At 33.2% G+C, this 72,089-nt stretch overlaps 4 protein-coding genes across 6 annotated transcripts; 1 reads left to right on the top strand and 3 right to left on the bottom strand.

The window, feature by feature from the left end:
* Positions 1–13,198: 13,198 nt before the first annotated feature.
* On the bottom strand, positions 13,199–20,330 carry LOC145577389 (putative E3 ubiquitin-protein ligase RING1b). Of its 2 annotated transcripts, none has more exons than XM_081634803.1 (10): positions 19,896–20,330; positions 19,710–19,761; positions 17,958–18,016; positions 15,947–16,028; positions 15,253–15,373; positions 15,077–15,103; positions 14,410–14,868; positions 14,019–14,126; positions 13,732–13,905; positions 13,199–13,650 (listed from the first exon to the last, which is right to left on the bottom strand). In XM_081634803.1, the coding sequence occupies exons 1-10, from the start codon at positions 20,128–20,130 to the stop codon at positions 13,618–13,620; spliced, it is 1,350 nt and encodes a 449-aa protein (XP_081490929.1). In that variant the 5' UTR covers positions 20,131–20,330; the 3' UTR covers positions 13,199–13,617. The 2 variants fall into 2 exon arrangements, with proteins under 2 accessions (XP_081490929.1, XP_081490927.1); XM_081634801.1 differs by having other exon boundaries at positions 15,077–15,118; positions 19,896–20,329.
* A 15,963-nt stretch (positions 20,331–36,293) lies between these two features.
* On the top strand, positions 36,294–44,642 carry LOC145577388 (glyoxysomal processing protease, glyoxysomal-like). Of its 2 annotated transcripts, XM_081634799.1 has the most exons (14): positions 36,294–36,506; positions 36,594–36,640; positions 36,754–36,904; positions 36,987–37,034; positions 37,117–37,182; positions 37,889–38,032; positions 39,400–39,507; positions 39,602–39,705; positions 40,504–40,589; positions 40,670–40,761; positions 40,834–41,551; positions 42,281–42,479; positions 43,170–43,261; positions 43,829–44,642. In XM_081634799.1, the coding sequence occupies exons 1-14, from the start codon at positions 36,441–36,443 to the stop codon at positions 44,092–44,094; spliced, it is 2,187 nt and encodes a 728-aa protein (XP_081490925.1). In that variant the 5' UTR covers positions 36,294–36,440; the 3' UTR covers positions 44,095–44,642. The 2 variants fall into 2 exon arrangements, with proteins under 2 accessions (XP_081490925.1, XP_081490926.1); XM_081634800.1 differs by lacking the exons at positions 36,294–36,506; positions 36,594–36,640 and having other exon boundaries at positions 36,854–36,904; positions 37,127–37,182.
* Positions 44,643–45,243: 601 nt separating this feature from the next.
* LOC145577387 (auxin-repressed 12.5 kDa protein-like) lies at positions 45,244–46,728 on the bottom strand. The gene is made up of 3 exons (XM_081634798.1): positions 46,569–46,728; positions 46,238–46,466; positions 45,244–45,590 (listed from the first exon to the last, which is right to left on the bottom strand). The coding sequence occupies exons 1-3, from the start codon at positions 46,672–46,674 to the stop codon at positions 45,554–45,556; spliced, it is 372 nt and encodes a 123-aa protein (XP_081490924.1). The 5' UTR covers positions 46,675–46,728; the 3' UTR covers positions 45,244–45,553.
* A 10,808-nt stretch (positions 46,729–57,536) lies between these two features.
* On the bottom strand, positions 57,537–64,354 carry LOC145577385 (protein FRIGIDA-ESSENTIAL 1-like). Its single transcript, XM_081634797.1, has 5 exons — positions 63,735–64,354; positions 59,561–60,002; positions 59,223–59,437; positions 57,916–59,138; positions 57,537–57,833 (listed from the first exon to the last, which is right to left on the bottom strand). The coding sequence occupies exons 1-5, from the start codon at positions 64,234–64,236 to the stop codon at positions 57,804–57,806; spliced, it is 2,412 nt and encodes an 803-aa protein (XP_081490923.1). The 5' UTR covers positions 64,237–64,354; the 3' UTR covers positions 57,537–57,803.
* Between the last annotated feature and the right edge of the window lie 7,735 nt (positions 64,355–72,089).

Genomic DNA, 72,089 nt, shown 5'->3' with positions numbered 1-72,089 from the left:
ATTGCTTCCAATATTAATGTTTATTCTATTATTATTATTGATCACCATATTGCATGTTTAAAGGGGATGTGTAATTGAAAATCACGCCTAATAAGATAATTTGGACAACCAGTTTAGGCTCCTTTTTAATCTTGTTATTAATTAAAGTGATCACAATATTTTAGAATTATATGTTGCATTAATATTAAACCAATTTAGCATAATAATACTTTTCATAATAAGAATCGAGTAGAGGTCAATACGGGCGAATGTGACTTCATGACTCACTTCGTACCATCATCCCCGATCCTCCTTTCGTGGTTCCGAACCATATGGAGTTAGTAATCTCATGGATTATGAATGGGGTGTAACCTTCACGGGTCAATCGTTGTTGCCTATCGTTGTCCCTTTATTCGTAGTTGCCTTTTATGATCCATGAACAGTTTACAAGTTTTTTAAAAACTTGTTGGCGGCTCCCTACTTTCCTTGTCCCTAATCGTTGTCCCTAATCATATATGTCAATTCCCACTTCCTATGAGTGCCAAGCATATTCACACATGCTTAACATAGGCGCACTTCAAACGACGCCTACAACAAGATAGTCGCAACTCCAAACAATAAAAATATAAACAGGATGTTTATATGTCTAGCCATTTCTCCCGGTTGAATAAACTCCTAAACCTAAAGGAGGGACTTGAATAAACTCAACCCGGTTGCTCTGATTTATTCCTTGATTGAGCCAATCCGCCACATAATTTCCTTCTTGATAAATATGGATGATTTCCACATCCCAATTTGGTTCAGGTGTTAAAGATTTGCACTTCTCAATGTGATGCACACATTCTCCACCATAAGCTTCTTCATTCTTCAAAATTTGAGTTACAGCTTGATTATACATTTGAATTTGCAGCTTATGCACACCCATTCTCTTAGCCAACCCCAATCCATATTCAAGAGCTAACACTTCAGCTTTAAAGGCATAGCAACTTCCCAGCTTCATAGAGTAGGCATAGTTAAATTTCCCCGTAGCATTACGGATACGGCCCCCCAACCCCCCACCCCCCCCCCCCCCCCGCGCTAATCTAGGAGCTCCCTTAGCTGCCCTATCGGTATTCAATGTTAACCATCCCACAGGTTGGGCCCTCCATTTAATGAATGCTTCTCTTCGAGCTAGAGGCAGCTTTGAGGAGCTAGTTATGTCTTCACCAAGAACTCTCCAGACTTCTTCAAAACGGTCTAGCATAAAGCGTTGGATGTCTACTGGCATATCCCTAGTGTTGTCAAAAGCCACAGCATTCCTCCAATTCCACACCCACCTGATTACAATAACAAAGTAAGTAGGCCATATTCAAGGGACATATCATTCCTTGCTTGAATAATCTTAATATTTCTTATGATCCATTGCTTCAAAGTACCAGCTCTAAAATCACGCGTGGAAGCAGGACCACCAACTTGTCTCCAAACCTCTATGGCAGCCTTGCAATCTATTAAAACATGAAGCGTGGTCTCTTCGGTTTGAGGGCATAACTTACAACATGTATTGTCAGTTAAATTCCTCTTAAATCTATTGACATTGCACATAATTTTCTCATGCATCACCATCCACAAAAATACCTTGACTCTTTGTTGAACTCTCAAGTGTCATATTGATTCCCACAAGCCATCTTTAATCTCATCATCCTCTTTACGTATGATCTTCATGATAGATTTAATAGTGAAACGGCCTTTTCCACCACCTCCCCAATACAATAAATCCCTTTTTTTTAGTCACATTGCAGCACTACATGTGATTCTATTTGGAGGAGAATATATTGCGGTAAAAGGTCAGCAAATAAATTCCATCTCCAACCAGATTCTTCCTCCCACATTTCTTGCACCGTAGCACCTTCAATGTCCAGTGGGATCGAAGCTACAACACGCTCTCTAAGAGTATTCGAGCAAGCCCACCTATGATCCCAAAAGAGGCTCGTGCAGCCATTACTCACAGTAGTTCTAGCTCCTTGACTTATAATGCTAGTGTTTTCAGTAATCCCCTTCCAAACATTTAACATATTCGCTTTAGCTTCGAACTTATCCACATCACACCTTCCTTAGCAATATTTACTTCGCAAGACACAAGACCACAATGCATTAGGCTCCGTGAGGATCCTCCAACCTACTTTAGTTAAGAAGACCGAGTTTGCTTGCTGAGAAGATCTAATCCCAAGCCCTCCACTTTCCTTGGGTTGTTGAAATTTTTCCTGTGAAAGAAGATGAATCTTGCACTTCTCTTCATCTCCACCCCACAAGAATCTCTTAGTTCTTTGTCTATATCATCACAAGTTGTTCTAGGAATTCTAGAGGTTTGCATTGCATATGAGGCCATTGTTGAAATAGTAGTCTTTGCAAGAGTTATTCTACCAGCAAGCGAGAGATATTTTGTCTTCCATCCCACTAATCTCCTATCAATCTTCTCACATAGATAACCAAAGGTATTCCTTGTTACTCTACTTGTAAGCGTCGGCATACCCAAGTAAGTCCCTAAGTCATCCGTGGCTTGAATGCCCAAAGTCTCGCTGATTTCTTTTTGCACATTTAATCCCTAGATTTTGAGAGACTAACTTCTTGGCTAGAGGCTGCATAAAACCGATCAAGGAAATGTTGCATAATTTCAGCTTGCACACAAGAAGCCTCCGCAAATAGATTTATATATCTTCCGCAAATGCCAAATTGGAAAGCTTTAGCCCATCTTTGCTTGCTCTAATCAGTTTCCACCGATTTAAAATGATAGACTCTTCAATAAATTAGTTAAGTCTTTCCATGCAAAGTACAAATATGTATGGTGATAAGGGGTCACCTTGATGAATACCACGACTCGGGGAAAAAGATTGAGTGGGTTCCCCATTCCATAACACTTTCATTGAGGAGGTTGTGATGCATTCCATGATCACATCCACTATTAAACCCGGAAAATGAATTTCCATTAAAGTATCATGAATGAAATCCCATCTAAGGCGATCATATGCCTTTTCAAAGTCAATCTTGATGGCCATATAACTCGAGGCTCCTTTCTTATTCTTCATTGTGTGAATAACCTTTTGTACTATGACAATATTATCCGTAATTTGTCTTCCCGGCACAGTTTGATTGCTTGCAAGAAGTAAGGTGAGGCATCATAAGTTTGATCCAATTCACAATTGTTTTCGTGATGACTTTGTAAGCAACGTTGCATAGACTTATTGGCCAAAATTGGGAAGCGAGTTCTAGATTGTCGACTTCCGGTATAAGCACGAGAAAAGTGTCATTAAGATTTTGTGGCAGCCCCTTTCCCATTAGAACATCGAGCACAAGCTTTCCTAGTCCCTATTTGTGAAATCTGGAAAAATGTCTCAGGGTAAGTTTTCATAATCCGGCACATCTTCACATTTGTAAAGATTTTGGAAGTCTATGAAAAACTCTCCCTATGGAGATCCATCCACCGCAACCAAATCTACTGAAAGTGCTTAATTAGCTTGCTTGTTCCAACAATAAACCAAAACGAAAAATTACGCATTTAATATTTGATAAGAATGAAAATAAAGAAAGCCAGGAAATGGAGTTGGAGATGCAAGAGAATAATCTGCATCCTCAAGAAAATCTGGGATCAATGATAATAAGTCAAGCAAGAAATGTGAATTTGGGTGCGACAACAACTCTAAAGTCATTCCGTGACCTTCTCAGAGACACTCAGGTGGATTCTGGGCTTGGTGGAATTCATCAGAACTAGGAAGACGATGATGTGTCGGATGATGACATAGCACCGAAAGATATAGAAGTTAATGAACGTTTCCCTGACATTCTCCTGACCAAAGAGGAGAAGAAAGTGATTCGTCGGCCATGGAGGAACACCCTAATTATCAGCATATTTGATGGCATCCTAGGATATATGGGATAGATGAAGAGATTGAAGAGAAAATGGCAGTTGAAGGGAGAAATGTCCCTTACTGACATTGGATGCAAGTATTTCATTACAAGATTCAATAACCAAGATGACTACAATTATATGTTAACTCAAGGTCCTTGGCTGATTGATGACAAATACCACACAATTCGGAAGTGGACGCCAAATTTCATTTTGAAAGAAGCCTTTTTAAAAGTTCTTACAGCATGGGTAAGAATTCCTAACCTCTCTATGGAATACTTTGACAAGGAATTTCTCAAGAAAATTGGTGCAAGAATCAATTTAATTACTAACAAAATATAATACGGAGTACATTAATACATACCAGTCTAATCGAAAACAAAACTCATATAAGTTGCTTCAATGGAGCAATTCATTAATTACCATCATCATCATCATACTTGTTACAACATAAAGCATAAAGAAAGGTGTGGGGATAGAAGAGATGAGATCAAAGGCAGAATCTAGAAAGAAGAAGAATTGAAATACATATTAGAGTTAGAAAAAGTAAGTTGAGGAGAGAGAAAAGAACAAGAGAAGAGAGATTGAGAGGTAAGGACTGAGAGGTGAAAAAAAAAATTAAGAGAGGTATAATTAACCTGAGAAATGCTTGAAAATAGGACCAAAAAAAAAATTAAAGCAATGGTAAAGATATAAATTGACTTTTTCGGGGGTAAAATTGGGCTCACACTATTCATAAGGTCACTATATTTCTAACTTATGGATTTTAAATAGTTATAGATAGATAACCAATTTTTTTACCACCGGCATATAAACCCAGTGAAAACGTTCATTTGAAAGAGGCATATCACCAAATCCGCCATCAGAATTCCATTCCAGACCGTAAAAATTAAGAAATTCAAAATTTTCACCATTGGTCTTGGTGTTCCAACCACACATGAGCATGACATGAGCCAAATTTGGGTTAGAGAGAGCGTTAAGTGAAGAATCATTATATTCAGAAATACCCGAATCATCAACAATGTTAGTGGCGAATCAATCATTTTTTATAAGTGAGTTTCAAATATTTAAATTAATTTTGAATCAAATAAAATAAATTTATTGATATAAATCATTAAAAAAAACATTTAAATACATTTTTCTAATGACTTACTATATTTTTTTTTTATGTTCATATGATTAATACGGTAACTCTTAATTATAATTTATAATTATTGAAATAAAATTAATTAAACAAATAATACTAAAATTATTATGCATTAACAAATTAAATGAAATAATTTATAAAATAACAAATTACTTGTAACTACGTAAATATAATATAACACATAGTTAACTCATATAATTATGTGTATTGATACATTACTTAAAATTTTCATATTATTATTTTCACATTGAATAATTCAATGCTAAATAAATCATTATTAACTAGATTAGCCCCGTGCGATGTACGATTTTAACAAATAAAATTGTAGTGTTGAACTCGCATATACAATTAATTTTTCATGGGGCGTTAGATAACTTATTAATATATTACTTAAAATAGTATTAAGTTTGGAATGCATGACAAAATCACGCGTCGATTGGGTAATTAATGTTAATTTTACTTTAATATTACATAATTTAGAAGCTTTTGCCATAAATAAGATCATAAGTATTTCAAATAAGTTGTTTAGGTTTCCTTCTTCTTCTACTTCCTTTGCTTTTCTCTTTCATTCCCGGGCTCATTTTCGCCCTCTCCTATTCTTCCTTAGTCCTCCAACAGGTGGGAACTACGAGGCTCTACTTAGAAGTTGATCATGATAGCATTTCAACAAGATTAGAATCATGAAACTCATCCACTAATCCATACGACAAACTAAGTATACAATTATATTTAACAAGTAATAAGGCTAAGCTAAGACGTTTCTCACGTTATAAGTCTTATTTCTTCCATTTCTCTGGAACTTAGTTTTAAATTCGACATGTAATTATATGCACATACTTCGTATATAGGAATTCATAAATTCATTAAGCCCTTTAAGTTTATAGTACTTCTTATAATAAATTATTGTATGTATCACCTCAAACAAAATATATAGACCATAGCAAATAAATCTAATGACCAATTTAAACATTAATTAAGTCGGCGACATAATTATTTATCATCTCAAACCAAATCGACCATAACATAAATATCCAATCAATCCAGAAATTACAACAAATTAACAAGTAAAAATCTAAATATAGACTATCAAATATCAATAGAGTAAATACAGTCTGAAATTATTTCATTGAGCTAATATTACGTCGAAATAAGTCAAATTAGTCACATGCTTACCACATAAAAAATTAATCACATCATAACTCAAAATTTTACAAAGATCTTGGATGACTTACATAAACCCCACATTGATATCCATATAGACAAAATATCATCTTAGCATAAAATTCCAAATAACTCTAAAATAATCACAATATGATCAGTTTATTTAATACATCAAACAAAATAATGTACAATTAATAAAAAGTATGATCAAAATTTCCAGATAAAAATCTTACATGAATAGCGTATCGTACAAGAAGCTAAATAATAAAGGTTTAAGAAACGGGGTTTTATATTTACCATTTATTCTTTTTTTACTTACAAAATACAAACAACAAACCCCAAAAAATGCATTTTAGAAACAGATAAAACACATTAATCATCCATTAATAATGTAATATTGATATCAAGGACATCAGCGCAGCAAGCTAGCCACCGTGAGGAGGGTGTGCCCATCGTAGGGGATCCTTTTCCTCTATGCCCATGACTCTTTAAAAGCCTAGGACTTTACACTTTTTTAGGGTGTGTTAGGATTTGAATTCCTAACTGTTTAGGAGACCTTTAAATTAGAGTTGATCCTATCATTATGCTTTTTTGTAAGAAATTAGTAAGGAGTCGCCAATGAGTTTTAGGAAAACCCATAAACCTAGTTCATGTCTTTCTTCCAGTAGGGTTCAAGGGATATTTAGCATGAATCATAATTTTACCCATGCCCAAATTGATATACTTGTACCATAAATGAGTTCGGTGTGAGATTACTAAAATAACGTTTCTTTTAGCGAGGAATCATTATTCTAGCCCTAGTGCGGTCTCTACTAGCTCTTCCTTTTTCACAATTTCATCACCAAATAATATATGCAACGTGGTTCCTGAAAACTAAGTTAGTTGATTTTATTTACAAGCATTAATCACATAAGGATTACATTGCAACGAATTTCGTTATTCTTTGTTATTCGAATTCGTGAAACGAACAAAATAAACAAGATTCGCCTTGACTTAGGTGATAAAACAATCAATTAATTATTCAAAATCTAGTCTTGATGAACGCAAGAATGTTATGCAAATTAATTAATTAGAGTTTATTTAAAGTGATCAAACAACACTAATTAATCAATTAAAGTTATTTAAACAATGAAAGAAAATTGATTTATCTAAGTGCTCAAGAAACTAACCGTACTTCTTTTATGCTAATAAATCTCCGTTTTAGATGTTTATGGACCTTCTTTCTTCTTCATACCTCCAAGGATTTCAGTGGATTCAATTAGGGTCGGAAATTGTTTGGGAAGAAAGGGGGAAAGTAGTCTAATAGTAAGAGGGTTTGAGAGATTAGGGATTTCAGAATTTAGGGTTTAGAATTCTCGTTTTTTTTTTTTTGTTGTCATTAGGGCTAAGCGAAGACCCTTATTTGTAGGCGTAGGAATCTAGGTTTAGGGTTTTAGAGCCGCGGCGTCAGGTGGCGCGTGCAACTCTCGGATTCGCGCTGAGTGCCGCGCACAACTCTATGACATGCGCACGCCAAATGCGCGCAACTTACACAGTTGCGCTCGGCGCGGTTTGCCTTATACGAAAACACGTTTTTAAAACTTTCATAACTTTTTATAGTGAAGTCAAATTAAGGCAAACAAGATATCATTGGAAAGATATGAATGCCTAAATTCTAATTCAGATGGAATTGGGTTAAAATCTGTTATGTATCGAAAGATATGGCCGTCGGAGTGAAAGGGTGTCGGTTTTAGGGCCCGGTTACGTATTTTGATGATAACTTCTTCGTTTTAACTCGGAATTGAGCTTATAATATACCGTTGGAAAGCTCTTTGAAAGGGATATCCATCTGCATAAGTCTTGCACAGAAATTTTATGGTTAATTTATCTGATTGGCTCGGTTATCAACAATGTAAGATCCATTGGATCCAATCACTGCATTTGACGCATTAAGGTCCGTTATTAATTAAGATTAAACATGTATGAGCACGTTTTAGGTACAAATTTTACCTACACCCCATGGCAGGGAACACAACCTGCACCCCCCACCCTCCGTGCGTGCCTTGCCCTCGCTCTTTTCATTTATGAATAATCTGTAAATTTTTTATAACATGCATGTTCATTTCTATATTGGTAAATTTTCATTTATGAATCATTAGATTTTCATTTGTATAACAAGGAGTTTTTGTTCAAATTAATATGTTTTCTGAATTGAATTTTGAGAATTTTTTATAAATAAAAATGAGAGCAAATTTATTTATAAGGTTTACTACGTTCAAATCATTTATTATTAGAAGTATTGTATCATCCAATGTTCATTTCTGTTTATTCTTGTTTCAACATGTGTTTATTTTTTGTATCATCAAATGTTCATTTCTAGAGCTATGTGTAAGTTTTGTAGTAAGATGTTCATTTTGTATTATCTAGCTACCAATATTAGAATGAAATTCATAATAAATTAGAAATAAACATATATTTAGCTTCCAAAATGTCAAAATTTGTCTATTAAAATAAACATCGTCTCTTATATTTAATGTGTGGTATTAATATTTAAAGAACATTTTACAATATAAAAAACAAACAAGTATTAAACTTGAATGCATATCTTTTAATGTGCAATTGAACATTTAAAAAAAATTTAAATAATCTGTCAAAATAATTATGTGCATATATATGTGAATGAACATTTACCAATATGTAAATGAACATATATTATTGTAAATATAAACATAATATCAAAATAAAAATGAACTTCAATTACCATTTCTATATATACTATTACACATATTAGTTTTTGTAATTAAAAGTGAAAATCTTAAACTTCTGAGATGTACATATATGCATCTTACAAAATGACATTGCCATTTAATACATTTCGTATAAATAACAGGTATATAAAATCATCTTACTTGTTATGTTATACCCTTTTCTAGCCTTATGATAGCTTGTGTGTTGTTTTTGATACATATCTTAATATCTTTTCTCAATATATATACATTGACGTCTTCTACTTTCTAATATAATTATCCTGTGTAATAAGATATTAATTTTTTAAAACATTAATAAAATTTACACATACAAATATGAACCCATTATTAGAAAATGATCATATACAGTTCAATATGCAAATGAACAATTATTAAAATACAAAAGAACATCTTTCAATATGAACATAAACAAGTGTTAAAAGACAAACGAGCATCAAAAATAGTTTTCACTATGAACTAAATTAATTATATACCTTTAGAAAATATGTGAAGAAATCGGCCAAAAATAGACATTATTAGAATTCTGAAGATCATCTATTAATATGTGAATGACCGCTTACTAATATATAAATGAACATTTATGTAAATGAAAATGAACATTCATAAAAAATATTTCACTACGGACTAAATTTACATTTATATAATCCTACGAAATAGATCAAATTATCCATAAAATAAGGACAATTAAACTATGTTTTCAATTTTTTATGTCTAGAAATGTTGTAATAAAACAACACACCATAAATTAATTCAACACAAAAGAGTGTATACCAAACATTATTTTAATATAATTACAATAAATCGATTTATGATAAAAAAAAAATAAATGTATAAGATTTCAAGAACTACTATATTGAAATTTTCATATATTTAAAGAAAATAATTGAATAATACGGCAAAAAGATAGGGTTTGTACTTTTTCGTCCAAAAATAACTTACAATTTGATTTTATATCCTTGCAACTGTGTGACTTCATCTCTTATATCAAACATTGTGCTTGATTTTTATAGAGAATTTCGATGAGAGAGAATGGAGAGTGAAGATTAAAAGTGTATAGTAATTTTAGGAGAGAGAAAATCACGCTTCTATCTTATATTTTTTTGGGGGTAGAAAGTAAATAGTAGCAGTGTGCTACCTACACTGGAGTGTAGGTATATATAATTACGTTTTAGGCCTAATTAGCAATCGGACTAGGCTCTAAGATAATTTGGTCTCAAATATGGGTTTTAACTTACTTCATAATGCATTTTGTAGTCCATAAACACTTCAACTTTGATCTAGCATGAAGAACGGGTTGTTGTGACATCATCGCACTGCCTGTCGGGACAGGAGGCCAAAAGTAGGTGTCTACAGCCACACTACTGCTTCCCACACTGGTGAGGCTGCGGGCCCAGGTCAAGCTGCCACTACACGGCAGCAAGTGACCGAGGTTGCTATTGTACAGCAGCACCAGCCCAACGAAGACACTAGCACAACAGGGACAACAGCTCAGCATCCCTTAGGGCACGGTTTATGGGAAAAATATCCCTCGGTTATTCTTCGTGATTATGTGACTCACTCAGTTTTTGCTAAAAAACTGTCTCCCTCCACTCCATCTTCCAATTCTCCTTCAGTTACGCCATATCCTTTAGCACATTATATAAATTGTGGCAATTTTTCTGTGAATTATCGTAAGTTTCTCGCAGCCATTGTCAGTGGTCATGATCCGAAATCCCTTAAAGAAGCCATGAAACGTGAAGGTTGGCGACAATCTATGAAGCAAGAAATACAAGCCTTTGGAGGACAACGGGACTTGGACCTTAGAACACCTTTCTCCCGATAAACGTGCTCTAGGGAGTCAATGGGTGTACAAAACAAAATATTTGTCTAATGGTGATAATGAACGTCTCAAGTCTCGTTTGGTAGTCTTTGGTAATCATCAGCAGGAAGGTATGGATTACAGTGAAACGTTTGCTCCAGTTGCAAAATGACTATAGTCCCGGCTTTTCTTGCAATTGCGGCCTCTTAAAATTAGGAACTTCATCAAATGGATGTTCATAATGCCTTTTTGCACGATGATTTTGATGAGGAGGTGTACATGAAACTACCTCTTGGGTTTGAAAGCTCGAATCCGTCGTTGGTGTGTCGTTTGAGAAAGTCTTTGTATGGGTTGAAATAAACACCGAGATGTTGCAAAACTGGTTGCGGCTTTGAAAGGGTAAGACTTCCTACAATCTTATTTTGATTATTCTCTTTTCACATATACTAATGACAATGTTCAAATTAATGTCGTAGTATATTTCGATGATCTTATTATTTCTGGTTTTATTTCATTAAAGGTAATTAATCCGTAAGTTCATGCAAATTCTACAGGGTGAATAGCGTAGGAGATCATAGTACAACTTTTTTCATGCAAAATATTCTTTTTTGGATGGATGTGAATTTTGATGTGGGTGACCGGGAAGATAACACTTGTTTCGTAAAAGAATTTAGATTAACGATTCGATTATAAAGCATAATACAATGTGTATATATATATTGATTTTTTTAAAATTTTACATAGCATAATATGTATTCTATTGACAGACAATATACGATCACCAAATTGCGGAAGAAGACCATACAAACTTGTGATGTTCACTTATAGCTCCAATTATATAATTAATAAATTATTCTTATAGTTGTGAGATAACAGTTGCACTAATAAAAAAAAATAATAAAAAAGTAAATCTCATGTGCTCGATAAAATGTATAACGACAAGAAAATTTGCAAAAATGTCAGCATTTGATTATGGTTGTGTTTGGTAACCAGCTTATTTGAGCAAAATTAGCTTATTTGACCAATATTAGCTTATTGACTATTAAATAAGCTAACATAAAGTGTTTGGTGAAAAGCTTATTTAAATAGCTTATTCTACTAAATAAGCTCTTTTACAAAAGGAGCTTTTTCAAACAGCTTATTCAATTATTATGATGAAATGACACTTATACCCTCATTTACTTTAAAATCCTTTATGAACTACCTACCCCACAATTAGCTTATTGGTCATTTCACATACTCAATCACCTTTAAACAAACAGCTATTTACCAAACACTTTTACACAATCAACAAATAAAATAAGTTAGTCAAATCAATTAATACAATCAGCTAGTCAAAATCAGCTAACACAATTAGTTTCAGTTTTCAAATTTAAGCTTTTCACCAAACAGGGCCTATGTGATACTCCGTACCACCAAAATATAACAATTTTTTTTTTACCAAATGCAAAAGTGTCTTTAAATTGGCAAAAGTGATTTTTTCAAGTGTTCGAACCCCTCCATTAACCCCTGACCGCGTAACTCGAGTAACCCCTAAGTGAATAACTCGGTAACCCCTAACAAAATTATTCGGATAACCCCTGCCACACGATGTGGCATGCTGCACCAAAAAGTTATTATTGACTATTGTGTTTTTTTTTTAAATAAAAAAATAAAAATAAAATTCCGAATTACAACAACTATCAATTTTTCAATTTTAATTAAATGACAATAGTTTTCGTGACTACAACAATTCATTAGAAGTTTATACCGTCATATATTCCAACGTTCCATGTGAAAGAAACACATTTATTTAGAGTAATTTTTGTATACATCCGATAAATAGTAATTTCATGTATATCAAGGGTCATTTTTATCAAATTTAGGGTCACTTTTACAATTTTTTGGTAACTTTTATCAATAATTTACAAATACTTCGTAACTTTTATTTATGTCAGGTTAATTTTATTCATATTATGGTAACTTTTGCTCATTTTAAGATAACTTTATAACGAATGTACAATATTTATTTTACATCCGATTTATTTAAAAGTTTGAGATTATTTAACTCAATTGATAATGTATATTAAATATGATTACTTTTATAATTGATGTATGCCTATTTATTAATTAATGTTCATTAGAATAGTCATACTGAAATTGTTTTTTTTCTTTAGATCTTTTCTATAGATGAATTATTTTGTACTGACATGCATTTTTTACTTAATAATGTTAATTTTAACTAAATAAAATCTATTTACACTTTAAAAATTATAATTAAGGTGAAATACTCATAACCTAAACAAGTCCCTTTACTTCCCACACAATCAACAAAAAGATACAAACCCTAGTTTCCCTCCTTCCAATCCCAATCCCAATAAGTTCAAAGCCATACCCTCCATGATTGTTCTACATTTCTAGAGGCTATCATCAGCAAATGCATCACTCCTTTCAAAATTCTATCATTCTCCATATTGCTTGAGGTTAATAGTTAACAAGCATCAGCATATCACTCAACTTCGTTATCGGAAACTCCATAAATTTGGAATCAACTAAATCATGTATGTCTTGTAAATTCAAACATTAGATAAAATCATCCCAACATTTGCTGGGCAAGGCTTAACTAATTTACATTCTATCTCAGCGGCGGAAAAAAAAAAAGTTCTGGCATTTGCCATAACCGTCATAACACAATGAAAAGCAGTTCCTATTTAAATAGCTTAAACACTTGAATTCAGACATAAACAACCTCAAAGCGTCAGCTGAAATCTTGAAGCCGCGAAACTCCTCAAACTCCAAGCTAAAACAACTTCTTAATCTGCAAACACCTGAAACCCTTACTTATCTGTATACTTCTTTTCCCTTTACAAATATGTGATGTGTTGGATAACTCCTTGTGACCGCAACATTACTCTTCAGAAACCTCTTACACTGACAGCTTTTTCCGATATGCCAACATCTGAAATCAACATAAACAAAGTGACTTTGTTGAAAATTAGACAACCATTCAGTCTAGTTACCAAAGATATAGAAGCCTTACCAAGTGGCCTTGAGTGAAATTGCTTGAAGCTTTAAGTCCAGCAAGAGTTTCTTCAGAATTCAACACTTGCAACTCATCTTTGCATGCCTCAAATGCAGTCGAACTTAAAGAGCTGCCTTTTGCTCCCAAAATTTCAACTTTATCAGATGGCAACGAGGTCTGAAGAGAAATAAACTGCAAGAATATACAAATAATAATGTTTCAAAAACAAGTTTACGGAGGGAGAGTAAGAAATGTCCCTTTTTTGGGTGGTGAATAAAAGCTAAAATTTGGATCAGATGATTTACTTCGCATATTTGCCCCACAGATAAGGCTGGCCTGCCACACAAGTAGGAATGCTCAAGAAGAAGTTCTTTCTGCTCGTCGAGAGAAACAAGCACTACTTGAATATCCAACTGGAACAACAAGAACTTATTTCAGCACCCTTACCAAAGGATTTATTATAATCAAAGCCATTGATACAAAGTTATTTTACCTACTCCAGCAGTGTATATATAGTATAAATTACCTCTACAGTAAATTGAGCATGCATCTTATAGCACATTAGCATAATCAACAGTTCTCTTTGTTCTCATAAGCTACACTAATATTATATCTTATTATATGAAGTAAAATTTTGATAAAGATTGGTTCTCATATATAAAAAGCTCTTCTCTTGCAGACATGCAACCAAATTACCTCACTTTCATTCTGCTCCCATGTCCGAAAATAATCAGTCAACTTCACAAAACGACCACGAGAGTGCTTGACATTGCCGCCATTGCCGCTCCCATATCTAGTACTGCTCCGTAAGCCACCTTTACCCCAGGCAAGAATTTCTGAGGTTCCAACAAATGCTGCTGGTGAAACCCCAGCATCCCTGTGGACCACCTCCTGTTCATTTTCATCACCACCTCCATCTCCGCTAGCGGTTGCTGGCGATGGCTGACCTCTCCACCGCTTTGATCTTTTAGATTTAGGCTCTGTGCAACGTTCATCTGCAGAAGATGAATCTTTACCGCCATCATGACCATTGGCATCATCATCATCGTCAGACCTATAGTTTCTTCTTTTTCGATGATTACTCTGTGATCTTTTCCTTTTCCGGCCAAGTGCTTCTGTCTGTCGGCGGAAAGTTTGTGCAATTGCAGCTTGGATCTGTTTGAGTATTTAGAGTTTCAATAATTTAATGCCAACAAAGAAAGAAAAAACACCAAACATAGACCTTTTCTTTCAAAGACTAGCCTCATCCAATGAATTCCAAGAAGGATTGATGGCAGAGCTAACAATAAACGTAAATGTGCAAGACAAACACATGTATGTATGAAAGCACGAAAGCCAAATCCCTAGAAGAATAAGTTTTCACCTGCTTGTTTCGCACTCTTTCATCTTCCTGAAAAGCTAGCTCCTGTCACCAAGTAATTATCAGGTTTGCCAATAAGAAAAGCATGGAGAAATCACAGTTGATTAAAGAGAGTGCACAATATAAGTTATAACAATTTCAGGATAATTGATCAACATATAGTTACTAGAGAGGCATACCTCTTCTTCATATCGATCAATATCAGGATATAATGCAGCAATCAGTGCATCATAATTTGGATCATCTCTTAAGGACCGCCGACTAGCACAGTGCTTGCGGCAAGCAGGGCATTCATTGTTCCTGCTTAACATTGTTCAAGGAAAAATGGTTTACATCTACCATGCAGAGTATCCATTTTTAAAAAATAATAATAATAATAATAATAATCAAACAAAGTGCATGTTTGTTATTATTGCCAATATTGAGTTATTTAAGTCTGGTAAAAATAAAAACAGGTTTTTTTTTAAAAAAAAAAAAAAATTAAAAACACTTCGTAAGTTATCATTTTTGTTGTCAATTTACAAAATAAACATGACCAGTATCAGTATGACTAGTGAATTCAAAAGCAGAAAACAAGTAGTGATACCGAAATAGCCCTAATTATAAGACAGAAGCACTGTCAAATCCTACCAGTGACATTATTAAAAGAAATTCCCATAAAGGAGACTATGTTGTGCACAGCATTATACCCATACAATAAAACAGAGGCTAATGGGCCCTTTATATAAAAACACAAAGACCATAAGAATTGTGAATAGTTTATGAGTTTAGTCCATAGAGACAGCCAAATTATGATGCATATTTTGGTTCATAGGAATGTACAACGCTAATCCTTAAAAACAAAAAGGCACTAGCATATTTGAATATACACACCCCATCCGCATTGATTTGTCAATGCATTCTCTGCAGAAGCGATGCAGACATTCCATAACTGTTCTTGTCTTACGGATGATCCCTAGCACATAAAACAGAAAAATATAAGTATTAAGGTACCAACCAGAGAAACTTGAGTTTGAAATTATAAGTGAAAAACAAGAAAAGCATTAGCGGAATGTCAGAGAATTTAATCTTGTAAGATATCTCAACTGCTTGAGGTTGTTGCTTAAAGAATAAAAACAGGAACAGCCTAGAACAAGTGATAAAGCTAAAGATACCAGATTGATGCATAAGATGAGAAATAAAAATGCCATGCTTATTTCATCAAAGTCATCAGGTACTAGTTCTTAGCGCACATAAGGGGGAAAAATCACATTTTGGAGCATAAACTTATAGGAAAACAATTAGCTTTACCTGTTAGGTGATTCCATAAACTGACATGATCACATAGGATAGGAGGAAGAAAAAAATTCAGAGAGCCAGATAGGCATTATGTTGATTAGACTGAAAGTAGAGATAGCCTACACAGTATATGTTTAATGTATACTTTATACACATCTAAGGGTTTTTTTTCCCTCTTCCTGAAAGAACATACATATAAATTTACACATTGTTGCCGATTTAAACATTCGCTCCACATGTCAGAACCGTGACATACAAAACATCATCAAAACTAATCAATTCTGGGGCGTTCTTATTCCAACCAATTCACAATTAGACAATATATTGCAACTTCTGAACAAATTAAAACTATTACTGGTATGTAAAAGGGAAGTCAGGTTCACAAAGCTATATCGTGAATCAGCTCAAATTGCTCAATAATTTCCCCTTCTCATACACTTTGATGGTAACAAGTTCATGCAACATAACTACTATCTAGTTCAATTAGTGCCTCCAAATGAGGGCCAATAATCTCTCTAATAAATAATTTCCATTTTCTCTGACCATTACTGCCTTTTACAACAACAAAAATACAGGCCAGTATGGATCTTTCCATTAATGGGGTCTCAGGAGGTCCAATTTATGCAGCCATATTCCTAACCAGTAGAGAGTAGAGACCGATAATAATGGTTATTCCCTTAACTGTACAAGTTTAAAATTTTACAAAAAAATAAAAATAAAAAATAATGCCAGCCAAAACTCACACTCAAACAACCCATATCAATTAGTGAAAGTATCTCCAATTTAAACTTTGAAATCAAAGTAACACAGTACAATATCCTATTGTCACAAACCAGATATGTAACAGGCCAATTTACATCTATACTGATAGACAAAAAGCGATTATTAATTGTCACTCATATGATCAGAATTTGCGATCATCTAGAGAGCATGTCTAACATACACCTGGCTAATATCATGCCAAACTTAATATAAATTATTTTGGGAAAACAAAAAAAGTTAGGTCTCAGCTCTCAGTTGGCAAGGAATAAGCCTATTTTAGACAGAACAATTGCTACGACAGTTACCACCAGTACACCATAACTTGCAACAGACTGCAACTTACAGGTTTAAACTTTGAACTAAGGAAAAAAGAATTAAAGCTTGTAGCCTAGAGATCTGCAGGTGTTATACAATTTACCTAACACAATATGATACCCTCATCATGAAATGGCAAACCAGCATAACATGGGAAAATACAGAGTATAAATATTGCATGGAATATTTATTTTAACCATGATAAAAATATATACCGTTGCAATCAATCATTTAATTTCTCAACGTATATCACAAGACTGAACGGAAAATTCCAATAAAGTGATTCTATGACACAGTAAACAGGTAGGCAAGCAATTGCAATAAACCCATTTCCCAGCTTATTCTACAGCATTAAAGTGAGGATTCTCTTTAGTTACACTATCCTTTAGGCTATGAACAAAACAGCACCAAAATCATACTTGCACAACATTCACATACATAATTATGTACAAAATAATGCTAATATGATCTAAAATGACATTGGGCCATCAATAAATTACACTCCTATGTAACGGATTATGAATCTTACCAAGACATATTGGACATTGTACTTCCTTGCGAATATCTGACAGTTTAATTAAAATTAATCTGCTAAGACAATTAAAAAAAAAAAGGAGGGCATTACAATAAGCTCAGATAGTAACAAATAGAATTCAAAAGACTCAAAAAATTGGGTTCAAATGGGTCTTTATACATTAAGAGCCCTCAAAGGAATGAAAATAATGACAATAATTACATTCTAATCAGATAAAAACAGGAAGAAAATATAAGAGAGAATAATAATCATAAATGAGATGTGCACATAAACAGCTAGCTTATCATGCAATTAATATTGTTGCATTTTAAGTATTACTACCTCCGTAACTTTATAGTTTCAATATTTTGATTAGACATGTTTGCCAACACATCACTTAGAACATTAGCTACGCTCTTATTTTAAAAAAATTATAAAAAATAATGTATAAAATATATATTGAGATTGACTCCAAAACAGTTAAATAATGAAATTAACTATTATACAATAGTAGACAAAAGTGGTCAAAGTATAGTCCGGGAATAGTGTAAACAGTCAAACGGAACTAGTATTTGACTGTCCAAGAAGCACAATAAAGAGTAAAACTGCCCAGCAAGCTCAAAAATCTCCTTGTTTCTTAAAAAAAGTTGCAACCCAAGAATGTTAATTATGAGAAGATATAACCATGAAGGAGCTTTACCGCACCATGCAACTGCATTTTTTTCCTAATCAAGTATTATCAATTGAAAACTACAGCAAGATGGTTCCTCACCATAAACTAATAACCTCATACTTGTCCATCTATCAAGGATAATATAACAGCAAGAATGGGGATGAATAAAGAATGTTGGTTCTCATAGAACTCGAAAAAAATGAGACAAAGCTTTCAGCAAGATATAAGCAACAAACACTTTCTACGAAAGAGAAGAAACAAACACACTCCATTAAAAAAACAAACGGTAGCACTAAAACTTGAGAAGAAAATGTGGAATGTTAAGGCATAAACACAAGTACACAACAATAACGACTTCAAATGAGGTACAGACACTGCAAGTCCTATGGCCTATACTAAACAAGTAATGAATGTCCTTCTACGAGAAAACTCGAGAAAGAAAAGCATTATTCTTACAGCCCAGAATTTCAGAATAAATCATTGTATAGTCTACTGCATGCTTACAGCAAATTTCCAGCCAAAAAATAACGGAATCAAAACCAAAATTTTTCAATTAAGTGAAAAGTTAATTCATACATCAACAACAGGAACTACAGAACATCTTGCCATATCAAACATAGCTGTAAATAGAAATTATTCAGCAACAGAGCATAATATTAATCACAGAATAATCCAGCATCAACATAAATGAGAACCAATGTATCTAACATATCCTTGAGACTCATTTAGAAATAGATAGCCAAATAAATATAGCTTAGTCAGCAAAACTCTCGGGAAGTAATTCCGAAGACCTCGGATCAAATCCCGTCTACATCACCGCCGCCACCACCACCACCCCCGCCCTTCGTATCTCCCTCGACACCAAAGAAAAATCGAGACACGCTTAGAACGAGACACGTCTAACCAAACAACTCAGCCATTATAAAATGCATGAATGAATAACGCAATTTTACGAGCAGCCAACTAAAGAGGAAAATCGAGCACAATAGTAATCTCAAACACGGCAAAAACACTAATCCTACGAAAATCACTGTAATTCGAGACATTCACAACCTCAATCATGAGTGATGAAGATAGAAACTGCGATAACTTACCCTTCCTTATTGACGTTACCATTAGTGATAAACGACGGAGTTCGATCGGCGACTGAAAATCAAAAATCACATCAACACTTCACAAAAAATGAAACCGCTCATAGTAATACTCGTAATACTGGCAAAAAATTCCTCAATTGAATCAAAAAAACAACAAAAATGTGAGTGTAATAGAAACAAACTAACCTCCTCCGCCGCCATGTTTATCACCTTCATCATCCTCCGCATCATCATCATCATCATCATCTTCATCTTCTTCATCTCCATCTTGTTCCTCCTCATGTCGTGCTTCATCATCATCATCATTCGCAGCAACATCGCGTTGCTCATCAGGCTGGTTCTCCGGGACATCTCCGGCGGCGTTGTTGGGAGGATCCTCGTCGGAGTAGTTATCCTCCGCCGAACGTTTCTGCGCTGGCATTGTGCTGAGGAGAGAGAAAGTAGTTAAGGAAACTCCGATCCGCCGCCGCAAAAAGTGAACGGAATAGGGGTGAGGGTTTCGCCGGCGGCGGTGGTGGCGGCGAGGAGAGAGAAAATGGGAAAGAAAGAAAGGATAGGAGAAGGTGGTTGAGTATTGTTTGCTGCTTCTCTTCCTTGTGTCGTTGAAGAGGAGGAGTTTTATAGAAAAATATTCAGGATTTGCAGACCTGACTATTTTCCTTTTTTTTTTAATTATTTTACAATAATAATTTGGAGTACTTGTTTATTTTTAACGAAACTTCTTTTTTTTCAGAAGGGGTTGCAACGCAGCGTTTTAAGTTGACTGTAGAGTTGGCTGGGGTGGTTTATGAGTGAAACGGTGCGTTTTGGTGAATGGGTTATTATCTGAAGCCACGTGGTTTACAGGAGGGATGGCGTTTAATTACATGTGAATGAAAATAAGGACGTGTGTGTATTTTTATTTTCTTCCGGCAATTTTATTTATTTATTTACCTCCCGCCGTTAGACTGTTTTGAGGGTTTTCGGTTAAGTTTTTACTCAAATAGTAGCTAATACAAGTACTAGTGTCGATTACTCCACTCGTCTCACAATATATGAGTAACTTTTTATGAAGCAACTTCCTTATTTATAAAATGTTTTCAAGTGTATGATTTTATATCCTCTTACTACATCTTCGCTAGCTAGATAATTTGTGTTTTGTATAATCTCCCATGTCTTGACGTATAATATATTATAACTTCGCCTGGTAGACTAGTACAATATTCATGAAGATGAGCACTAACTTCGTCACTTAATAGTTATATAAATGCTTGACTAACATTTCAAAAAAAAAATCACATGTACAATAAAATATTGTACATCTAATATAAAGTTATCTTAAAATTATCAAAATTACCCTGTAATAAATGAAAGTTACCCACTAAATATAAGTTACCTTGAGATAAGTAAAAGTTATTTATTTCGTTAGCTAGATAATTTGTGTCTTGTATAATCTCCCATGTCCTGACGTACAATATATTATAACTTCGCCTGGTAGACTAGTACAATATTCATGAAGATGAGCACTAACTTCGTCACTTAATAGTTGTATAAATACTTGACTAACATTTTAAAAAAAAAAATCACATGTACAATAAAATATTGTACATCTAATATAAAGTTATCTTAAAATTATCAAAATTACCCTGTAATAAATGAAAGTTACCCAGTAAATATAAGTTACCTTGAGATAAGTAAAAGTTATTTATGCTTTATTGATAAAAATTACCCAAAAAATTCTAAAAGTCGCCCTAATTTCAATATAAAAGTTGCCTCAATTAATATTAATGTACATCGGATGTATATACAAATTTTTGAAATTTTTTTATAGTTTCAATGCACTAAATTGATCACAATTTTATCTTAATTGTACACTGATAAAATTACAAATATTAATATTTAAAAAGTACATATATTATTTGGACACTTCTACTAAGATTTCACTTCACTACATATGTTTATTCTTTAACGTGCAAAGTTTAGCACTAGTTAGTGAGAACTGAGAATATATGGCAAATTTTTAAAGGTTTGGCCTTCAAAGAGAAATGATGAGCTACTTCCCCTGTCCCTATTTTTTTTTTTTTTGTCCCATTTGACTTTTCATAGTTTTCAATACACATCTTATAACATATTCATCTACATTTTATATGCGTAAAAATTATAAAAAATAATATTACCAAAAAATACAACGAGGCAAAAATAAGGGACCAAAGTATTTTTTAAAGGAGATAGCATTTATTTAGGAGTTGAATAGTTCAATGTAATAGTGGCGGAATAAAGTAAGCTTATTACTTTGTTTAGTGTTTATTATATGGATCAAAGTATTAAGTTTGCAATAAACAAAATCAATTCAAAATACACTTAACGAATAAAATTAATTCTTGGATAATTACTCGATATGTCTTAGGTTGTTGAAACACATAACAAGACATACCAAAATATTTTTTAAAAAAATAAATTATACTCCGTATTAGTTATCAATTTACCATTAAAGGCTAGCAATTAGTTATGGCAAACCCGCAACCAATAAATTTCTCATTTTATCTCTTATTCCAAGTCGCCTCCCTCTTTTCTCTTTTCTCTCTTCTCTCTCTTTAGGGTTTTAATTTTTTTGGTCGTTTAGGCCGGAAATAGTTTGGAAATTAGACTATTTTCGACCCTTTTTCTTTGATTTGATTCGCTTTTTTGATTTGTTTTGCTTTGTTTTGTTCTCTTCGTTTGTGAGAGTCTGTCCTAATTTTTTTGGGTTTTTTTTTCCAATTTTCTAGGATTTTGATTATCATCTATGGATGAGAATTTAATTTTTAAGGTTTTAATAATAATTGAGAAGGTGATTTGGATCCATATGGGTTTAGGGTTCGTCGTCAACTCTACGATCAAAACATCAACGCATATTGCAAACGTCTTTACTTGAAAAGATGCAAAGACATCAAAAATCACTGCTCGCGTCAAGTTTGAAGTGGTGGAGTGTGAGTTATGCCCAATATGCAAATTAGTTATGCTTTTGATTGTAAAAATTATGTTACTTTATCTAGATCTGTGGTTCACAAATCTTTATTAATATTGTAGATGCCGTATGACTATTTATTTTAATAAACTTAGTATTTACTTAGTATTTTTTACAGACCAATAAACTTAGTTGGTTAACAAAGTGATAAACTTGTTTTTGAGCAAAATTAAAGCTAAGACTCAATTCAAGATTTGAGATTTTTTTAAAGGTCTACAATTTTAAATATCTAAAAAAATAACTCGATCCACATTCGATTTGAGAACCTAATTATTATTTTTTTTTTTTTTTTTTTTTGAAAATCTAAAATATCTCATCTAATTGTTTAGATTGGATCATTGGCTAGTCAAATTGGATAAATTGGATCTCTTTTTCGATCATAATCCCAAATGCAAAGCATTGCTACAAAATCATACAAAGTTAAAAGCATAGATGGTTGGTTCAAGCAATTCATCAATCACGGCATGTAACTCTCACATGCAGAAAATAAAAACCATCTATATGTTGTAACAAATATTTATTAATAAAATATAAAAAGAATAGATTAAACAAATATTGTTTAGAACCATACCTCGGAATTGATGAATGCGGTTGTCGAAGTAATTGACAAGTAAACCCTTTAAGAAAAATGTGCATCGCGATATTTTACTTTTTACTGAAATGTATGAAGTAAGTTTGTGAAGAATTAAAAATTGAAATCGATTCAAGAACATGAATGGATCAAAGATCCGAGAGAAAAATGTAAAGTTTATAGAATCAATTTCATGTTTTGGTAACAGAGATCTTCTCTTGGAATTTTGAGAGAGAAAATGAAATTTTTTTTATGAGCAATTGAAAAGACAAGGACGATATTACCTAGGTTGGCTGAAGCAGATTATTTATGTGAAAAAATTAGGTTTTGGGGGTAATGAATTTAGAATTGTTTTAAGTCCACACAAGCAAAAGAGTAGAACACATTTGAGTTTAAGTTCGGCCCATGAAATACTGAATCAGTAGGCCCATTACAGAATAATCAATCGTTTGAGCTCAAACTTGTAAAAAATTAAACCATGTTGATTTAGTAAAGTTAAGCTTAAATTGCTATAAAAAAATCTGAATTAATTTGCAAGCATGGAATTTAATACATGTATATTACGTGTTCTACATACTAATAGATTATGAAATAATAATTCAAGTTGGATGAAAATGATATATTATTTATTGTAATCATATTTGAGAATTACTCTTTTAATAATTCATCATGTGTAGGAGAAATGAAATTATGTATACATGTTAATAAAATATAATGTGTTGTATTGGTATCAGAGCAACTTTGTAACATTGTTGATTTTGTGGATTTGAGAACCCAAGTTAATCACCTAGTAGGGGAGGATTCTAGGGCTATATCAACAACTTCAGCTAAATTTGTGGGCAATTTCCGTTCTTGAGCTATATACCACCAACTTTACCAAAAATGTTGGTAGTTTTTCAAGCTCAATTTCATCGTTGCAGTCCTGAAGTGGGGATGTATAATACTTCTCATATTGCTTTAAAGAGATGTGATTAGACCTGACAATCGGGTCATTCGGGTCCGGTCAATTCAGGTGGGTCAAGTTCGGTAAGGGTGTCCATTCGGTTTTCGGTTTGGATTTAGCCCAAATCCAATCCAATCCGAAATAAATTTCGGTTTTTAATATTCAAATCCAATCCGATCCGAATTACTTACCAAATCCAATTCGATCCAATCCAAATTATAATTCGGTTATTTGGATCCAATCCGAAAATCCGAATTAAAACACATTGCTAATTTTTTTGGGTCTAATGCGATTATAAAAATAAAATTGCATTAATAAAATTCAATTCTTGAAAGTATAGTAGTACATGATTTATACAAGTATTGAAAATATAGGTTTACATGATTAATAATATTATAATCATAAACATAGTTTAATATGATAAATATTAACAATATTTTTTTGTAAAATAACACTTTCATAATTCGGTTATTTCGGTTTTTTGGATCCGAACAAGGTCAATCTGATCCGATCCGAAAATCCGAATTTTCAAAAAAATTCAATCCGATCCAATCCGATTTAAAGTTTGGATCCGATCCGAATTGATAATTCGGTTTGGATTGGATGTTCGGGTCGATTCGGATTTCGGGTCAAATTTGGGTCAGCACTTTGGGTCAAGTTCGGGTTGTGTCAGTTTGGGTCGGGTCAATTCGGGTTGGGTCAATTTTTAGGATTAATTTTCGAGTCAATTTCGGGTCAAGTCAATTCGGGTCGGGTCTATTCGGGTCAAGTTTGTGTCAGGTCACCAAAATAAATTCACTTAAAAAATAGTTGGAAAAATAAAGTAAAGTTAAAAAAAAATATAAAAAAAAATTCATGAGTACCTATTACTTAGGAAAGACAGAAGCCCTAAACTAAGTAATTCACCATTTCACCCTATTCACTTTAGGATTCGGGTCAATTAATTCGGGGTAAAATCGGGTCGGTCACTTCGGGTTTCGGGTCATTTCGAGTCGGATCAAGTTCGGATTTCGGGTCAGGTCATTTTGGTCGAGTCACTTCAGGTCAACTCCATTTCAGGTCGGGTTGGGTTAGTTCGGGTTCGGGTCAACTTTCGGGTTACGGGTCGGGTCAGGATTGTTAGGTCTAGATGTGATGTCCTACCCATACTTTTTTATTTTATTTTATTTTATTTTTTATCTCACATGGAATATATGAAGATACTCCACAAATTAAGTGTGGTTGGTTGGGAGCAGTCTTATTACGATGGGTGACCCTCTAGGAAGTTTTTTCAGTAAAGTGTTACATGAACTTTTTTTTCGGTTAACGAGTACTTTTTAGTTACCATTTATAATTTTTGCAAATTTATGTCTTATATATTTTAATTTTGTAAACTATTACCTTTTTTTACTTTGTTTTGTGTTATACTAATACCATATGACCAATTTTGTTAAAATTTTCTACTATGGGGCTTACATTCAACTATTTCAGTTATTTATGACTAAATTAAGCATAAATTGAAATTTGAAATTTAATACAAATTTTATTAGAGTGTATATTGAGTGCTAAAAATGCACATTGAAATTGCAAATGAATTTAAGCATGTTCGAAATCTATAATTTAGCATGGATTTGAAAAACTTGGCCGTAAACTTATCATTATTATTATTATTAAATTAATATATCCCCAATTTGAAACTCTAATATTAAACTTAGGAAAATTGATATTGCAAATGATTCTTGTTCTTCATTTAAATGTTTTCAATTCCTTAAAGTATGGCGAAAATATAATTATTTGTGAGAAATTTAATGGTCATGAATCTACAATAAGGTTTAAATTATTGAACATAAATTATTTAACTTCAAACTTTGGAAAACCTAAAAAAATAAATTAGCTTAATTTGAGGTTTAATATAGCAAACTTTAGCATCAATGTGTTTAAAATGAGTTTTAATTGAATATAATGAGTGTAATTAAGGTTATTTAGATAGTTTGAAATTAATTAAAGCATGATGTTGGCTGCATAGATTAAAATTTTGACAAAATATATCGTAAACTTAGTGGCAACAAAACAAAAATATAGTGAAAGGTAATTTGACAATAGCACGGTTTCTAACTATATAGTTGTTTTACAAAACCACTCTCAATCAAGACCTATTTTAATCAAAGTAACAAGTTTATATAGGCAAGTAAGTTTGTATTCCATATGGAATGACTAACAAGACACTGAAATTAGGGAAACAATTGCAGATTGCCTCAATCACAAAATTGAATTTTGTATTAAAATATAAGCGACAACTAAATTAGATTAAGGAAGTTAGCAAGGAAAACAAACTCTAGAGGGATCGATGGGAATTGATACCAACCATCCATATATATTGAATCTATAAAAATAGGCAAAAGAAGAACACAATACACTTGAATTGGCCGATTGAACGAGAAACTAAATAATGTCTTCTTTCAAAGCTACAAGACTAAGTAATTCCTAAACCAAATACCTAATAAGGGAAAATGACAAGGTCTCAAGAATAGGAGGTGGATTTCTAACCCAGCTCCATTTTTTTTTTAGTTTAATTTCGAGAAAGCATGAAGCATTAATAATTGAGATTTCTCACATAATTACAATAACTTAGACATCCAGGCCACATCAATGAAACAAAGAAACCATATCCAAGATAGAAATTCAATTTAATTTCACAAAAGAAGGTCGACAATCAAACTCCATATTTTAATACAAGATTGGTAGTGGAACTGTGGAAGTATAAGTTTAATGTGGTTACCAAAATACACATGCAATTAACCAACTCAAGAATAAACAAAGATAGATTAACCCAAATTGAATATAAAAATGCCCAAGTTTACTCACTTGGGTCTTCATCCAACCCCTAGCTAGAGTGCTAGACTACTCTCAATCCATGGTGTATAACAAAGTGCTAAAACTCCCTCCATGTTTTTTCTTTAAAGTGTTACAGTTTGACTTTTTTTTTTTCACTATTCATAATTTCATATAATGGTTTCGACTTGATTTGTTTACTAATTAAAAGAACAAAAATATGTTGTTGTATAAAAATTGTTGGATTTGTTATAATGCATATTTTTATAATATAATTTTTTTTTAATTCATTATAATAAGTTATTGTCAAATTCTATTCAATCACTTAAAACTCTATACCGTTATGTGTATAACTACTGTATAACAAATCCTATATATATATATATATATATATATATATATATATATATATATATATATATATATATATATATATATATATATATATATATAAATGTTTTAGGTGATTCGATATACAATAGTTATGCAGTAGTTGATTATAAAAGTATTATCAGTATACAATAACGAATTCTATTCAATCACCTAAACACCTATTCTAGTCACATATGATTCATTATACAGTAGTTATACACTATTTAACAAATTCTATTCAATCACCTAAAAACCTATTTATTCAAAGTGTTACACTAAAATAAAATAAAATACGAAGTAATCTATAACCCTTACTAAAATATGAGAACTTCTACTATAGCTTAGTAATAGTGTATTCCCCGTTATGCCCTTAGTGCGTGAAAATACTTACTTGCCCTTGGTCCAATTAATTTGCCGAGTCCCTCATCTTTGGTCTGCCACTTTCTCCCTGTTTCCTCCTCTTCCTCTCTCCTCTGTCACGTTCTCATTAGCATTCTTCTCCTCCTTTTCCTCTGCTTCACACCTTCCTTCAATTCCCATTTTTTCCCCTCTTTTAAGCTGCCTTGGTCCACTTCTTTTGCTCATTCATGTATGCCACTTTCTCTCTCCTCCTTCTTTTTCCCAATTCGCGAACCCTAATGACGGCGGTGGTAATGGTGGCTTTGTAATTAGCCATTGAAAGAGAGTTCAATGAATTCGAGGTCTAGGGTCTTGTTAATTCATCGGTTCGTTTCTTACTCTTTCCCCTTCATTACTTTTCAATTTTGCTTCGATTTAATTGGATTTTTTGCTGATTTTTTTTTTCTCGAAAAATAGGAGATTTAATTGTTAGGTAATTTTTTCACAATTAATTTACAGTACTCTAGTTGAATTTCCAGTGTTTTTTTGTTTTTGTTTTTGTGTTAGATTCTGATTATGAAACTAATTCAATCATGGTTTGTGAGCACAACACCACTTCATTCCTTCAAAGAAGAGGGTCATGGTGTGGGTATGCATTTTTTATTTTTATAATTTCGGTACATTTTCAGTAATTTTCAGTACCTAATGCTTCGTTTGGCTGCTTTTCTTTTGAAGAAAGGAGAGAGATTCGTTTCTGAGGAGTAATTATCAGAATATGAATGATGAAGGTGAATTTGAGCTCTTTCTTCAAGTAAGTTGTAACACCCCAATAATTCTCTCTTTAAACCCGGGAGTAACCTGAACAATATTCAAGAGAATTACTGGCGTGCTACCGCCACGTGTTCAAACGTTAAGGCTATATCAGAAATTAGCAGCGGAAAACTAAATCAGTTATAAATAAGTTTCAAAACCAATAACCAAAACCAAGTTAAGTTTTACAACTTGGAACCATTAAGGCCCTTATTCAAAACTCAAACTAATAGAAGTAGTATAAAAGTGAAATTAAGTTTAAATAACTTCCAAAAATAAACAGCAATAAAAATAAGAAAAGCAACCAACACTCCACTCAAGATCCCACCACCTAGCTACGGATGCTGCATGTGTAAGAACCTGTGGTTAATCTGCTCCCCAATATTACAAGTGTAAAAATTGGATCGTCACAGGGTCATTGAAAGGCGAGGGCCGTGACCAAAGAAAGACACACACAAAAGCACGCAATCAGCAAAGCTGAGTACATACAAGCTGCGAAATAAAATAAGAAATCCCTAACATGCTACTAATAATTAAACATCATACATCATTAAATTATAGACTCAACACACGACTCATCTAACAATTTTATTAACATTTCACTAGTTGGTAGTAGCTAACTCATTTATTTATTCATTGGATTAAGCAATAGACAAGGTTGTCCAACCCATGCTCCATTTGGAACATCAATAAAAGAAAAACCCCATGTCTCCTTTCGGAAACATCAATAAACATCCAACGACCACGGGCGCGACTCCGTGACCGTAGTTAGTATAAGATCTCACCTAACTCCTAATTTTTTTGAAAATTATTTGAAATAAGAGACTCGTAGATCAGACGGCCTCGAGAAAAGTGCACGGCTAATACCCCGTGTACCCCAACCCCTGTTTGTCATTACTCCAGATGTGCACAAATCCAGAGTTTTATTGCTCATCCATCTTGCACTTTACGTGATTTACAAGTTTAGACTTGGTGATGACTCATATGCATAACAATACAAACATTCCAATATCAATTTAATCAAGTAAGGCAAGTTTCCAATTTCAATTCTGGATTTATAAGTGACAAACAACATTTATTATTTAATCCTTTAACTACCTCGGTGTATAAACACCTTGAGTGCATAAGGCACCCCACAAACTTAACCTCGTCTCACAAGACTTGAATTCTTCCTTTACTCATTCTATTTCAATAATCATGAATGAGTAATAAATAAATCATTCCACATATTCACATACCTTTGCCTCTAAGCGCATCTTGAAAAGTTAATACGTAAATAATATTTGCAAAGTAAAATAGTGCACATCATACGAAAATCACAATGTATAACCAAACAATCATTCCCAGTCTTCTCTATACATAATACTAAGTTCGCGATACATCCCTAAACATGCTTCTAAAGGCAAGGTTTTGTAACTCGTACGTACCTTGAATAAACGAATTGGTATGCCACTTTACTATCTAGAAATCACCTTCAATAAACTCCTCTCCTAAACCAAACAACGAGAATTAAAGTAATACCCAAGCAAATAAATTTACAGCAATACTAACTTACGTAAAAACCTTCAAAATCCAATTAAACAACACTTTAAAACCTTCCCTTTAGTTAAAATTGAAGGCTTATATATAGTTCCTTAAATTTTCTTCATAAAAACCTTAAAATATACTCTTTTACATGAAATTACAGCAAGTTTAAGTTTAATAAAAATCTGAAAATTATTTAAAAACCCCTAATAATCTCCCTTTTTAATGGGTGATTAAACCCTCTTTATAAAACATCAAAAGTAGTACTTAGAAACTATTTCTAGCACTTTAGATTAAATAAAAAACCCTTCAAAACTTTATCAACACATCACTTTAATACTCAATTAAAAGTCTCCTAGGAAATAATCACTTCCTAAAAAAAAAACAACCAACAATTAATATTATAATATGATGAAAAACCTCTTAAAACTTCAATAAAAACATATTTATACTTAATTAACTTTAAACATAATTAATTTTATTAATCAAACTCAAGGATAAAATTTTAAGCATAAAAAAAACTTCGTTAAAAATCAAAAACTGGCGAAAATCATATTTAGAGGCTGAATTTGGCCATGAGAGGGTGGTGCTCACTACAAAAGGTAGTAAGTCTTTCTTAAAACGTTGTTTCCACATGGAAAACACTACTTTTTTTTATCAAAATCGGATGAGTTCAGAACCTAATCGGGATTAAAATGGGATTAATATTAACGAACGGAAATCTAAAAATTAAAACACGAATTTACGTGTTCAAAATAATATGGAATTAAGTTAATCTAATCATTAGTTATAATCACCAAAATTTCAAAACATCATTACTATAAAAGCCCTAAATCAATTGTTCATAAAAACCCTAAAATCATGATTTTCACTAATTAAAAACCCTAGGTTATAAAATTTACAAAATCTGAAAATTATGACATTTATAAAATCTGAAATTATAAAGTTTAATCATCAAAATACAATTTGATACTAATTAAATTAATTTCAAACAATAAAATCAAAACCACAAATTAATAAAATAAAGGAGAAAGAAAATAAGACTAACCTTTTTGTGTGGGAAATTTTTGGGGATTCATGGTGTATTTATAGAGTAGGGAGTGTAGGGTTAAGTTTGGGCTTATAAAAATGTGGGCTTAAGTTATGGGATAGGGCTTAAGTTATGGGTTTTGGAATGGGTTATTTCAATAAGAGTATGTAGGAATAATTTACATTGCCCAATAATTAATAAACGTTTGGTCCAAAATATATTTTACTTTTATAAAACCTTATACTTAAAATACTTTAACCCTTTAAAATATTTAATTAAAATACTTGAGCCCTTAACAATACATTTTATTAATACTTAAATACTTTATAAAAAATACATAAAAATACGGGGTATTACATAAGTCTCTGATTTAATTTTTTTCATGAGTTTAATTTGATTTTTTGAGATTTATTTTTCTGTTTTTTAATAGAGTTTTAACAATGATTTAATTGGCTAATATCACTGGAAAGGAGCGTGAACAGGTAATTTAGGAATATGCTCATTTTCAAGTTTACTACTCTATTAGTGATTTTGCTGCTCACTTAACTAAATATAGTTCCCTTTGTACATAATATATTAGAATTACAGACATAACTTTCTGATATTCTATAAAAATGTCATTGACCCTAATAGTATCAATTGATTTATGATCTAGATGCCGAATATATTTTTTGGGTAATTGCAATGCTTTAGATAAAAGAATCTCTAAGCTTGAACATGAGGGAGTTTGACGTTAATTATCATATTGTCTAAATCCTTCAATGTGACATGTATTATATATTTTTGCATGATTCAGATCTATCCAATGAAAGGAACGCCTTAGGTTTAACAAAAAAAAAAGAAGTAATTATGAGTAAAGTCTACCGCAAATAAAGCAAAAGTTTTGCTTTATTTAAGCAATTAAGCATACTAAGAACTAATCCTAACTGATTCTTTGCTTTGATTGTGAAGAAGGTTTAGGCGTCCTAAGTAAAAAACCTTGCAGAAGCAATTAGACACTACAAGTTTTATGGATGAAGCTTTGAAGCAGCTAGGTATAATGTGAGACTCGGGTGATTAAACATTTAAACTTAGGTTATAGGGTGACATTTATGTTCATGCATTCACGCCCATATATTGCTGCTTTCATATTAGTGTCAAACCTTTAAATAGGCCATATCAAAGATTAATTAATCTTGTACGGACCTAGCTTGTTATTTCATTATGATTAATATAATAAGAATAGATTGATTTGGAGATGATATTAGATTTATTGCAGGGACGCTTATTAATTTGTTGTTATTCCTCGGGATGTGTAAAGCTATAGAGAGTATGCTAAATTGTGAAGGTACTAATTTTCTAAGGTACTGCTTATGTTAGAACATATATATGGTTATATTTTTCGTGTTTTCAATCAATTGAACTGTGAAGGGATTATAAAGAATTAAGAATTCATTGTTATGCTTTGACTCGGGCTACTAAACCAGTCCATCACAAAAACTATGCCTCTTTTCTACCATTTTGTAGCATTTTTAAAACTTTGATTATCATCCTACTCTAAATTACTCCAAGTTTAGTAAGCTGTGAAAAATAGTATTATTTTGAAAAAGATAGTGCAAATTTGGAAGTTGGATGGACTATAGACTGTAAAAAATTTTAGAATATGATCAGAAGGAGAGAAGGTATTTTAGTATTGTGTATTTTATATACTCTAACAAGATATGTTGTCAATTAATCCTGAACAAGCTAAAAGTATGAAACTTATTAGAATATGATGTACTATTTTCCCATTAATACCATTTGATTATATTTGCATACTATTATTGACATCTTCTATATTATTATTGTCCAAGTATGACAAGGGTGGCTACTTATTCTTACCATCTTATGTTATGCAAAAGCATGGTTCAAGAAAGCAGCAAGAAGCGATGAGGAAAACTTCACGTCTCCATGACAAGGGAATAAACGCATCGTCAATTGTCTATCCCTAGATAAAATACAATTTATACAACCTAAACAGACCTAATACGAGTATAAGGCAAGCATAGGGGTCGAACCACAAGGAGACATGCATAAACACCGCATTCACTACTTAAGACTTAAGCTATCTCGAGACAAGAAATGTGAATAACTAAGAGATTAAACTAAAGATTAAGAATGATTAAAGATCAATATAACTAAACACCAAGGGAAGTGGGTAGATGTAGATGTCACTTGATCATGCAATAACATGGAAGCAAAGCAATGGTAAACTAAACATGCAAGAATATCGAAATCAAGCTCAATCTAACCGCCTTCCGGGGTTAATCGATTTCTCCTAACATAGCCTCTATGTTTCCACACTAGAACCATATATTAGAAGGTGCAATCAATGAACTATCGATAGCAATGAACCTTAACTAAGTCAACTTCCGTTTCTTGTTAGCAAAGATTCACCTTTAATCAACCAACAATGTGCACTTGCAAGAGGATTAAAGAATATCAAGCATACAAAGACTTTAATCACCATTAACATAACCCCAACATCATAAGCATGAATCAATTAACAACTACACCATCCCCACACCCTTGGCTAGGTGACTACACAAATCATATTGAAGACAATATCAATCATCAAATCAATAAGCATCAACATGATTAATAAGCAAAGAAGGAAAATCAAAATAAACAAACAAAACTAAATACAAAAGTAAAGAAAGAGAGTAAGAGATTGCTCATTAATTGAAGATGAAGATTTACAAAGATTCAATCAAGCTCCTTCTTCAATATCCAAGTTCATCAATGAAAATCCACACTTTCTCTCTCTACTGATGAATTTTCTCTCTCTAGATTAGGGCTAAAATGTACATCCTCCCCCATAAGCTAATCCCCCTCTATTACATTAAAAAAGTTCTAAATAACCGCCTAAAACAAAACCGTACAAGCAGCTGGAATAAAAAGGTTGGTCCGACCGAACAGGGGGAAGGTTCGGCCGGACCACAGGGTAGGTTCGGTCGAACCTCTCCTGATCTTGGTCTGGTTGAACTTGGGAGGTTCGGTCACTCCTGCAAAACTGCCATTTTCTAGCTTGAAACTGCCAAGATGGTTGGGCCGCACCTCAAAGTAGGTTCGGCCGCACCTAGGTTCGGCCACACCATTGTGGGGTTCGGCCGAACCTAGGTGTTTTTCCTTCCTTCAGCTCCTCTTGATCCTCACGCTCCCTCTCCATGGCACGCCGTGCATTCCAAGGTTCGTTCAACAAGGCCAAGAACCTACAGGACAACAAAGAAACTCTAGTAAAACCGACAAAAAGGGGAAAAAGAAAGGAAACATGAGAAAAGAAAGGACAAAGCAAAATTAAGGTAAAAACGCTTAAAGAGGCTTAAACAAGTGCAAACGAGGGGAGAATCCTTTGGAGAAAAGGGGTGGAAAAGTGGCATAAATGCCACTCATCACTCCACCACAGCATATGCAGAAAGTGTTGGAGGTACAACAGATTAGAGCCCCTTAGTCTTTATCTAAATGGCTTTTATTTATTTGTTTATTTATCAATCAGCTTCTCAAATTCTTAACTAGCCAGAGTTCATCATGATGCAAGTTTGCAGTGTTTTGCCCCCCCCCCCCCCTTTTTTGGTTGTGTGATTATACCCTTAAACCTCTGTACATCTGAATTGTGTACCATAAGTATGTTTAGTTTTTCTTTTGACAGTTGGACTGGTTTCACTTATACCATTTAGTCTTTTGTCTTGTTAAAAAAAAAAAAACGATCAAATCCTCTAGAATTATTGAGTCTGGTTGTTCTAATCGAATGGATTTTTTTTTATTATTTTTTTATTATTTAAAAATTTGAAAGATAAATTGAATATTCTATCCATCCTTAATTAAATACCAATCATTCCTGAGCTCAAATCGGAGAGGAGGGTTATAATTTGTCTTGTAGTAATTAGCACTTCAGAGATCATAAAGATCTTTGATAGTTTGTTTATACACCGTGAACAATGCTAGCTCCTCAATAATCCGAACTTAAGTTGGCTGTAGTCGTTAATTTTTTGCTCTACTTTTCTACTTATTAGTTTTTATTTTCCTATTTTTAATGCTTTAATTTTGTTCAATTTTGCGTATTTTGTTTTGCCCGTCCTGTTTCCCTGTTTTGTGTTGAAATCTATTTGCCCTATTTTGTTTTGAAAGCTATTTTGCCCTGTTTTGTTGAAGGAACTAATATAACCAGAAGGGAAGCCCAGCAATGTTGTGCAGAAGCTGCTTTTGATGAATTTGGCTGGTAAGGTTACCTGAATAAAACTTCGATCTTTTGTTTGTATTATCATTTTCTTCTCTGCCTTTCTATGATTCCTTAATATGTGAGGCTTTATGTATCAATAAGCTTGGCTTTATTGCTACAATAACATATATCCTTTATGGAGATGCTGTCCCAAAATACTACTCCATGCCTTTCCAGTATGGAGATGATGTCTTGTTCCTAGGAAACAAAGCAGTGATGGGCTGTAGAGGATTCTCAAATACCTCGAGAACTGATACTTAGCTAGCACTCGCAGAGCACCAAGGCAAGTATATGACAGGATTGGCAGCAGTTTTCAAGAGCCTTGCCTATCCTTGATCTTCCTCCATCATTCAGGTTTTCAGATATAGCCATCTGGCCCCTGTATAGATTTATAGGGCTTTTTGGTTTTCATTTTCTTGTTCTTCTTGATGTTTTTTTTTCTATTATTTTTTATTTTGGGTGATGTGTTCATGGAGTGAAGTTGGTGTACAAAATTATTTCTTTTGATGATGGCATAATAAGAATGTTACACCATTACAAATGGCAAAAAAGATTTTAGCTTGCTTTTCTTTATGAGGTCTAATAGTTTTAAGTTACTGTGTTTCTCTGCTGTCTTTTTATTCTGTCTGTTTGAAATTACTTTTTAATTTCTATACAATACTTTTATTGACTATCTGTTATGTTCAAATTAATTCCTTTTAGCCATTTTATAATTGTTATTATTGTTTTGTTTTGTTTTTTTTTTTTTTTCAAATTTTAAAAGCTTTTCACCCATCATTATTCGTGATGTGTTTTACATTAAATACCACTCTCACAATCAACATTCACAAATTTAACACATCGAGTTTAATTCTACAAAATTAGGAGGGCGTCTGCGTTGCGGACGCTCCCACAACTAGTTTACTCAAAAGTTACTGCAGTTACCCAAATATATAAAGTGGTGACTTGTTAGTTGTTACGGTGTACTCGTATATGCACTTTCCTGGAAACAAAAGCACAAGCTTTAACTTAATCACCTGAAGAAATCAAACAGTTTTCCTGATTTATCCCTTATCAAAAAAAACCTTCCAACAATTTCAATACCAAACTCATAAGCTGTAATTTAATCATGGAACTCCCAGATATTGTCGAATTTGCTCGGAAATTTTCTGTTATGGTTACAATCAATGGCCCTGTAAGCTCTCTCTCCTTTCTCTTTCATCAATTCTACGAATTTATTTATTTATTGATAATTTTTGTCCTGAATTTCTCCCTTTTATAGGATCCAAAAGGTCTAAAGATGAGAAATCATGCATTTCATCAATACCAGTAAGTTCCAACCTTCAGAATTCTTGTCAAATTGTTGCTAGTTATAGGTTTTTTGAAATCATAATTTTATCATTACAAAAATTAAATTTTTTATTGATTGTCATGTCATACAGTTCTGGGAAAACAACCCTTTCAGCTTCTGGGTTATTGTTGCCTCGTAATCTTGTTGGCAGTGAAATTCATGATAAGGGTGCTGTAATTGTTACTGTTGCATCAATTGTTGAGCCTTTTCTGTCACAAAATTCCAAATTCATCAATACCCAGGTTTAATTTCATTGCCCATATTGTAATTTTGTTGCTATGTTATTTTTTTAATGCTTATGCTGCTTATAATGATGTTATTTAGGGTACTCCTGAGTTGATTCCCGGCGCTCGGATCGATGTAATGGTTGAGGTAGTATAACTCATTATTGTGATTTGGATTGAGTGCATAACTGTATTAGTTTTCCTCATTAATGTGTGCATTTTTTGTCTAGGTGAATGTAGGAATGGAGAATAAGGATGAAAATCCAAAGTGGTTTGGTGCTGAAGTTTTAAAACTGGTAGGTTTTTGATTTTATGTGGGTTTGAGTTCATGCTTTTATGAATAGAATTGTTGTATTGTGACTTTCTTCTTGCTTACCAGCATATTTCTTTGAATTTAGATCTTTTTTTGTGGCCAACTGGCCATGATGATACTAGATAGAAATATATAATTGTATTATATGATAACATGGAGTAGATATATTTATATGATTACATGGAGTAGATTTATGGGTTATTGAGCAAAGAATTTGGTGGTTTTAGTTGTGTAGTTTTTTGAAATATTAAGTTTCATACCGATTATTGAAGTTATGTTCTGCATGTGTGGGATTGCTCTATTGCAAATGTCTTATTTCTTGTGAATTTGTGATGTATTGTTTTGTACTTAGATCCCATTTTGTGGACATGATAATCTCATAAATAATTGGAGTACTATCATAGGCTATTAGATGAAGTATATGTTGCTTGTTTTTTTAGAAATTTTATTACTCCGTATTCATTCAACCAATTCTTGATTAGAGCTATGTTTGTTCCAAATGTAATCATGTAATGTGCTCCTTGTCAGTTTCTTAGCTCATAATTCCCTTCACAAGCAGTGTATAAGATCAGGGTGAGAGCCTTATGTTTTTTTATTTGCTATTTTTATTGTCAGCTTCCTTGTCTTGAATAGTTCTCAGGGTTTTTTGATGGTAAATTCTTAGTACGATCTGCCATGAACCTCTGAAGGTGGATGTCCCTGCTGCTTCATCCGCTATTAAATCGTTAATTGAAGCTTCTTCTGGATCATTGGAGCATGGTTGGGAGATTGGCTGGTCGTTGGCAGCTCACAAGGATAGCTCTCAAATTTTTAAAGGTTCTATGCAAATTCAGGTTGGCTTAATAATTATGTTGTTGACAGTTTTTACATTAGCTGATTGTGACATGGAGCCTTTTAACTTTCTCTGATTTTGTATTTAAGGTGTATATTATATTTTATGATAGTCAATCTGGTATAGAACTCATTTGTCCTTTCACTAAGGCCCTTTCTCTTCACCAAATATCTATTGAACTTAGATTAGTTTTGCTGAACATAAAATTATTAATCAATCAATCAAAGCCTTAATCCCATAAGCAAGGACAAAATTATTAATATTGAAATTAAATTATTTTCGTTGAACTTAAATTATTTATACTAAGGTTATATTTATCTTCACTGATTGAAACTTATTTTTACTGATTGTCTATCATAATTGTTCTTTGAAGTTACTGATTAAAACTTGTTTTTATTGAACTTTACATATTCTTGCTGAACTTAACGTATATTTACTGAATGGAATTTTTTTTTACTGAACATTAATTATTTGTACAGAATATTACTCCATATTTGTTTAAAGTGAAGAGAACAAGGCCTAACAATTTTGCAAAAACAGACATGGTTGCAGTTTTAATTGTGTAATTCTGGTGTCTGAAAAAAATTTGCCTAGAATCCCTACAGATTATAGCTTTCAATTCTGTTTGAATAGATTACTTATTACTGATAAGTAATTATCGCCATCTATTGATGTTGTATCGATATTAATCACAAAAATAAACTCTTTTTGGAGATAACTCATTACTACATAACATGGCAAAATATAAGTGCTATTCGTGGGAATTAATAGTATTTTCCATCTCGATGCAGTTACGTTGAGGAAGTACTTTTTAGAAGCAGACTATCAGATATTGTGTTAATGATACTGAAACATATTCAACTTTCTTCACCTTATCCTACTAGGAGCCTGTTGGTTGGTATCTAGACTTTCTGCTTCAGTTAGTGTTAAAACTTCTAACCTAGATAATATACCTTAATTTATGCATCATCTTCAAGTTGATACATATTATTTAATGTAAGAATTGTTTATCTCTTTGGTTGTGCAAGAATTGATTCCAGTCTGTCTTGGGAAAGATTTTAAGCTGTAATGACTGCTCTTAATCACTTTTTATCAATGTTATTATAGTATGAGGAAAATGCTATTCTTTGGCGTGATAAGTATTTTGCTACTATGTTGGAACTCTTGGAAGTATTCCCTAAATTCTGAAGTTTAGATGTTTGCTTGGAATCAATGGCCTCTTCCTTTCTCTAGAGTCTAGATTAGTACTGAACCATATAAGTTTAGATGTTTGCTTGGAATCAATGGCCTCTTCCTTTCTCTAGAGTCTAGATTAGTACTGAACCATATATATATATTTTTTTTCTTAATTTCCCCCCCCCCCTCCAGGAAAAGAATGGCATTACATCATCAACTGAGAGACCGAGAAATGTGAATATGATGGCTCAGGTTGCTTCTAGAATTGCTTTTCTTCAAGTACCCTCATTACTTGATAAGGTGAAGTCTCAAAGTCCGACAATGCCTTCAATGTTGCTTTGTATGTTCAAATCACATGTGCATGGGATGACAAGGTGGCTTACCTTTTTTTTAGGAACTGCCAGAGATCACCATTTCATATTCAAATAAGAGAGGAGATTTTCTAGTCTCAATGGGATCTCCCTTTGGAATACTCTCTCCACTGCATTTCTTTAATAGGTAGAATTTGACACTTCCTTTTTTGATTTTTGATGGGTCTGAATTTGAGTTGCGTTTCTACCCTAGTCATTTTTGCAATCTAAGAAGAGTTTAGACTTTAGAGGAAATACATTATCCACAAATCTTCTGCCATTTGTTGCTTTTGCCATCCTCTTGCTAGGCATAGCATAGAGGCTGTATTTAAGTTATTTTGAATTTTCATTTTAATGTGAGTACCCAATTCTTCAACTTTCACTTAGACCTTTCAACTATCTTCGTACCTTGAATTACTTACTCTTAGAAAAAAGATTGTGTACAAAGGGAAAGTGAATAGAAAATTGAACGGCATATGCTTATAGACAGTCTTGAGATCTAAATTTACAAAAATTAGCAAACAGATCAATCGCAAATATTTATGTGTGTTTATGATGTATAAAACACATGAAATGCCATAATCTAGCACCCATTTCTAAAGCCTCCACGTGTTACACTTTGAGACACGCCTTTATTAATACTAATGCCTGTGTCCAATTGACATTGCTATTCAATTTAATCTGAATACAGCCAGAAAAGTGGAGATCTTGTGCTTTGGCTTAAGCTCTGTTGGGCATTTCTTATTAATCTTTTGTCTCTGTATGTCTTCAAATTTGCTTTGGCTCTACTTCACCAATTATTAGCTAGTGGTGGTCTACAGATTAGATTTTACAGGAATGACAGATTGTGGGGAAACACTTGCTCCTGGATTCTTGAAACTAATAGTCTACAACTGCATATTATCATGGATTTCTAATTGTATACTTTATTTTCTGCATGGATTAGCATATCAGTGGGTTCAGTTTCCAACTGCTACCCATCTACGTCAATGGATAGGTCATTGTTGATGGCTGATATTCGGTGTCTTCCTGGTTTGTTCCTCTCCCTTGGTGGTTACCTTTAAGTCATTTATAGCTCTTAGGTATTAACTCAACTTCTATTTATATATTAGGTATGGAAGGGGGTCCAGTCATTGGTCAGAATGGATGCCTGGTTGGTATACTGAACAGACCTTTACGACAAGCTGGGGGTGCTGAAATTCAGGTATTTCGACTTCTGCCAATTAACTTTTAGTTCTCCTAGTGCTTGAGCTAAGGAGCCACCTTTGGATAACAGGTTATAATTCCGTGGAAAGCAATAGAAAGTGCTTGCAATGGCCTATTTCAGTTGGTGCCTGAAAAGTCAGAGAGAACTCAACTTGCTGGCGACTTCTGTGGCGTAAGGACAGCTACAATGAATTGCCTAAATTGTAGAGCTTCACCTAATTTAATTGAGAAGCAGCCTGTGAACCATTGCTCTGTACCATTGACAGTGGAGCATGCAATGTTTTCTGTTTGTCTTATTACCTTGAACAATGGAGTGTGGGCATCTGGCATTCTTCTTAACGAGCAAGGTTTGATACTCACAAACGCTCACTTACTTGAGCCATGGAGGTTTGGCAGAACTCCTATACAGAGTGGCCTTGATGAGACAAAAATCAAAAATAAATTTTTTATGCTAGATGACTCCATGCCCCTAAGGCAGGCAATGGAGCAGACAAGTGGAGTTGTCCAGTCAAGTTCTGTCCAACCTCTCAATTATCTGCGTAATAGCCATGGAATTTATCCAAATCACCAAGTTCATAGTGAAATAAGTGTCCGCGTAGATCTAATGGAATCATGGCTTTGGTGTAAAGCTAAAGTGGTATATATTTCTAAAGGGCCCTTAGACATCTCCTTGCTTCAGCTTGAATCTGTTCCAAAGCAGCTAAGCCCTATCTGTGCGAATCTTGCTTGCCCTTCTCCAGGATCAAAGGCTTTTGTTATTGGACATGGATTGCTAGGGCCTCGATGTGGTAAGGATGTATACTGTTTCTTTGTCGGCACTGTGATGTACCTTGAAATTTGAATCCTTGATCTTGCTCCAAATGCATGATGTGTTTGAACCATGATTTTCATTTTCTATAGGGTTCTCTCTTATCATTTTGTGTGCTACCAACTACCTAGTGACTTGTTTTACCAAACAAAATATTATGCTTAATCATATAGATAGATACTGAGTAGCTAACAATAGAAGCTAATTTTTTACCACTAAAATAACCAACAATTATTTGAACAGCTAAGTTGTGAGTCTTGCACTCTTGTGACAAAGAGTGCCAGGATTTTCCAGGTTTCTTCTGTGCCCTGTCATTTTATGTGAACAATTTCATTCCTGGGATAGTGAATTTGTAATTTCTTGTTTAATATAAGTAGTAGAGTTTATACGCGTAATTTGTTTTTATCATTTCATCTGGAAGTGCCTTATGTTTGATGACTTTATTTATATATTTTATTGAAGTGGGGCCAAGATGTTTGTTATATTTCTAAAGCCCTTTGTACCATTATTATAGCGATTACAGAATGTTACCGTGATTTCAAATCTATAGCTTATTATCTCATTTATGACTTGCACCCTTTGGTCCAGTTCATTTGTTTTCTGTCTTGCATGTAAAGTCGTCTTCATTTTTAAATAATGCACTTTCCTCCTTATTTTTCTGTACTGCTCAGACTTTCATTTTATGTATGCTTTATAATTCTTTTTCCAGACCTGTTGCCAACTATCTCAGCTGGTGTGGTTGCTAAAGTTGTGAAGGCAAAAAAGCATGTACCCGACCAGTCCGCTTTGCAGAAAAGTCCTGCAGGAGAGATCCCGGTGATGCTGGAGACCACAGCTGCTGTGCATCCTGGTGGTAGTGGCGGTGCTGTAGTTGATTCATCTGGTCGCTTGATTGCCCTGGTGACAAGGTACTCCGTATATGACACACATGATATTTCAAAGATGAATCTTGTTACTTTGTTACTGAAAGCTCTGTTTTAATGATTAGAAGCTCAAATGTTGAGTATCTGCTGTAGAGTGGTGGAATTTCTTAAATATATTCTTTTGTCTGGCATAAGTTCTAGGCATTGATGAATTGGATATAAAAGATGAAAAGCCTTAAATCCCCCGCCCCCATCCCCTTTTCCCAAAAAAAAAAAAAAAAAAAAAAAAAAAAAAAAAAAAAAAAAAGAAAGAAAGAAAGAGATGATGGATTCTGGCGAAGAAAAAAATGACTATCTGACATGGCGGCTCCCTTTTATGTTTTTCTTCCACTATTCTTTTAACCTGCTTGTTTTCTTTTTACCTTGGAGCTTGGACCTGCTAATTCCTGTAAAAATTATTCCTTTTATGGAGCTATATACTCTATACTCTGTACTTACTCTGTACTATTAAAAATGTGTGACCATGAGATTTTGTTACACCAAATAAATGGTGAAGATTTGTTTATAAGTGCTGAAATATTTGTCTGCTGCCAAATAGTTCTATGATTTTGAACTCTGTTGGGTGCAATTTTCCTGAACTTCACATAAAGTCCGAACAATGTTAATGCATTTTTTGCGGCAAATGCTTGTTTTTATGGTATGGTGTCCCTGATGATCTTAAGTATTTGCATACAGTAATGCCAAGCATGGAGGAGGAACAGTTATACCACACATGAATTTTAGCATACCATCTGCAGCTCTGGAACCAGTTTTTGTATTCGCTAAAGGTAATTGTGCCTTACCATGTCACATACTCACATGTAGAAGTGTAGAATAGATGGCTAATCAATTCTGTTGTCGATAAGGCATTCAGAATGGAAACCTTCACTTTTGTGGATAAAGTAGTTTCGATGCTTCATTATATGACTTCTATAGTGGCAGTAGTGTTAACCCAGCACTGAGAAGTCCTCTTTGTGCACACTGAAAAAATGTATGGTTTTTTAAACAAGTCTTCTCAGATTTTGTGGTATATCTCAATATTGAGCATCATTTTTTCTATTGCTATGATTTACTTAAAAAGCTCCCCTGTATAATACACTAGTGACAGGTTTTTGCTGTAGTTTGTTGATGTATAGAAGTGTGCCTTTTAGAAATGGAGAGGAAACCCCCCCCCCCCCTTCCCCTCCCTCTATTCCTTCCCTATCATCTGCATGCAATTGAATTGACACCACAGCAATTCTGAATCGAGATAATTGAGCCTTTAGTGCTACAGAAAAACATTGCTGATAACTGAGCCTTTCTCCGCTGTCCATTCTAATAAATAATAATAATAATAGCTGCATTTCTTTCCACAGACATGCAGAAGCTCTCAGTCCTTAAGCAACTGGATAGACCGAACAAGAATCTTACTTCAGTGTGGGCAATGATGCCATCCATTTCACCTGATCCAGATCCCTCCTTGCATAGTGCGGATGACTTGCTCAAGAAAGACGAGGGAAAACAAAGCAAGGGCTCTCAATTTGGAAAATTTATTAATGAGAAAAGGAAGCTGTTGGGGAATTCACGTCATCTTAACACAATGCAAAACCTTTCTCGTGATACTATCCCCAGCAAGTTATGACAGCTACTAAAGGCTGTTTGGATCCTACAAAAAGGGCGAAGCTTATTTAGGAGGAAATTGCAAGACATTGACAAGAGGCTATTCAATGGCTTATTTTCTTGACATGGGCGAACTAGAGTTAGGGAAGTGTGAGCTTTATGATGTGTTGATAAATTAAATCGAATATATGGATGCCTATCAACCAAGATAATAATCACTTGCTTTCTTGACTCTGGTTCGCCCATAGTGCAAGGACAATTTCCAAATGAAATATTTTTTGTTGATGCTTTGTAATATGCTGGTAAAAAATAGGAAGAAAAAAAAAAAAAAAAAAAAAAAAGAGAAACGCATACATCATTTACCCTTGTATCAACTGTTTTAAGCCATGTAAGCTTACTGATGACCTAAAGGAGGGATGTTCTATCTGGTCAAAATGCCTTGTAAATTTGTCTAATGTTTCATTTGTGATGTAATTATGAATCATGTATGGTTTCTGCTATGGATCATTTCTTACAAGTTACACAAAGCAGACAGTAATTCGATGCTCTGCTTGGAGCTTATTGTGTATATACAGATTGTTACATTGTTATAGGCATGGAATTGCAGCAATGTAGAGGGAAGCGAATAGCCATCTGATCTTATTTCCCAACTTGAAATCACGAAGTAGCAAGCTTGATGCTTTCTCGCCGTAACTGTGGTTACTGAATGTGATTATGGACCCAGAAGTTTGGTTACTTAAAGAATCTAGATTTTCATTTCAAGTAAAGAAATGTGGAATATCCCCTGTTTTTAGTGTAAAGAACAGAATTTCAGAATGATCAGATTAAACACAAGCATAATTCTTGGTAATGGCTGGAAGCCAAATCTTCCGATCTATGTATTTTATGACACGATATCATGTTGTCTTCACTAATCTCATTGCGGTTTGTAATCATTCAAATTCATTCTTGTAATCATTCAAATTCATTCATCTCCTCTAGATAAAAAAACTCGAAGAAATCATCAAAAACTTGGTTCATAATAAGAAGCGATTAAGCTCTGATTGTGCAAGACTTGATGTTGAAAATGGATTTACGTAATTTTAAGAAAGAAAGACCTGATGTTTAGTTACTCATTACCAGAAACAAGAAAGATTTGAAATCAAAGGAAAACAAAATCAACACAAGTAGGTTTTGATCAACGAATGTCGACTTTATGGTTCATTTCTTCATTACAACCAACAACATCAGACAACAAGGTAGCTAAACAAAAGCAGCATTACATGCAACAAAAAGAAGTCTAGTACAGGAACAACCGTGACAACAAAACTCACGTCGTCGGGCAAAGACGATGAACACTACATACTTATATTTACAGAACATGAAACCATGAATAACATCATGGTTCATTAGCAACATCAAAGGCAAATAACTAGATATGTAACAATAACATAGTAAAAGGTCATCACTAGTACTCAGTTGAAGTTTTGTCAATTGGTCACTCAAAGATGCTTGCTCCTCGTCTCTCCACTGTAGAGCCTGTAAATTTAACCCATAAATTATGGTTAATTAACTTGTACGAGTATAGTGCAACCTTTAATATAAATTCTGGTCATAATAAAATATCTAGTTCATCCGCTAAAAACAATAATTACATCAATAGAAATATCTTATGTAATAAATTCCAATCAATTACTATTGTGTAATAACACTATTTCGATTTATTTTCTTCTTATTTTAACTTTTAAAAATTTTAGATCTATTAAGGATGCACCATGTTACGAAATATGTAATTGACATAACACCTTTTTTTTTTTTTTTTTTAATAAAAAAAAACATACACTTAGTACTAAGTCCATATAGTAGCTTTGTCCAAAATTTATACATGGTCCAAAATCAATCATCCAATATTATCCAAAAAGATCCTTCGTTCATTAATTTATCCAACATGTCCGGTCCAATATACTTGTACATGATATAAAATACTCTTAAACTCATTTATTTTATTTTATGATCTTTAAGGTTTTAGCTTGGCCAAACGAAATTATTTTTATTATTATTAGGCAGATCTGTTTAGTATAATTAGAATTTTGATGTGTTACAATAAGAATAAGCATGAATTTTAAGTATTTGGTACGTGTGACATGTAATAACAAACCATGTATGAAGTATATATGTAACGTTACCAGTCATAAACAGTAGGAGAGGTTGCTTGAGAGGGTTTATCAAAGATCTGATTTCCAATATTCCTAGAGTTGAGGTTACTGCCTGGGTTAAACACACTCCTCCACACGTTATCCTTACTACGTGCCGAATTCGGCGTCGTTGGTGTTGTTGGTGTTCCCGGTGTTCCGGGGCTAGCCGATGTCACTGCCGGCATTGACACTGACCTCTGGTATTTCGCCGCCTCCCCTTCTATAATAACACACAAGATAACACTATGTTTATGATCAACATAATATTTACATGCTTATTTGGTTGACATAAAAATATATCGACCGTGAAATTTATGCATACCTTGGTTGGCTAAGTTCTGAACTTGGAGCTTCCTGAGCTTGCCTAGACCACGGTCAGGGTGTGGACCGGCTACAACATCATCCCATAGTTTTTCTAGTAGCACCATTTTTTTCTTGTTGATTAAAAATGGATAAGTGAGTGGCTTGTTTATATAGACAAAAGTTAGTGATAAAATATCTTGGATGATATTGCCACATTAGCAATTTGCTATTTACACAGCCGTTTGATTTTGACAGATTTTTTTTAAGTATGGTAATAATAAGATATTGCCATTTGTCACTTCTTTATTGAGCTTTTTTTTAATTAATAATATCTTCTCTTATCTCTAATGCTCCGTATTTGATGAGCTACATAACACATCATGCTTATGAGATTAGTATTAGGAGGAGCACTTTAAACAAAGGATTTGTTTGGCAATATAGACATATAGTCATGATTAAGTTCATTCTATCCACCAAAATAAAGCTATTTGTTTAAAGTCTCTAGTATAATCTAAGTAATTGAAAATAATATTATATTTTATTTAATACATAGTATATTAGAGTATGATGAAATATTTAATAAAATTTAACTATTTAGATGAGCTGAATGATTTAAACCTATCATAACTTATCGTGAGACGTTATAAATTACGTTAAAATTCAAACATATTATTAAATTAAAATATCATCACATTATTCTTACATTAATTCCGTCCCATATAAAATGTCAACATTAGTGAAATAAGTCCAAATTATTACTAAGCCCTTATCCTAACAAGTTGTACTAAGAAAGATCTAGATTGGCCAAACAGGCAAATAGCACAAGGGAGTGAAGTATGGAGTAAAGAGGGAGTGGAAATAGTAAAAATGCTAAGGATAAGGTTGATGGTGGGGCCCACATAGAAAATATCCTATGAAAGAGAAATGATTTCGGATCAACTTCCACCTGTCTCCTACTGAGTACAATAATTGTCCTGTTGTGTAGAGGCCAATTGTGGGCCCTAATGTGGATGTTGGCCGATGACATGTGGCCCCCTAAAACTTTGGTTATGGAATCTAATCCCATGTCTTAAGCTTAATCAAAAGTTATGGTCCCTTCTAAAATGTGGCATTTGGTCACGTGAGTAGATATAAATCTAATTGGGTCTAGAATTTTTTTTTTTTTGATGTTTAAAGAGCCGAAATACCCGAATTAAAAGGAAAATTTTAACCATTTAAGCTATTTTACACTCTCATTAAATTGTTCTTTAAGAACAGTAATTTTTTATAAGAAAAATCAAGCAAATTCTTAGTTTGATTGCAGAAATGGCATTAAAATTATAAAATCGATTAAATAGTGATTTTGACCTGATTAATCAAATTCAAGACTAGCTTATCTAATATATCATCTAAATTCAATTTAATTAGGTGAGGCATAAGAGTTTTAACCAAATACACGAACATTTTAGAAAAGTAAACACGTAAAAGGAATTAAGCTAAAATACGGTCCATCAACTTTGCCATTAGTAACATATTTGGTCCCTCATCTTTGAAATGAGGCAAAAAGGTCTATCTTTACCATTTCTGGTGGAGGAACTTCCTAATCAACAAAGTTTAGGGATGTCAATGACAACTAAGCCAAAGTTCGAGGACTTCCAGCGATGAGTCAGCAAATTTTAGGGACTATACTTATTTTTTTCAAGCAAAAGTTTAGGGACTTGTTAGATCATAGTCAATTAATTAAATTAAATACAAACAAAAGTTTTTATTTTATTTTTTTGAAACAATATAAACAAAAACTTAGGAATTCATAAAGTGAGTTTTTTTAACCAAATATTCATAAATTGAGTTGGCAAGAATAAAAATTGCTAATAAAATTTGATAATCATGATATATTTTATATTTTTTTTTTATCATTCCTTTACTTCCTACCATTTTTTAGTAATCAAATTTTTATACAATATATCCCACCTAAACTCATTAACCACACATCCTCAAATCCTAACTCCTAACCCCTTATATATTTCACACACCAAAATAAATTTAAATAAAAATAAATAAAACCAAAAAATATAATGTGTTTTCCAAGTGAGTGAGTAAGACAAACCCAAACTTTGTAATATAAAACTAAATAAATTTATGAAACTAGAATAAAAATAATACCACCCCACTTTTCTTATTGACAATTTATTTTTTCATGAGTTTATGTTCTAAAAGGTTTTCAATTTTTTGGGTTTTTGTGTGTCAATTTCAAGGTTTTTTTTTTCTATTTGTTTTGTGTTCTAAATGATTTTGAATTTTTTTGGGTTTTATGTGAGACAATTTTAAGGGTTTTCCTTTTTTTTTTCTTTTTTTTTTCTTATGTTAATTTCTAGGAGAAAATAATAATTTCCTTAGATCATTAACTAAATGTGTTTAATTGAAAAATGGCGACGACCATACATTCACACGCTTAAATTATTTCACTTATATATTTTTAAAAAGTAAATAATTTTTACTAAAATTAAATTGGTTTAGTTGAAATGAAATTAGTTTAATTGAACTAAATTACACTTAGGGGTTAAAACATATAATCACTCTTGTATGGGAGCATCATGTGTCCCTTTAAGGTCCTTAAACTTTGGCTTATATTAATTACATTAGCCACCTCACCCTATAATTGTCCCTAAACTTTCATTTCTAATTTAATTAATGCCAACTCATCAGCTAAAGGTCCCTAAACTTTGCATTTAAAATCATTAAATTTATTGCCACATGTGCACCAAGGTCCCTAAACTATGCTTAGTCAGATAATTTGTACCTGAAAAGTAAGTCATTGGTGATTGAGAGACCATTTTGCCTCATTTAAAAATTGAGGGACTAAAATGCTACAAATACCAAAGTTTAAGGACCATATTTTAGCTTAACTCCATGTAAAAGACATTGAATTGGTACATCGTTTGTATACACATTTCTTAATCAAAAGTAAATTCATACAGTACAGAACTTTTTAGCTATTGATTGAAAAGAACGATGAAATTCAATATAGTGAAGTGGACATATATTAAAAATAACTCATTGAAAGATGCCATATAACGTGATTGATAAGATTATAAGAAGATGACAACTTTTATCGTATGGTGTTCGGTAACCATTTGGCATCATAAGAACTTTTTAATTAGTAATTAAGTTATTAATTTGTGAAAATCTGCATATTTATCCAGTGATGAATTGACAAAGATAAGATGTTGAATGGTTGAATATTCTGCAAGCTTAGACAATCAACTTCCAAAGTTGGTGGTATGTCTTTGTCTCAGCATCTTATTTTTCTTTCTTGAATACATCATTGCAAATCAAGTACATAGTCATGTGACCAATTGGCAATTGCTTTGTCTTCAGAACTGTAAAACCTCATTGTTGCAGAAATTCTGCGCGTAGTATTTTGCGAGAGAGTTCTTTGGAATGTCCCTCAAGGGATTATAGTTCGCGCAACATGTCTATTAGACACCTAGCCTAAACTCGTATTTTTAGATGTCTCGTACACTTTTCTAGAAAATAACCGATGCCTGTTTTATAGAACATAGATTTGGGTTTGGTGACAAAATCCTAGATGCAGCCGAGTACATACATAAGAAAATTTATCTCAAAAGTCCAAAAGATAACTCTTGTCATCCATCTGCCATAAAGAGCTACTTAGTTCATACCTTCAGAATGATTAGGAGAGGAAAAGACCATCACAAACAGTCATTAATACGTTATTAGTGATTCATTCCTGTGCAAGCTTGCAGCTTCTAGCAACATTATGATTCAACCTGCTAGCTACGTTTTCAAGCACTAAATAGTGATGGCATTTACTTTCAGCTTTCACCATTATACTGCAGGATTCTTGTGATGTCTAAACAACTGCAGTCTAAAGGGTCAATTATTTAGAACCTCTTTCACATTTAAACTTTGACAGGAACAAAACCAAGCCATGAGCCATAACATTGGAGAGAATAAGAGCTGCCATACTTTTCTGCCAAAATATTTATCCTGCACGGACAAGACACTGAGGTGGTAACGTAACTTCAACATCATCTTATCCATTAACAGCTGCCCAGCATTGCCCATGAGCATGGTTATAATGAACAAATTCAGAACACATGGGACATTGAAGTACAAGGGCTACATAGCTACCTCTCAAATATCATTAGACAGTATCCTTGATACTGTGAACCTCCATAAGAGGCATAACGAGAATTATGTTTTCTCCTCCAAGTAAACTAACACTTGATATCAACTTACCATAAACGGCATATGATAAAGGTAGACTTGCCTTGAGATATCTCATTTTTATAACCATAGCAAGAGACTTGGACAATTTTTATCACGATCCTGATTAGTAGCTAGCACTTGGAACTAGAGAAATTACACCACATGCCAGCTTAACTTCTGTAGTTCTCATCTAGTCAGCCAAAGGTATACAGTATACACCATCTACATCCAAACCATGCATCCAAGGAAGACAAATATCAACATCTCCAGTTCATTGACAAAAGCCAACAAGGAGCCATATAGCCAATCGTCACCCACAACATAGAAGGGAATAGAGTAAGCCTCCTCTACTTTGAGTAAAACCTCTCTCTTTCTAAGCATCTCCCGACTTCCCCACATTAAGCAACTAATTTTCAATTCTAGCCTAAGAATGATGGAGAGAGTACAAGCTATTTACCACAAGTCCATGGTTATCACATTTATCAACTGCACATTTGCACATAGTGTGGAAAATATGGCGAAGGTAGATGCTTTCGGCACAAGCATACTCATAATACTTTCAAGTTATCAAACAAGAACAGACAAATAAAGTTCTAGATTCTAAATTTCACTTAAAAACATTATGCTTTGCCAAATTGAAACCTGCTACAGACTATGAATCATAATGACACACTTTATACTTTGCTCAACAGTAATATGCACCATTATGTTAATAATGTGCCTCAGGTACCACGGATGCACGGATCAGATAAAGTGCAATACTCTTTGAATTGCAAATCCTAGATAACAGCGGAGTATAATGTGAAAAATCAAATGAAAAAAATAAACTCCTAAGGCATCTACCTAGATGTCATTCTAGTTAATCCACATTCTCATATTTCTATGGCTCTAAAAAATAGTCAACATCAGCATGGAGTTGGACAGGTTAAGTGTGATTAGGTAGATACTACATTCAGTCAAGATATAAGAAAGACAATAAAGATTAGGCTCTTCGAATCCCCTGAGCAACATGGAAACATTAAGCAAAAGCCTCAGTTATTATAGTAAACTAATTCAAATGTTTAATAAAGCATGAAACCAAAACTTCATCTATTGGGCTCCGATAATAAAAATTATATAGTCACAAAAACAAATTATTAGAAGCTTCGTTCTTTTCACCTGATATCTCATTTGGGCTTATAAGTTACTATCTTAAAATGCTCTAAGCTTATCAGCTGTGACTTAAACTTATATGAGCTTATTAGCCTTTGTCTAGACTATTATTCCAAAATAAAAAAAAAGAAAATAAAATCTCTAAGGTGAAAAGAAAAGGGTTGAAGTGCCCTAGGGTTACCGTGTTTCCAAGAATGAGCTGGAGTCTATTCCACTAGCATGAGTTGCTTCTCCAGACATCTTATGAGAAAGAAATCAATCAATTTTCACAAATATCATCATATGAATTTTAAGGGGAACACACTTTTGTAGTTCTGCATCAATACAAATTGTCATGATGCTTCTCTGAAACATTAAACAATCACATATCTTTCTCCAAAAGGAATTTTTTTTTATTTCAGGTTTTTTGAAAAATAAATTTCATGTGTTTCTGGAAATATAATTTGCTTAAAGAGTCATTCATACACGCAATGGAGCATATATAACGGATTGATAGCACCAAATAACCAGAACTTAAACAACATACAAATCACATGCTCAAGGATGCAATCGAAAGCATCTAAAAACACTACAAACAAACAGTCAGCAGTATGGCTCTTCACCAATTCTTCTCACTGTTCAAAATAAGTTAGTACCAAAACAAAATAGTTCCATGAAACTACAAAACAGGCTACAAAATGCATATTAAGAAAAAGATGAAATACATAGCATGACACCTGAGTCCATTCAACTACACAATGTCTAGATGCAAGCAAAAGAATTATGAAACATCATTTATTTAGGACTAAATCCAATGTCTTCCTTCCAAGGTTTCGATTCTTTCTTTCTTATTATTTGAGAAAAATTCAATAAATCTGAAAAAATAACAGTAAAAGTTCAAAACAAAATACTACGAAGTATATATTATCCAAATGAAATAGCTCAAATTATAAAAGTGATTATACTCTTCTTAATGGTTAAAAATTAGAATACTGAATGTGATGATATTTACAATCTCAATTACATGATACGCTAATATAATGTTAGAGAAGATAAGAAAACTTATTTGCCAATATATACTGGTAATAAACGTAGTAGTAAGTAGAACACATTACCTGAGAGTTGAAAATTTGATTTTAAATTAGATTTTTGACACCAACTGCTATTAGACATTAAAAATGTGAACTACAAAAGATTCTAGTCAAAATGAATAAAAGCTTTGTTAGAGAGGCATGCTCTATTGTCTATTCATATACACCATAAAGTTCCAACAAATTTTACCTGCAAACGAAAATCAGCATAAAATTGGACTCGGGATCAATGAGCTGCAAATGAAATTGGCAGCTACAGTTCCTCAAGAGGACTTGTCAAGATGTAAGTACGGGCAGCATAAAATATAAAAGGGAGAAACATGGGTAGAAAAAATCAACTATGAAAATCGTCTCCATATAATTCTAGAAGAGGCCGTGCACAAATATGGAATTAAACTTATTCCAAATATTTTTCTCTATGCACACCAGACGGAGTGTAGGCAAGACATAAGATGAAATGAAGCCAAAAAAACAACTTACCAATATATACTTGGTAAAGCATGATCAGCTAGTTGAACAAATTTGAAGAATAACCAACCAATGTTATACTTGCTCCTAGCAGACAAAAGTATATCAACAATATGGAAATCAAAGAAGTACAACTTCCAATAGAAAGAAATATAACATCAGATACCACAAATAATTTACTCGTGTTCAATTATCAAGCCTGTGGTAAAGAGTAAACCTTTAAAAAAACACATGGAAATCCCTTAACACCCTATTTCTCATCAAATTAATTTGATAATTCAGAAATAAGCAGTGAACCTAAATGCATTCAACCAATCATCTAGCCACAATTCTCCACACAATTAATGCTCCCCCTAGACCTCAACCTCTCCCTTCTAGATTGAATTGAGCCAAATATGGGTTATAATATCATTTATAATCACCATTACCAAGCTTTGGAAGCTTTATGGCCCACACTTGTTGGTTGTTCAACCCAAGTCCTACATGGAAGAATTAAGGAGAGGACTTCCTTATAAGTAAAAGCATACTCCAATTAGTACAAGGCCTTTTGTGAAGGTGCCCAAAAAAAAAAAGTGCGGGTTAGACCCAAAGCGGACAATATCATACTAATATGGAGTGTAGTATGTGCATGCGGCCTGAGAATACTAAAGATGTCTATATCTAACCCTTGCACGGATATGTACCCATATTAGATTGTCTAACACTTGAACATGGGTTTAACACTTTTACCTTTCAATTTTTTATTTTTTTTTTTCACTAAATTCATGAGATTGTTTTACAAAATAGACAATGTAGAGAGTTACACACATACCCAAGTTGGACATGGGTACACGAGTACGAGCAACATAGCGCATGCCTTTGGAGATTAGAATGAAAAGCTAATGAAAACAATAAAGATGGAAAAAAAAAAAAAAAAGAGTGAATGCTAGCACCTCCATATTAAAATTTTAAATAGTCATACTAGAGCAAGATCGGCTTAACCCCTTATCCTCTCCTAACTTGCCTTTGATTCACTCAATAGAAAGTTGGACAAACTTGACATAAACACTCGATGAATGACATTAGATGAGCTCTCATTTTGTTGCCTCCGAAAGTCAACTGATTTGAAGAGGTATTAAAGAGTCAAAATTGTTGGTGACACGAGCCAAGACATTTTTTGGAACAATTTGATGAGATGGACATGTCATGAACCTCCTCCTTGAATTAAAGAAAGAAGAAGAAAAAGATGCCCAGATAAGCATAATAACAAACAAATTGTTACCTTGAATAAAACTTTCGGCAAAAAGCTTATTAACCTTCCTGGTTGGAAGTAATGCCATTGGCTTGAAGGCTAGTACCAACTCTAAGTTTGGCAAACCTGATGAACTCCTTATAAACTCATCTAATCCAAGATATGACAGCCATAGTTTCCAAAAAATAATTTAGAAGCTCTCATGATAATCATCATTATGTGAATCTATACACCAAGAATATAAATATGCTATAAATGTCATCCAATTACTAGCCTCTAAAATTCAACTAACCTTGAAAGCATGTCCCTCACTTCACAGAGACATGCAATAATCATGGTGGTACTGCGATAACTAACTACTCTCTCCGTCCCATAATACTTGACACAGTTACCATTTTCATCCGTCTCAAAATACTTGACACGTAACTAAATATGGAATGGGACCGCTAATAAAAAAAATATTTGGTTATACTCTCTTTGGGACCTCAAACTCCAAAACCCAATTAAATCCTATATTTTCTCTCCTCTCACTACACCCACCTCCCCCACTTTTTGTTTTCTTTCAATATAAAAATACAAAAGAAAATCCTTTATATAATAAACAAATATTTTAAATGGACCCGCTTGTAGTTTTTTTAAACATGTCCATCACAACATCCCAAGTATTATGGGACAAAGGGAGTAATAAACAATCTATATGCTCGTTCTAAGGGAATTGCTTCCCTTAGGTACACATAATATTAATAGCTTAGACCAAAAGGACAAAAATTTTGAAAATCTTCTTTAGCATGATTGAGCTATCCTAAACCCATTAATGGAAAGATGTACTTGACTACATTAACCTTCGTGCATTTTGCTTTTTATATCCAAAGATCGCCTCTACGGTTGAGATGTGAATCAATGGAATGGCCCTATTAATTCCTAATATATTATATTCTTTCCGAGAACCAGCAATAAGAGCTCACGACAAAAACTTTCAAGTCACCTACAACAAAGAGAAAAGGGACTTCATCACAAATGAAGAAAGAGAAGGACTCACAAATTGACTAGTCCTACAAAGTTACTAAAGAGACATTGTTAGTAACTATCACCTCATCGCCTATGAAGATTTCAAAAAAGGCAAAATAAGAGAAAAATGATCTATCTTTGAACTTTGTTTAGAAAGATAAACCCAATTAGAAACAATTCAACACAAGAAGTTTTCCTATAAAATTTGATTTGCCTTTCTTGAAAATAAAGTTGGAAAATGGTTTATGTCAAAAGACTTTTGATTCCAGCTATTGTCCATATCATAGGTTGGTAAAGCATCCCATTGAAATGTGTATAACTCTTACTATGAAGATTATACAAGGATGAAAAGTTTCTCCTAGACTTCGATGAGCAAATGACAACTAATCAACATGGGCTAAGTATGTTGCAACTTGCAAGCTTGACTTTTTAATGGTTCACAATAATTTGGGGTTTTTTTTTTTTTTTTTTGGGGGAAAACAATAATTTGGATATAAAGTAAGCAAATAAATCAAACAAAACCATGTCATTATGTTGATTGTCGTTCTATTACAAAGCAATTTATTTTTAAAAGTGAATGTATGTACTTCATCCCATATCTACTACGTCCCATAACGATCTTTTAAGATTTCTTAAGCTTTCCTTTGCAACTTTGCATTAGTAGTTTAATACTTCTCTTCCGACTACTATAAACTTTGGTCCCGGGACTCTCTGAACACCCTCTTTCATTCAATTAATAAGAAAATACCTGAGGTGAACTTATTGGAACTAAGCTGAGCTGAAATGAATTGTTTATGAGAGAAGGAAATTAGGAATTGGACTGATTGGAGCTGAACAAGCTGAAGAGAACAGGCCCTAATTCCTTGCATATCTACTTATTCATTAGAATAACAATTGATAACCATTTATCACCTAAACTTTGTGCAAAGGAAAGTGTAAACCATTTTTTTTTTTTTTTTAAGAAAAGTAAAGTGTAAACTTTGGTTAAAGGAAAGTGCAAACATTTTTTTAGGATATGAAGGCAGAAGATTGTATCATGGAAATTGTGTCCCAGAAAGAGTTAAGATAAAACATTAAATTTAAAAATTAGAAAAATAAATAAATAAATAATAAACCATCTTGTACTACTTTAATCAATAATGAGTTTATTTACTTGGTCATTTGGTTTGGGTTACGATAAATTAAATTTTGAATTTTAATAAATAGCCTAATAGGTATAAACAACTTTCTTTGAGAACTTTTTCATATTTTCAACTTATGCGATACTCCACTCTAATATGGAGGTAGCTTACACTTTTGCACTATATGGATAAAGGTTTGTGATGATTGCAAAAGAAGCCACGAGTTTGAGATAGATCTTTCATAATCTTAGCTATGTGACATGGAGTAAGCTGACATGGAGTAAGCTAAGTCTCCGATAAGAAGGCAACTTTTTCATATACTTGGTTACGTGGAGTTAGGTTTCACTTTGGCACCATGCTAGAGACAAATTATACATCTAACAACGTCAAACTTCACTCTTTACTCATTAACATCATCATCCTAATTTCACATGTCCTTTGTCTTAGGTTAAGGTGAGCACATACTGTTTCCCTTACTCCCCCCCCCCCCCCCCCCCAAAAAAAAAAAAAAAAAAGAAAGAAAAGAAAATCCGCATCCACATTATTATCAATCCAACTCAAATCCTCTCTTTCTTAAGCTAAAACGACACTCATGTCCATAACATTATGTCATGTGAACACAGGTTCAAAGTTTAACACCAAATTTGAACATCATAGTTTTAAGTCATTTGCCTAATGTCATAAAATGATGTTCAAAGTTTGTCGTTTAAAAGGAAACTAAGATGGCAAGAAAAAAAGCAATAAATGCATATTGCACACCAAGAGCTTCCACTTGACTTGGCCTTCACTGAAATGACCAAAAATCTTCAACATAATGTACGACCAAAAGAAATTCTTAAGGCATAAAAATGTCCTAACCTAAAAGACACCCAAGAAAAATACCTACACTGGCATTTTATAAAGTTAAGGTTCTGGTCATATTCGGGAGAGTCTCATATGTAACTCTCAGCAGGTGAGAAAACTGTACAATAACCAGGACCCATTATGTGCTTCTAAAATCTGCCATATTTGTCAACATATGCCTGAAAAAGGTATAAATACATGTCAGATTTAGAACACCTTGTGTAATTCTTAAATATGTCTAGCTGATTTTCAAAGTCTCACCTGAATAAGCTTCAATATTTTAGGACGGGAAAAAGACAGATATTGCTTAATCAACTCTGACGAACTTGGAACTTGATTTGGTTTTAAAGTGCTCAGAATCTTGTCTTCGGCTTTTTGAACTATTACCTTATATACATCCTTCGACAGGCGGCCTTCATGCCATATTGGTTTCATCAACTCCTTCACGAATTCTATAAGAGCAGCACGAAAACACCTTATTATCTTAGATTCTTCATCATCTAACTCCATAGGTTGCCTGCCATTTTCTAACTTCAGTTCTCCACTTTGTATCTTAGAGTTACCATCATTGACACTTCTGCTTGCTTTGAGTATAGCTTTGACACTGCCAGGAACCATAGGATTCTCCTCTTCAGTCAAACTCTTATTTTGAGCATCACTATTAGAAGTTGCGGCTGATTCTGCTTCAACAGCAGGGATGACTTTGTCATGGCCACTGTAATTTTTGTCCCAAGATTCAATTTCTAATCTTCTAGGCAACTCCGGAGAATTCTGTCCGGAGATGCTTTTCGCATCTTGAGTTTGACCACAAGAAGAAAGCCTAACAGATTCACGTCCAACATCAGATTTCTCAATGCTATCACGAAAAGGGTCGTATGGAACATCTGAAGATCTATTTACTGGAGGTTTGAAATAGGAGGATTGAAAGGGGACAGATGGCTCCCAGTTATAGGGAGTAAAAGCCTTCTTATACTTAAAAGAGAGAAACCCACCCAGTGTATAACTCGAATCAGAATACTTTGCTGAATTAGATCCTGAATACAAGGGAGAGTTACGCAGTAAAGAAGTGTTTTTCCAACTAGAGAAATGGTAAGAAGGCACAGAACTCTGAGCATCCAATGAATAACGCCTTCGCATAGCAGCCGATTCTTCCACTAGCCTCGAGATAGAATCCGAGCCAGAAGATACTCCTAATTCCCTCATTGAAGATCCAAACCTAGAGCAGAAATTCAGCTGTGGTATAGAACTGCTTTCAGCAACTGACGAGCCATGGTTATCAGATGAGTGATTTTCTTTATAGATATCTACTTCTACCTCTACTTGCCTAGGGCCATCTTTACAAGACGGCAAATTCTTGAAATCAGTAGAAAATAGGGAAGATGAAACCTTTCTCTCAAGCAAGGCATTCGTATCCGTATCTTCATATTGACGAGATCCCACTCCACGCTCTCTTTGAATACCCTTTCCTACACTATCTCCAGAACCTGCTAACATAGAGGTACTCATTAAAAGAATTAAATTGCAGGTGCGTTACAGCCGCACAACACTCCTTACAGACTTGAATATACCTTTATCAGGTGAAAGCTCGCTTTTAGTGAGAAGCACACCTCCCTCTACTTGCGTAGCATTTTCATGATCTCTTTCATGAAGAAATCTACAGGAACTCCCTTTGATGCACCAACCTTTAGCGAAATACTCACAAATAATCGCAGGTCGTTTACTTCCATCCTTGCATTCAGCGCCAGGTGACAAGCTCCTTGGCCTCACTCGGGGAAACCACAATCTGGAAAAACTCATGTATTAGCAATATAAACAATAATTGGAGCGTCAGAGCCTCTGTTCTGCGAAAGAATCAACACAGCATAACTACCAGTAAGAACTAATTTATAGAATCAAATTTGCAGACCTTGAGTCCTTATGGTCCATGTCTTGTCTTGACGGGGAATGATGATTTGCCTCCTCAGAAAGCAGCTTAGACTCCTCAACATCAGCAGTCTCCATATTACCCAATTGATCACTAACAGCATGAGGAACAGAAACATACGTCTCAGAGGCAGAAACTAGAATTGATTGTTCTACATGCCCCTGTTTCTCTTCCACAGCATCACTTCCATTACTAAGAGGGCCAGCGATATGTTTGTACAATTTTGAAGATTTGTAACGCCCAACATCAATTGAAGGGATCCCCGATTCATCCGCATTCTGCAATTTAGGTGATGAATTTCGGTCACAGCAGGTTTCTGCAGCGCGGGTATCACATAGAATACTTGCTTCAGACTTTACATCACTTGTATGTCCTGATCTCAAGCATACCTCACCTCCTTTAGTTTCAACATCTTGGCTATCATCTACATGAAGATAGAATGCGAGTAAACAAATGAATGAGGCAGCATCTTCTTTAGATCAATTGCTTCTAACCAAACATAAACTTCTAATAAGAATCACTTGAAACCTTTTCAGTAAGACATGCCAGTACGAATGTAGAATTAAACAACCAGAAGAGAAGAATGGACAACAACCAAGACAAGGGCTTAAATTGCCTTGACACAAAGCAGGTCCTCAGTGAGTATCCACCACAATCTACACTCACTAACAATATTGAGACCCACAACATACCTTAAGACCTCCAACAATATCATAGACAGCTTAAAATGAGTTTATTATACTCCATTCCAACTCAAATAATCTTGGTAATGCACTATTACGCATACCCTTCTCCAAGAAAGATTATTCCTTGAAATATATTCAATCTCAAAAATAATCCTCAATCCAAGCATCCAAAGTAAAATAGAATGCAATCTTAGGAGAGACACACGCTTAAGGATAGAAACCCGAACCATCCTTCACAAAACCACAAGCTCCAAACATGTGATCTTCTAAGCATCAAGGGATGGCAAAGGATCCAACTTAGATGGGACAAGTCTAGTCCGTTTAATAACGGGACCCGGATAAAGGATACGGACCTCCAAATGAGTTCATTTCCACATGATTTAAACCTCGGAATCCAAATTCAGGTCCTAAGTTTCCCCTTACATATTTTTTCATATATTATTCTAAATGCTAATTCAAAATAAAATCAATTACACAACTAAATCCAACCATAATAGCAACATCAAATAGGAAAGCATAATTATCTTCAAATTACACCATTTAAATCCAACTCGACTTGGCATGGTCGAACACAAGTCGGACCACAACCAAACCCGATCCAACTCCAATTCAAAGACCAACTTCAATTTCTGAATAATTTTTCTCGGGTATAACTTTTTCCTTGAATGGGTTAGATTTGGATTAAATCACCCTCCTTATAAGCATCAAAGACGCAAAACCTTAGCAAAGTTTTGTAAGGTAGTACCTTTGAGACATATTTGACACATCTAATGGCTACATTTGACCATTTATGATGTAGCCAAACATATTCATTCGTATTTGGCTTTGGATTACGACGCACTAAATCAAAATGACTCTTTGAACACCATGTATGAAGCAAGCCTAAATGGTTTCGAATGGGAAGGATTAGACTTATCTAAACTTCATTGCTTACCATGGCGAGACAAGGGGTTATAACCAATAGCTCACGGACTAGCTAACAACTTTAAGTAACAATCGAGCCTAATATTTGAGCTTGAGCCAGTGCTTGTCGAGGGCAAATCTTCTAGCTTATCCAATGTAGTCATGTCGCAATAATAGTTGCAAGATTGCCTTCCACCTCATACATATTTAGGTGATCCAACACAATGATGTGACCTAGATTTAATGCTTAGCCATATGGGCTTATAGCTCAATACACGTCATAATGTTCGCACCGAACATGAAGCAAGCATTACTGCATTAGATCTTTCAAGAGCTTCGTAACGAGGAAAAGGATATGTGATATGAGGGTTGGTTATGGATTCATACTCAAAGGAATAAATCTAGTTCTTCTTCCTTCTCATCTAAATATTATTTCTTCTTCACGCCACATAGAAGTCTAAAATTCAAAGCAATAGATCTTCCAACAATTACGTAAAGGAAAATATGATAAGAGAGTATAGTATGCATTTTTATCAATTTAAGTTAAAAAAATGAATCTAGATCTTCTTAATTTTCTTTCTTCTTCTAGAATTCGCCTTCTCCAAATTCACCTTTCGTTAGTTTGATTTTAGAGTATAATAAAAGAAAGATAATAATAAAGAACATTCTATGATTTTTGTTTTTCTTCATCGAATTCCTAATAATTATGGTTTTTTTTTCTTGATCCTTAGAATTTGTATCCCTAAATCTTAGCCTGCTACGCAATTAGTTCAAACTTCATCATTTAACATAAGAAAAGTACAAGTTAATTGAATAATGAAAGAATAACTATACCATGATATCATATTTAGTAATTTTACTTTTTTTGATTAGCTATTCATTCTTTCACGGCTTTTGTTTGTAAACAATTAATGCTTGTCTGAAACCAATATTATAGTTTAGCTTTAATGCCCTATATGCTATAATAACAGTATGTCAAATGCCAAGACCATAAAGGCCACCCAGCCTTCACATGCACCCATGACAAGCTAATAATACCACTACACATGTCAGTTACTCCAAATAACCATGAAAAAACAAAGTGTATCATAAAGGTTAACTAGGTTAAACTCCAACACCTTATAACTTGGCAGAGTTAACATTTTCCTTTATAAAATGTTCAGAATAAAATTCTTCCTTTCAATGCCTTGATTTTCCTTCAAATGCCCCTCCTAAGAAGCCTACAAACTCCACTCATCCACTTTTTTCAATTTATATAGCCAACTTCCCCATCAAATGGGGTTCCTATAACTAACTACAGCCCCTAATTTTTTAACATTATATAACCTCAAATTTTCGACTTACCTTGGTTGCTCCCCACTTTCCTTTTACAAACACCAAAAGGGAAAAGAATGTGCATATTAAAATTTCTTCTTTCTAAATCCCTCATTCCCTTCATACTCTTTATTTCATTCCTTTCTTCCATAATATTTCTTATTGTAGCTCTAATAACCAAGATTTGCTAAATATGGTGGATCAAACAACAAGATATGTGCCCTCAACCTTTCACAAGCACCCATATTTAAGGGGTCTTCATCATAATACAACTACACTCAAATCACTCCAATCAACCATGCCAAGGCGTAATGTTTCATAAAGGGTAATAACCATGGGACACAAATTAACAACCAAGATAATCCATCATAATCATGGTAACTTAAGTACATAAATTGATTTTAATACTTAAAAAATACTCCATCCAGCACCTTGCCTCCTAAATATTTAGAGATAATAAGATTCTAAATTAACAAAATTAATCAAATTCTATAAATTCTAAGTAAAACCCAACAGCCTTAAATAGATTCCAAGGGTTGATAGAAGCTTCTTGGAAAGTCTAATTAGATTAAGAATTTGAGTTTCCGGAAGTAAATGAATACTTTTTTAAGCCATAAAACAGCAATCAACAAGCATCACTCAACTCCACCCTATGCACATGTCAAAAATTCATCTTAAAAATACTTCTTGCAATCCCACCTTTCCTAAACAAGTCAGTAGATTTCATATACTAAGAAGCTACTTAGCTCTAGTTATAACAACAAGCTAAGATAATCATAATAACCACATCCTTCACTCCAACCAGTTATAACAACAAGCTCGTTTAACCATAATAGCCACATCATTTCAACCCATAAATTTCACACAGAATCTACTTCCTCAAATCACTTTTGACTAATCAATGCCCCCAAAATGGAGAATTTAGCATAATGGGATGTAGAAGATCTCAAAAGAACTCTGTAGCTCAACTAATTACAAACCCTATATAATCGATGGGATGATCGAAAGCCGTCTGCTTTATTTTCTGCACATCACCCCAATCCAATTAATCCTAAGGGAATGTACCCGATCAAGGTTTATATAACTCATTATCTAAATCAAATTCAAACGAACAACATCAACTAACATGCAAGCAAAGCAAAAAAACATTAATGATCAACAAAAATCAAATACAAATTGAAGCAAAAATCGGCAATCAAACTATTAAAATCAAACAAATCGGCAATTAGAGAATGAAATTGAAGATAACAAACCGTAAACTTTGGAATTCGATTTCGCAGGAGCAATTGCAATTGTGACATAATTGATTTCCCCTTCTCCTTCTCCATCGTCGTCATTACCTTCGATTTCCGCCATTGTTACATCTTGTTCCGCCAAATTCGCATCCTCTTTAACCAAATTCGAACATTCTTCCGCTATTGTTGCATCGTCTTCATCATCCGTTACTTCTTCCTCTACTTCTTCTTCAACCTCTTCGTATTCCTCAACCTCCTCGTACTCTTCCTCATCTTCTTCTTCTTCTTCTACTACTATTTCTTCCACCTCTTCCTCAACATCATCATCTGCAACTTCTTCTTCAACCTCTTCGAATTCTTCCTCCTCTTCTACTTCTTCTTCAACCTCCTCATATTCTTCTACCTCTACATATTCGTCTTCTTCTTCAACCTCCTCTTCTTCCTCAACCTCTTCGTATTCTTCTTCGTCTTCCTCCTCTAAAGTATCGCCATTGTTGCGGTGAGAATCGGAGGAAGCCATCGAAGGATCGTCGGTTACTCAAATCTTCTCAAAGGTAGTAACTGTATAGTAGTCCGTATATTAATTCATGTATAATCTCCATTAAAATTGATCATGTATTTATAGGATGAATTCATTAGTTTTTTTTTTTTTTTTTTTTTTTTTTTTTTTTTTTTTTTTTTGACAGAGAATTTATTAGGTTTACCCTCTCATTCATACTCTTATCACAAACTTTTAAATAAAACGGATGTTCAGTAAATTACTGAACATCCGTTATAAAGTGACAATAAATTGTGCAAAAGTTACACTAAAACGCACAAAAGTTACCCTGACATATATAAGATTTATTTATGCTTCATTGATAAATTTGACAAAAGTGACACTAAATTTGACAAAAGTAACACTAAATCTGACAAAAGTGTACCCGATGTACAGTAAATTACTGAAAACCGGGTGTATACAAAAGTTTTCCTACTCTTATTTATTGAAAAAATTTATCACTTCGTGTTTATTTGGTAGAATTGGTACCTTTTTTTTTTTTTTTGTACTCGTACTTTATTTTATTTTTTTTATATACACATAGACAAGTCGTTTAAAATTAAGCTTGATTGAAGGTAATTTTTTTTATGGAATACTAATATCTAGTCTATAATCTAATATATATATATATATATATATAAAGGGGAGTTTTTTCCCGAGTTTTTAGAGAGCCACGTAGGATCTAATTTTCTTAGCGCGTCATGTAGGATTATAAATCTTAGTAATAGCCAATTAAATAAGAGATTATTAATTTCTTTTAGAATTAAACAATTCAAATGTCACGTAAGCAAAATTGGCGAATGAGATTTTTAAGTTTACAATAATTAAATATTAAATATTATCTTTTAATTTTAGGAATTTTATCTAAATATATATAACAAATTTTAGCTAATAAATACAAAAAAAAAAAATAATAATCAAACAAACCGTGCATCGCACGAGCTTCATCTAGTACTATACAAAGAGAAAAGACATCCATCAATCATCAATAACTTAATAATAAAACAGACACCGAGAGTGATACATGTCACATCGTGCTGTTTTTTCCCTCCAAAAGTCCCCTTCCTTTTTAATTATCTTTTAAATGGAGTATTATTAGATTTTGCCAAAAATCAATAACTTAATACTAAAACAGACACCGAGAGTGATACATGTCACATCCTGGTGCTGTTTTTCCCTCCAAAAGTCTCCTTCCTTTTTAATTATTTTTTAAATGGAGTATTATTAGATTTTGCCAAAAAAAAGTAATAATAAATTGATTCATATAATAGATATTATAGAAATTACTTTAAAATATCACTTAGTTTTTTATATATATATGTATACCTCAGCTAGCTAATATTTTATTTCAATTTTAATTTAATATAACTATATATTTAAGTTAATTACAATTTTGTTACTGAAAAATTTTACTACTATATGTACATATTATCACAAATTAAGAATTTACAGAGTATGATATAGGTTTATAGCTATAAAATAAAAGTTGTGTTTGACAAATGAGTTTTTAGATATAAAAGGGGATATAGTATTTGTAATTTTGTGTATGTTTGCACTTTTGCTAATAGTTTTAGTGAAGATTTTAGTTAGTTAGTTAGTTAGATTTTTTTTTTTTTTTTTTTTTTTTGAAAAAGAAGATTTTAGTTTGTTGTTTGATTGATTTTTGATGTACATTAAAAATGCATTTATTAATAAGTATTTGCTAATATGACCACTAGATCTGATCAAACCAATTCCTGCTTGAAAAATTCTCGGGCTTGGGCAGCCTAAAAAATCCATTTTTAGATATTTTTTTGCTTTGACTATTAATATATATTATGACATTATAATTTCTATATATTTGATTTGTATGTTTTTATCAAATTTTATTTGTTGACCGTGCATGGCACAGGCCTTAAGCTAGTTTTGGTTGATAAATTTGACTTTTTCCCAAATGCAATTCTCAATTTATTTTTAAAAAAAAAACAAAAACAAAAACAAAAAACCTATAGATGTGTCCGGCAAAATATAGCTATAAAGGTAGTTGTAAGTAGGGTTGTTCACATTAGGTTAACCGTACTGTTAAGCCTTAACGGTACGGTTAACCGCTAGACCGATTACTTAAAAACACGGAGTGTAACCGTACCGTTAACCATTTCTTAGTGGTACGGTTACTGGTTAACCGCTAACCAATAAAAAAACAATAAATCAATACTTTTTAAAAAATTTCATATAAACAATAATAAGTTCCAATTAGTTGATTACAAATCAATAAAGATTCTTATAAGGTTAATTTAATTATATATCTTTTCCTTAAAAAAAAAAAGAATATTATATAAAATAAATATATTTTTTTTTAATTTTAATGGTTAACTGTTTACTCAAATTGTAACCGTAACTGTGTTAACCGCTATATTTAACAGTTCGATTAATTAATCTATTAAAAGAGTCGGTTATACTAGTTAATGGTTACAATATTTTTTTTTTTGTACACCCCTAGTTGTAAGCTGTGTAGGTAGCTGTAAGGTGTCAATATGTTGTTAGCTGTGAAGATAGATAATTTAGGTATAAGTGTTTGGTAAATTAGCAGTTGACTAGCTGTTACATACTCCCTCCGTTTTTTTTTAAAATGCATCACTTGAGAATTTGCACTATTCATATGTTACATTTGACTTTAATTTTCACTACTATATAATTTATAAACATGGTCATGTAATATATTGTTGGATTTGTTACAATGTCTACTATCATAATATAATTTTTTTATAATTTTTACTAATATCTAATTAAAGATATTAATGGTCAAAGTTGTGTCTCGACAAGTGTGAAAACTCAAGTGATGCATTTAAAAAAAAAATCAGAGGGAGTATAAAAATCAATATTTTATTTTAAAAACTACAGATTAAATTTTCAACTACTACCTCTAAGTTCAAAGGGTCTATTCGGCAAAAGTAGTTGTAGTTGCTGGCTGTTAGCTTTTGAGTAGCTGTTAGCTGTAGAGGTAGCTATAAGTTGTCAATAGGTAGCTGTGAGCTGTCAGCTGTAAAGGTAGTTGTTCATAAGATGAATGTTTGGCAAAACTAGCTGTTGAAATTATTATTATTACTATTATTATTATTAAAATATTATTATTATTAATATTAATATTATTAGTGATAGTAGTAGTATGTCATATCTTATTTTAATATTTTTAAAATATCATGGACTATAATATATAAATCTATTAAGCAATCAATTCATAAAATAAGACATGTACAAAAAATCAGATACTTCTGATCATAATGAAAATTAACCTCAAAAATCCTTTTTAAAATACTACATACTACAATAAATTAATTGCGTCGTCCAGCTAACCATAAAGAATCAGCTATACTATCACGAGTAGCCTTCATTGATGTACAATTTGTTGCTGTAGCTTCACCTTGTGAACGAGAAGTGACATCTGGAAGTTTGAATGAAGGTATAAAGTTAGAATACTCTTCTAACACTCGAAAAATTAGATCATCTAGTGAATATATTCTAATATAATAATGAAGCGTAAAAGTCGCAACTATAATTTGTATTTGTCTCAACACTAAATTACGGCATTCTAGTTAGTATCTTCCATCTTTGCTTCAAGACTCCAAAACATCTCTCGATACAACTTCGAAGTGAGGAGTGCCACCGATTAAAAGTTTCTTGTTTATTTTGTGGAGGCGTGTGTTGAAATTGCGATGCATGATACCTTAACTTTGGATATGGTACTAGAAAACCATTTCGATCTGGATATCCTTTATCAGCCAAGTAATACTTGCCTACGTAAATTTGTTATTGAAAGTTGTCAGATAAATATATCATAACAACAACTCAAAAACTTATTATATTAAAAAAAATCTAAAATATTGTAAGGAATGTATAACATACACATACCTTCAGGTGGTTTAGGGAATTTTAATTCCGGAGTTCCGATAGCATGAAGAAAAACACGAGTATCATGTGCTGATCCTTCCCAACCGGCTAATACAAATGTAAAACATATATCAAAATCACATGCAGCTAATACATTAAATGTAGGAACTCCTTTCCTTCCTCTATAAGGCATTTGTTGGGCCTCGGGTATTGTAGCTTCAATATGAGTGCCATCTATGCATCCAATACAATCCTACATGAAAAATAACAATTTAAATCACTTGTAAGTATAGATTTATAATTATGTTACAAGCTTACAACATAATAGTAGTTTACCTTAAAATACGGCATGTATTTTTTATCTGTAGTTATTTTAGCTGACACCTTTGTGAAGTTTGGATCGTATGGCCTTAAATTGTCATAAGAAAGACCCTTGACCTTTCGACAAGAAATTGCATTTAGTACATCATGAATTGCCCTATTAATAGTATCACCTGATCGTTGAAAGCGTTCACCAAGCAATCGATTTGATACACCTTGAGCAAGTGCGTATAAAAAAAATACCAACTTTCTCGTGTACGGACATATTACAACTAGGTTTTAGTCCATATTTCGAAGATAAGTCCTCACATAATCTCATAAATAGTTGTGGTTGCATTCTAAATGCATTGACACAACGAATAGGATGACCATTTAACACTTCTTTTATCCACATTTGTCCTGTCAAAATCGAAGTCATATATGGTTCCTTAAATATATACTTATAATAATATATAGTTATCAATGACATGGTATATATGATTGCAAGCCAAATTTTGCGCTTTCTGTCTTCATCAATATCCATAGTTATTATTAAAAACATGTACATTATAAAAGCAATTAAGCAAGCCATATCTAATTAATAATTGATATAAATTTACACAAATAGATAAACATATGAAATGAGTTGCATCTAAACATACTAATAATAAATCAGAATCAAATAAATCATTAAGATTAAAAAAATCCCATAAAAAAGTTTAAATCCTAGTTGCTGAAATAATAAAATAATACCATCCAAAACATAAAGCTCAAAATTTCCAAAAACAAATCTAAAACAAAATTAAGTCCTAATAGCAACCAAAGCTTTAGTTATCTATCTTATTATACAAGCATTGTAATCAAGTAAGCCTGCTTTCATCATCTTCCAAATTACAAAAAATTTCTCTCTTATTTGCATCCTGGATCAAAGTATTAGCATAGCACCAAAAATTACTATGCTTTGTTAAATACTAATTATCATTCATACTTCTAATAATTTGTATTGCTTGTGAAATGGTGGAAGAGATATTTGATTTACTACTTTGACTCATGAGTTTGATACATTCTGACATTTCCACTATTCCCTTGGCCAACATTGCAAATCCACCTGATTGCCTCTTTGTACACTTGATTTGGACACTATTATTCTTTATTATAGGCTGCTTTTGAGCCTTTTTAGAAGCACTTATGCTGGTGGTTGGATTTTGTGCTAAATTAGTCACTTTTGAACTACTATTTTTTGCTTGTTCCACAAAATTTTCTATGAAATTATCTTCATCCAATAAAGCATCTGTAAATTGGTTACTTATATGACTCTCATTAACACCAACAATTTCTTCCTCACTATTTTCATTTTCCACTGTAAGGTCTTCAATAGGATCCATTGTGGGAACATATACATTTTCTCGGTTGGTTGCGATAGAATCTCCGAATAATTTTATCCAATAGTCTTCAAGAGTAGAGGTGACACCATTGTTTCGAAACTTTTTGTATTCAGATTGTTCCTACAAAATTTAAATGTTGTGATTCGTTTGAATTAGTATTATCCCATCATATTATGTAGTAATTATTTTTATGAACAAAATTATTGGGAAGAATGAAAATACACACCTTGATTTTTATTTACCACCATTCATTGGATGCATCAATTTTTCCTGTCTTTGGATCCCACCCTAAACCAGTTTCCGATTCTCTCAACTTTTTCCACATCCGATTATCTTTCCTCATTGTATCATATTTGTGTTTGCAACTACTTGGATTACTAAATTTACATCCGATTTTTTTCTCTACTTCCACTTGAATGTCCCTCCACTTAAAAAATTGTGCCTTACCATTGTCCTCAATATATTTCAAACAAACTTCACATAAGATGCAACTATCTTCATCGCTCCACTTAAAAACCTCTTTATTTCCTTCTCTATTACTCGATGAAGCCATCTAACATGTCATAAAACTGTAGGGAATATTTCAAGCATTACCCCAAGCTTGAACCCCACTGTGATCATACACTTAAGTATAGTGGCGTCCAAAGGGAAGGAAGCTAGAGCAAAAGAGTCGCCAACAAGTTTTAGGAACTTGTAAACCATTCACAAGGTGAAGATTACACCCCTTAACGATCCAGGAGATCGTCAACTCCAAAAGGTCTTGAACCAAATAGGGTTCGGGGATGAAGGTACAAATCCAACCTAAAAGAGATTGAACCTGCCCTAAATAGACCTCTACTTTATTCTTCTCGTATTCATATGCGCTTTCTGACTAGCATGCAAACATTAGATTAACCCTAAACCTGTTTATCTATGTTGGTTGAATTTAATGCACAAACAAAACTATTATTGGCGATCACTTGAATTATAATCAAATTAACCCTAAGCAAGATTATTAATTATCTTATTAAGCATGATTACAAGTACAAATTCCCTTTAAACATGCATAAAAGGCGTGATCGAGCAATAACAATGAATATATATCAAGCAACATAATAATCATAAAAATAATAATCATCATAATAACAATCATAATTATCATAATCATGTTAAAGCATAATAGTAGCAAGATCCTAGGCATGATACTAATAAGATTAATAACAAACCCTAGCATGTCACTAAGCAATAAAGATCAAAGCTTTAACCCTAACATGATACTAACATGATATTAGAAAAGAGTAAAAGGCACCTTAAACATGATACTAAAAAGCAATAATAACATCCTAACATGATGTTAGGAATTAATAAATAATAAACATGCTTTCTACAAGAATAAAGCAATAAGATTACATACTTTGATGCCTCGTACCTCTTTCTAATAACAAAATACACGCGTTAGTAACTTCAAGGAAAATATAAAATCAAAACAATTAAATTAAATAATTGAATAGAGATTAGGGACCAAACCCTCAGAAATTATAACCTTTCACTTCTAGGGCGAAGGCAACTTCGAACTTGGATAGGTGTTTCTAGATCTCGTGAATGCGGAATTTTGTAAGAGGGAAGGTTTAGAAAAAGAGAGAGACAAAGCTTCTAGCTTTAGAGAGATGATGATTGTTGATTGTGAATAATTGAATGATTGTTGATTGTAGATGATTGAAAACGGAGGTTTAAGACCCTATTTATAAGAAAACAGTCCGGAAATAGGTAGAATTTGATAAGGAATAAAACTCCACCCTGTCGCTGCAAAACCGACCTTGTCGCTTGGCGACAGGGTCTGTCGCGTGGCGACAAGGCTTGTCGCGTGGCGACAGGCTGGATTTCTACGCGCTTTCAACACGGAGTCCACATATGAATCAAAATTGATTTGTAAAGTCCGTATGAAACTGAAATCGTATCTTTCATAAAACAATATTTTATTCCAAATAAAACTTATCAAAATCTAATTATTAATTCTAATTATATTAGGACTAAAGAGAACCTTCTAGAGAATTCTAGAAGACTATAATTAATTCTAATAACTTTAGGAATAATAATTAACATTGGGCCCTCCCCTAGATCATCGGGCCGCATGTAAAGACCAAACCGGGCCCAGTTTAGTATTCTAGCCATAACTTCCTCATTATTCATCGGAATTGGGCCTATAATATATCGTTGGAAAGCTCTTTGCAAGCCCATCCAACTACACTATTATTGGACCCTTGTTGTGGACCAAACTAAACTGGATTGGCTGTTTTCATAAAA

The sequence above is a fragment of the Chenopodium album genome, chromosome 14, assembly GCF_948465745.1.
Source record: "Chenopodium album chromosome 14, dcCheAlbu1.1, whole genome shotgun sequence".
In the NCBI taxonomy this organism is placed as follows: Eukaryota; Viridiplantae; Streptophyta; class Magnoliopsida; order Caryophyllales; family Amaranthaceae; genus Chenopodium; species Chenopodium album.
Note: the sequence above shows the minus strand (reverse complement) of the source record. Positions and strands in the feature narration are given on the sequence as shown.

What these genes read in the sequence shown, in the direction of transcription:
- LOC145577389 (XM_081634801.1), bottom strand. Translation starts at nt 20,130, where the DNA reads ATGCCAGCGCAGAAACGTTCGGCGGAGGATAACTACTCCGACGAGGAT. An exon ending in ACAATGTCCAATATGTCTTG is followed by an intron (nt 16,029 to 17,957) that starts GTAAGATTCATA and finishes TTTATGTGCTAG; the next exon opens with GGATCATCCGTAAGACAAGA. An exon ending in CTGTGGGGCAAATATGCGAA is followed by an intron (nt 13,906 to 14,018) that starts GTAAATCATCTG and finishes ATATTCTTGCAG; the next exon opens with TTTATTTCTCTTCAGACCTC.
- LOC145577388 (XM_081634799.1), top strand. Translation starts at nt 36,441, where the DNA reads ATGGAACTCCCAGATATTGTCGAATTTGCTCGGAAATTTTCTGTTATG. An exon ending in GGATCGATGTAATGGTTGAG is followed by an intron (nt 37,035 to 37,116) that starts GTAGTATAACTC and finishes TTTTTTGTCTAG; the next exon opens with GTGAATGTAGGAATGGAGAA. An exon ending in AAGGTTCTATGCAAATTCAG is followed by an intron (nt 38,033 to 39,399) that starts GTTGGCTTAATA and finishes CCCCCCCTCCAG; the next exon opens with GAAAAGAATGGCATTACATC.
- LOC145577387 (XM_081634798.1), bottom strand. Translation starts at nt 46,674, where the DNA reads ATGGTGCTACTAGAAAAACTATGGGATGATGTTGTAGCCGGTCCACAC. An exon ending in TCAGAACTTAGCCAACCAAG is followed by an intron (nt 46,467 to 46,568) that starts GTATGCATAAAT and finishes GTGTTATTATAG; the next exon opens with AAGGGGAGGCGGCGAAATAC. An exon ending in TCTCCTACTGTTTATGACTG is followed by an intron (nt 45,591 to 46,237) that starts GTAACGTTACAT and finishes TTAAATTTACAG; the next exon opens with GCTCTACAGTGGAGAGACGA.
- LOC145577385 (XM_081634797.1), bottom strand. Translation starts at nt 64,236, where the DNA reads ATGGCTTCCTCCGATTCTCACCGCAACAATGGCGATACTTTAGAGGAG. An exon ending in ATCGAATTCCAAAGTTTACG is followed by an intron (nt 60,003 to 63,734) that starts GTTTGTTATCTT and finishes ATCTTCATGTAG; the next exon opens with ATGATAGCCAAGATGTTGAA. An exon ending in AAATATTGAAGCTTATTCAG is followed by an intron (nt 57,834 to 57,915) that starts GTGAGACTTTGA and finishes TACCTTTTTCAG; the next exon opens with GCATATGTTGACAAATATGG.